We start from the raw sequence: 60,948 nt of genomic DNA, 5'->3' as shown, positions 1-60,948 counted from the left end.
AATTGAATATATATAATTGAGTATATTTGTTAATTAAATTTTGTATTAGGTACACCCACTTTACATCAACCAGGTTTTACCTAAACATGACCCAAAACCTAGTTAATCGGATTTTTTCCATCAAACTTGAGTCGAGTCGGATCGGATCGGATTTGGGGATTATTGCCATCCCTATGCAACATAAGAGCTTCAATTGCAACAGGAATTTCAAAGAAGCTTTGAGAAAGAGAGATTTTAATTAAACAGACATTTTGAACAAGCAAACTCCTGATGAAAAATTAATACAAGAACACATAACAAGACACACATAATGGACAAAGGGCCACAGTCAAAATGTTGAAACAGTTTTTAGGTTTGGATTCCAAACAGTGAACTTTAATGAACAAGAGAAGAGTTTCTCCTCATTCCTTCTTCCCAATCCCATATGACATGTTGTAGATGCCTCTCCCCTGCTCATTCAGTATATGTACATGGTAAGGTTGTAAGAGTGAGATGTGTACATGAAAGATCGACGAAAAGAGCAATTGATTAATGACTTACAATGAGATAGAGGCTCGTTGCAGTCAAGGCGGCAGGGATGGCCACCGATGTAATCATATCGTAGCGTCCTTTCAAGTAGGTATGCTTGTGAACATTTCGAAAATACTGCTGGTACTTCAGCAGCCTCTCTCTGGAAACAAAGGGGGGCTCCGACATACTGCAAGAGAAGCAATGTGATAATTGAGAGTGAAATTGTTTCGGCTTATGAATAAGTAGTACACGGATTATAATTGGATGTGATATAGTGAATGTAGTTTCTTCATGTAAAATTTTGCTGAAGTACTAATGATAGGTCTATGAAACATAATTAAACATATAAAATGATTGGAGACCAATAGATAAAGAATTAGAGTGAAAAACAAACATAAACACAGAACAAAATGATCGCATAAGCCATTATTAAATACTTTGATAACAATTTGAGATTATGCTTGAACTGCCTGTCACTTGTGGCACAGACAAATTTTTTAGGGGCACCGAATAAAAATAGAACAAGATAGTTGTTCATCATATTAACAAACAAACCCATAAATGAGTACCAAGTAAGTGGGAAGAACAAAAGATTGGAGGGAAGAAAAACATAGCCTTACTTGATGTATAGTCATATCAACAAAGACCAATGGCTTTACTCCTATTTAACCATAAAGCAATGATAACTTAACCACAATGGACCACGATTAATTCTATATTTCTATTTGAAAAGTAAAGCAAAACCAACAATAGAAGCCTAAGACACAATCTTACTCAAATTGGGATATGAAAAATATATAGGAGCCATATGCCATTTTTCTGAAGAAATTCCTAATGAAGAATTAGCAAATTAGCTCCAAAGATTTCAGGATGGTAAACTAAGAACTTCTCACTGACACCCAAAATTTCAACCTTATAGGAATTGATCAATACATAATACAGAAAAAAAAAAGTAAGTCTAACACTAAATCCCTTCCATCACAAAATGCCACAGCCTTGTTTCATATAAACATGATAAATTATCAGGAATAATAAGTAAAATTTTGGGAGACCAGGGAAAACCATTCACAATGAGCAATCTCTTAAACAAGAAAATAACACTTTTTCAGTTGAATTCTGAACAATAAATAATTCATAAATCAATCATTTCTTGATGCGTATTATATTCAAATTGAATATAGACAACTTAATAAAACAAAGGCCCATAAAACTAAACATCCACCAATTTAATGCAAATAAACAGGTTTGTAGAAAGAACCGAGGCCTTGTGAAAGTCAATCATAAATATTGCAAAAATAGTCACCCATATTGAACTTCATTGCATGTCATTTTACATCAAGATTGACAACATGGAAGAACTATACGTTTCATGGATAAAGGCTAAGCTAAAAATTAAAAAATAAAAAGAGGCCAAAAGACATTAATATGATAAATATTTCAATGTGATAAAGAAAGGATCAAGTTTTAAACACATTACATGATCACATCACTTTTAATCCTACACACCACACCTAGAACAGAATAGCTAGCAAATTACAATGATAAGATGGAAAGAAATGGTGAGCTAATTGACAGTACAAAGAAATTGATAAATTTTTCATAGGGTTTTGAGCAATAAAATGCACCAATCTAATAGTGACTGACCAATAATTCCCACTATTTTCTAAATTCACTTACCGAATTTTATTCAATAAATATCAAGTTCTAACAATCAATCAAAAACATCTTTTTCTCAGTCCTAAGACAATAAGATGTAGATTAAAAGACACTGAATCCACTAAACTTAACTAAATCAATAGAACAATCTCATCCAAACCTAAAATCAATAAATTCATCAAAGTCCAACCCAAAATCAAGAAATTTCACTTTAATTCTCCTCAATCAGCTATAAGAAAGACAAACAATCCAATTCATTCCACAAAAGCCCTGAAAAAAAATCAAATCAACATGCAGACAAACAAACCACCAATCATCAAAACATCAATTGAAGCATCAAAAACCAAGAAATACCCAAATTTCCGAACAAAAATCCATGAAAAACGTTCGGCGATTACCTGAACCTCAATGGAAAGCTGGAAACTTGGATCGATGGAGATGAGAGATAGCTCTGCCGATGCTTCTAGATCTTTTTAACGCACGTGTTTATATATCCATCTTGAACCGTTCATTAATCTGAGTAGATAAAGATCAACGGCGTATATTAAAACAACGACTTTTAATAACATGATATAATTTCTCATATTTTAGAGGCGTGTAAGTGAAAATTGCGAGAATATTTATTAATGTAAGGGGTTTAAATGTAAAACTATGACAAAAATACATAGAAAAGGGAAAATAGTACGCTTGGCCCTTCATCTTCTCTGAAATTTCTTTGGCTGAGAATTCGATTTCTCAGCTCGGAGAGAAGAGCAATGGACCAGATCTTGAACAAGGTTGGCTCCTACTGGATCAACAAGAAGGCCAACAAGGAGATCTCCTCCGTCGGCGATGACATCAACGTGAGCTCTTCCTCCTTTACCGCAAGAATTAGGGTTTCGATTCATTCTTGCTTGAGAATTTCATCTGTTGTTGTTTTTGGTTAATTTTTTCACTGATTTGTACCTTATTTTGATGCTTTTGATGTTTTTAACGATAAAGATGAAGTTTTGTGTTGTGTATCAATGAAATTTGGAGAAACGATTAGTTGTGTGAGATTTCTGGTTTCAATTAGGGCTTTCTTTCTTGTTCTTATCTTTTCTCAAAATCATTTTTTTTAATTGATATTTAGGTTGTTGTTTAAGATTGTCTCATGTTTGGTTAAAATTAATATTTTTTATGGAAGATGTTCTAATTCTTTTATTTTTATTTATATTTTTTTCATGATTAATCAGTCAATCTCTACAAGCATTGAAGGAGGGACAAAATGGTTGGTCAATAAAATAAAAGGTGCAATTCTCCTCATCACTTTTTGTCACCTGCATCATATGTTATTGGTGTTCTTCTTGTTTGTGTTAATAATTATATATGTCATTAAAGAAGCCCAGATCATTTATTGCTGTTATAATGTTTGGTTTTTCCGGTTTCTATTGTTCTTTTTATCATGAAAAGATGCTATCTTTAGGAGCAAGCAAATAACGACTTAATTTTATTTCTCTTTGGCAAATGAGTATTCATAAAGTCTGATGATTTTGTTCTTTAATGATTTTGTGACACACTGACATATCTATCAGTTGCTTGGTATAATTTGTTTTGCCTTGTAACTTAATAATCTTAACTATAGAAGGAACATTTGGTTGCAAGGGAAAATTATTGAATGAATGAATGTTTATGTAATGCTGTTCATTTAACAGAAATTTTTTTGATTTCTTTAAAATGGTAGTTCCTTTAATTCCATGTTATCCTTGTCCTCTCTATGGAATAGGGGAGCATTATGTTGTAGTCAGATCCTAATTGTACCTCTCTTTATATGCATGTTAGCATGATCTTCTTCTTGTTTTTTCCCCTTAACATTACTAAGACGGTTGCCATATATCACTGTGCATGATGATCATTTATCTATATATTTCTGGTGCCATTCTTTATATTCAATGTTTATAATTTCCATGTCAAATACGATCATTAGATTTTGATCAGTAAACTGTCAATTATTATATCTTTTTAGTCCATGCCTTTTCTGTCCATCCTGACATGTTGTTCCATTGTGAAGGGTATTTAATTTCCTTAATCATGTGTCATTCTTATGAAATTATTATAATTAAGTACTTGTGGGAGGATATGCAACTGATTCTTTCACATACTCTGGAATCACATCTTGAGCCAAAATGAATGCACGCAGAATACTGATTACCCAAAGCCAATTTCCTAATGTTTTGAATAGAATCCAATTATCTGACTGGATGTTCTCCAGGTAAAATGCAGAAGCCATTGCCCGATCTGCTTCGGGAGTATGATTTGCCCATTGGTCTCTTTCCACGAGACGCCACAAACTATGAGTTCAATGAAGAAACAAGGAAGCTCACTGTGTTCATTCCCACCGTATGTGAAGTTGGTTACAGGGACTCATCTGTGCTGCGCTTCTTCACCAGTGTGAGTGGTTATCTTGAGAAGGGAAAGTTCGCCGATATTGAAGGTTTGAAGACTAAAGTGCTGATTTGGACCAAAGTGAGTTGTGTTACTACAGAAGGATCAAAGGTTTACTTCACAACCGGAGTGAGGAAAACCAGGAGTAGAGATGCTTATGAGGTTCAAAGAGATGGTATCAGTGTGGATAAGTTTTAGTGTGCCGTTGTACCTTTGTTCAGACTTGTTGATCCTGAAGTTTATGGAAACGATGATGGCTTGAAACTCAAATATGAATGGCTCTTTCTAAACTTTAAAATTGGTTTATTTGTTTCAAGTTTTTTTGTGTTTTAAATCTTAAAGACGTTTTATAAGAGATCTAATTCATAGAATAAGAACTTTGAAAATATTAAAAAAAAGAAAAACGAAATAATCTCATAACTTTGAAGCTGATGATGTCATAGAAATGAACAATTGGGCTTTTAGTGTGCAGAATTCATAAAACAAAAAATATATATATATATTCGGCAGTTGCACCAGCCGGGAATCGAACCCGGGTCTGTACCGTGGCAGGGTACTATTCTACCACTAGACCACTGGTGCTTGTTGTGATGTTTCTGAAAATTTTAATTTAGAAACGTTTGTACTCCTACATAACATGACTATCATAAATGACATCACCAAACCTTTTGCTAGCAAATCACATGATTCCCGTATATGATTTTACATAGACCAACCAGGGTTTACTCTCAACACTTAAAATAACGATAACATTTATGCAAATAAATTTTCTCTTAACATCATTATCCCCATCCAAAACAATGAATTTCCCTGTTAGCAGTAAAAAAACCTGCTAGAGATGAGTATTGCTTTAAATTTAATAAGACAACATAAATTGGGAAAAATTGGTGTAAAAAAAAATTAAGCGATCTAGTGCTGACTCAAGATGTTTCCCTCCTAGAGTTGTTGAGCCTTTGGAAAAAGGACTTAGAGGCTTCATATGTGGACCAGCAAATTGAAGCAGCTGGTGCATGGAACAGCATCCTGGGCTTCCATCCCCTCATCAGTCCGGTATACCCGTCACGCCTTATAATAGATCTTAGTACCTCCCCTGATTGAGCTGGTAGGAAACCTATTGCAACCACAAACACCCTGTACAGACCATACAAAATTTTCAATTAATTAAGAAAATAAGCTACTCTTGACTCTTGATGTAGTAAAAATTCAAATGGTAATTTTAGAAAGCAAAAGAATGTGAACGCAGTGAAATATTGGTGTTGGAATTCAGACACAAGTTTGCAAGCATTTTAGCATGATCAATAATCTGAAACCTGTGATCATGGGAAATTAATCTACTGATTCTCAGAATGTGGATGCCAGTTCATCAATTATGCTATATTAGTATTGTGACATGATTCGAGGCTCATTGATTGCCCCACATATTAAGGAAAAATCCTCTAGTAAACTAGCCAGGGTTGCACAACTGAGAATACAAGCACAAATTTAGAAATGCAAGAAATCAAGATTCTTTGCTATATTACAGGTATAGTCAACTAATGTTTTTTGCAATTAGTTCATAAGCATAGTAAAAAGAATTTAAAACATTAAAAGTAGTCCCCGGATTGAAGTTCTCAAACTTTTACAAAATGAATTTCCTAGGATCACGAAAAACAGAACACACCCAAGTGCAGCATGCTACCTGATATATTCTCCTAAATGCAAGGTTTTAGGGTGAAGGAAATTGGTATACTGCTAGGAATTTCCAAAGCTTCCATGGTGAGATAACATAATATCTCATATCATATGAGCAGATCCACAGCTACATCAGTGTCCTGTATGCAGTATGAACCTGTTAATCTTATAGCGACGGCTCTAGATACCATGTATTCAAGATAAATAATAGAACCAGTTCATTTCAACCTATTGATTCCATGCAGCCAAATTCACCACCCTTAATTGATTTGTACTTTATGTGCGACTTTACCTATCAGTTGATCAGCATGATTTGTTCATAATACATTTTACTGATAGGATGAGCTTTCAATTAAGGAAGAACTCTTGCCTCAGCTGGATATCTAAAAGTTCATGGCTCCTACGAGGTGCCCGAAGTCTACTAATATATGCCTCAAATCCCAAGTAAGAATAACAAAGCATCAAACACTAATATACACAACTCCACATTTCCCCAAAATAGCAGTATCATTTTCTCATAACAAATAACAAAGCATCAAACACTAACATACACAACTCCACATTTCCCCAAAATAGCAGTATCATTTTCTCATAACAAGAAGCAAAACCCAGTCCCGGATTCAACAGAAACACATACACAAAAATATCAACATGGCCTGAAATGGACTGACCAGCTATTTATCTGCACATAAATAACTGAAAAAAATAACCGTCTGTCATTTCTCTGTTCCAGTAAATTAATCAACTACAGATCAAGATCAGGTTTTCACACAAAAAACTTCACATCATTCAATGCCTCCCATAGAATTCACTTCAGCCAATCAGCCCATAACAAATTGTGAGACTCCCGCCTTATCTCTATAAACTCGCCAAGCCTATTTTTACTTTTACTATCCATATCTTCTCCACCCACAAAATTGTGGTCATTTGAATATTCATAATAAGCAACAAAAATCTTCAATCTTTCCTCAACAAGGACAAAGCTCCAGATGATCCAATAGCTACTAACCTTCAAACAGAGCCTTGGTTTAACAATTCTCTCTAAAAGGAAACCATCCAATGCAATTTAATGGACAATAAGCAACTTATATAGCATGTAGGACGTCTGCAACCAAAACACTAAACCATCCCTAAACCTGTTACTAAAATCGGTATTCCTACATTAAACGAAGCAAAAAGATCTCACATTCTTCGGCATATATGCAAAAATTATTTTACTAGGAGAGCAGAAAAGAGCAAACTTTATAGCTTTCACCTTGAAATATTCATGTGGAGGAAGGTTACCTGGCATTGCAGCTGGGTTTTAACCACATCCAGAGGTGTTGTGAGCGCTGCTGCCAGAGCACCAGCTGCGGCCCCTGCAGTGGCATGCACCACCAACCTCTCATCATTGGCGCTATCAGGCGAAATCTCCAACAAAGCCCTCTTCACCGCCTCATAGGTCGCAAAATGCACGGCAGTGAAGGGTGCGTTCATCACCACCGTGGTCCGATACGATGCATAGAAAGCACGGAACCCTTCCTCCCTCACCATTCTCCTCACGCAATCCCCTATCCCACGGTAAGGGCTGCTCTCCAGCTGCAACCTTTGCTTCACCGTGTCCATCGGCGTGAGCACGGCGTCGCTCGCCACCGTCGCGATTACCCCAGACGTGGCATGAGCAAGAGGGTTGTTGGGGTTATTCTTCGAAAGCCTCTTCTTGAAGAGCTCGTAGACCGAGAAGTAGACAGCATGAGCAGGACCAGCACCAAGGCCCATAGCGCTGATCCCACGGTAGAGGCCAGGGAAACCCTGGTTTCGGAGAACGGAACGAAGAGTCTGGCGAAGACCAAGAGGCGGGTGGCATGGCGGCGCTCCGGCCTGCATCCGCGTCTTCAGAGTATCCACAGGGAACATGCCGGTGTGCTCGACGACGCCGGCGATGGATCCAGCGATCATGTACTGCCAGAATTCAAGACCATCATGGGCCACCGCGAGGGCGCCGGCGCCAGCGGGAATCAAGTCCGGGGTTCGGAACTTGGGAGATGCGTCTGCCGCCATGGATTGGATCTAGGGTTTGGAGAAGGAGGGAAGAAGGGTAAGGAGAGATCACATCGGAGGAGAAGGAGAAAGGAGCGTCTGGTGGCGCAAAGCAAGGGTTTTGTGAGTATCTCTGAATATTATTTATTGAACGCCTCTTAAAAGGCTGAAATCATGTCCACGTTGCTAATTTTATATTTTTACACAATATATATATATATATATATAATACAATACATACTTTTAAAACTTCAATGTATTAAACCAATAATAAAAAAAGTTTGCAACTAATGAAGAATTAGAGATTTAGTTAACCATTGAATGTATTAAAAAAAGTTTGCAAGGGAGAGGGTAAGGATTCAAATCCCTCCTCTCGACAGTTTTGTTCATGTATTCTACATTTATTATACTGTTCACAACTTTTGATGTGGGTCCTTGTGGGAGAAAAACAATGGTTTCATCTTTCTAAGATTGTAGGGTTTAGGATTTTTTTAGGAAGTTTATAAACCATCGTAATTGGTGCACTTTTGTACCTGTTTGTCAATTTGACAATCTTTAAATGGGGGCCTTTGTCACCTATTAATAAAAAAAAATAGAGATAAAAAATCTCTTGTTTATCATGCTCGGTGAAAATTAAGTTTTTTTTTATGTCACATAGGATGAAGGTGTGTGATTTAATTATTAAAAAATAATAAAATAATAATTTGAGATTCAAAAAATATTTTAAAATAAAAATCCTGTTAAGAATATATATATGTTATAAATGTAAAGATAGTAATAAGAATAGAGAATCGGGAGTATTTCACTAAAAAAACTACGAAGAAACTAAGATTAACTTCTTCTTCTTTTTATTTCTCTCTTTTCTTTCTCTTCTCTATATCTTTCAAAGTATACAAAAATGAGGGGTATTTATAGGGTTCTGAGAGTTGAATGAACGGCCGGGATCGATTCGATCCAGAGCGGTCCAAAAATACCTACAGTTGGTGGAATAATGATGATACAGTAGTGCATTCCGATTACCACATGGCGGTCGCTAGATGTTGCATTGCTACTGATAATATCTAGAAGTTGCTATAGTAATGCTGCTATCTACGATGTGAAATTGCTACTGATGGCGTCCATTAAAATATTTGTTTATAACACTCCCCCTTAGATGCCTACGACCAAAGGATATGCCTCGTTAAAAACCTTGCCGAGGAAAAACCCAGTGGGATAAAAACCTAGCTAAGGAAAAAAAGAGTACACTATCCTTGGTACATTTGAGGGATTCTTGCCTCATTTAAAAACCTTGCCTCGGAAAAAAACCCATTGGGACAAAAAACCTTGCGAAGGGAAAAAAAGTACGATCTACCCTCAAATAAATAACTTTTAATTTATATCGAGTACTTACATCCTTAAGTCTTCTCATCCCGATTTTGTATATAAGTCTTTGGTGAATGCACTTAGGAAGTGATTTTTGTGAATAGATCGACCGATTCTCACTGGATTGAATCTTTTGAACTCTATAACGCCTTCTCCGGAGATCATGAGTGTAGAAAAAAATTTTGGTGATATATGTTTTCGCTACGTCACCTTTTAATATAACCTCCTTGTATTTGAGAAATACAAGCATCGTTGTCTTCATAAATTCTTGTAGCATTTGTTGATTCTCGATGGTAATTTGCGGGATGATCTGTATATGCCCAATCATAGATCGTAACCATTGGCATTCACGACTTGCTTCATGGAGAGCTAGAATTTCGAGCATGATTTGATGAAGTAGTTTGTAGAGTTTGTTTTTAGTGGAACGCCATGAGATAGTCATGTACCATTGTAAGAAAAACATGTATCCGATCCCGAGATCGCCCTTTGCGAGGATCGAGACGGATACCCGACGATCATCAAAACACAGCGAGGTTGGATGAAGATTCTTGTCGATAGAATAAACCTAGATCATGTAGTTCCTCGTAAATAACGTAGTACATTTTTTTACTCCTTTCCGAGTGTCTTTTGTCGTCGATGTAGAGCGTATCTTGCTAGAAGATTTCTTGCAAAAGCTATATCCGAGTGCGGTATTATTTACAAGGTACATTAATGCACCGATTGCACTTAAATATGGAGTTTCGGACGAGAATGATCTCTCCTTCTTCCGGGTAGGGCGAAATGGATCTTCTCGAACATCGAGAGTTCGGACGACCATTGGCGTGCTCAGATGGATAAGCCTTCTCCATATTGAATCTCTTGACGACCTTTTTACGTATAGGGTTGATTGATGCACAAATATTCAGTGAGGATAAGTGCTCGATTTGTATACCTGAGGCAATTTGGTCTTTCCCAAATCTTTCATTTCAAATTCTTTTTCTCGGATATGATCTTTGCGATTCAGATTTCGGAAGAAGTACCTACAAGATTTAAATCATCCACATATACTCGCTATCACAACAAAAACCGTTAGTATAACTTTTTAATAAACACACATGGACATATACTATCATTTTGGTATCCTTCTTTTTATAAGATATTCATCTGAGACGGTTATACCACATCCGTCCGGATTGTTTTTAACCCATAAAGAGATCTCCGTAATTTAATAGAGTATAAATGATGATTATTTGTAATGTTTGTTTTTTTCTATATCCTTCGAGGGATTTTCATATATATGTCATTTTCAAGTAATCCATACGAGATATCGCTGTGACAACATCCATCAACTGCATATCTAATTTATTACTTACTGCCATAGCAATTAAAAAAATCGAAAAAGTAATTCCATCCATTACGGAGAGTATGTCTCTTCATAATCAATACTGGGCATTTGAGAAAAAAACCTCGAGCAACCAGTCTTGCTTTGTATCTCATAATTTGATTATTTTTCATTTCTTTTTTTCTCACAAACACCCATTTATAACCCGATCTGGTTTTATCCCTTCCGTGTTGGCACTCATCGGCCCAAACACCTCACGTTTTGATAGGGAATTTAGCTCGACTGGATAGCTTCTTTCCATTTTGGCCAATCATTTCTTTGTCGACATTCTTCAATGGATCGTGGCTCGGATCATTATCGGTATTTATTTCTATATCTCAGTAGCCACATTGTAGATGAATATATCATTTATTTCGGTCTCATGCCGATTCAATCTTTGACCATCATCTACATAGCAAATTGAATTTTCAACATTTTCAGAAATATCATCCCCCATTGATTCTTCATTAACTTGTTCTGAGGGTTTTATAATTTCCTCTTCCTCTTTACATGGGAGATCCTTTTCTTTATTTTTCTGCTTCCTTTTTCTAGGAGCTGAATCTTTGGCACCAATTGGTCTTCCACGTTTTTGTCGTGGTTTATTTTCTATTTGATTTTCTTTCAATGGATTCTTAGGAATCTCAATTCTTGCAGGAGCATTAGCAGCTGGTATATATGATTTGGTTACCATTTTAGTATCAGTGAATGCATCAGGTATTTCATTTGCAATATTTTGCAATTTAATGATCCTTTGAACTTCAAGTTCACATTCATTGGTACGAGGATCATATGTATGTAATCGTGATGCATTCCAATCAATTTCTTTTTGGCTCATTTTTGAGTAATCATTTCTCCCCTAACGCAGGGGAAGACAGATTCATCAAAATGACAATCTGCAAAATCTTGCAAAGAAATACATCCTCATAATGGTTCTAAATATCGTATAATCGAAGGGGAATCATAACCAACATATATACCAAGTCTGCGTTGTGGACCCATTTTTTATGACGATTTGGTGGTGGTATTGGCACATATCTTGCACAACCAAATATTCTTATATATGAAATATCGGGCTCTTTACCCATAACAAGTTGGTGTGGTGAATATGAATTACATGCGTTGGGTGGATCCAGTATTAAAGCTGCAGAGATGCAAAATAGCATGACCCCACGCACTTGTAGGCGCTTTCAGTCCTAATAACATTGATCGAGCAATAATCTGAGTCTTTTAATTAATGACTCCGCTAACCCATTTTTGGGTATGTACATGAAAGCTACTTGGATGCTCAACATGTATTCCAATCGCCATACAATAATCATAAAATGATTTTTGATAAAAATTCACCCAAAGCATTATCAAGACGAATTGTCTTTTATGGGATAATCTGGAAATTGTGCTTTAAGCCCCGATAATTTGTGCCAATAACCTTGCAAATGCTACATTCCTTGCAGACGAGTGAAACATGGGACCATCTAGTCGATCGATCGATTAAAAACTATAAAATACCTAAATGGTCCACATGATGGATGTATTGGTCCACAAATGTCTCCTTGTATTCTTTCTAAAAATTTAGGAGATTCACCGATCACCTTTGTTATAGAAGGTCCGGTTATTAGCTTTTCCCATCGAACATGCTTTGAACATGCGATATTCATTATGTGTTAGGATTTTTATAATCCTTCGATGGGTATCCATGAGAACTAGTAATAATCCCGACAGCAACATAATAGCACTCTGGATGTCCAAGTCTTTCATGCCATATTTTAAATATCTCCGGGTCATTAACCTTCCGGGTTAATACCGTATGTGATTCCATCACTTTAATACGTGTAAAAATATAATCCCCGAGGATATACATGGAAAGCTTTCAAGTACACGCTTTTTTTGGCATGAAAATGACTTGTGTAATATAAAAGATATTCTTTTTCCTTCCTTATCAACCGCCTCTAAATGATATCCATTGAGACGTATATCTTTAAAGCTTAAAAAGGTTCCTCCCTAGACTTAGGGGAATAGAGAGCATTTTTTTCATCCGCAAGGATGTTCCATTTGGCAACATCAACTGCCGCTTCTCCGAACCTTCAACCGAGTCCGATGACCCCGCTATTGTGGCTATATATGCCTTTCTCATTGATAAGGATATAAAAATATATTTTTTTCTTGTCAAAATAGTATGCGTTGTCCCTGAATCAATAATGCATTCATCATCGACCATATTCTAACAAAAACAAAAAGAAAAACATAATTTAATAAAACATAAAAGACATATTACAAACTAGTCTATAAAGAAATCGACATATCTAAATATGTATTTTTCGATTACATTTCAATTATTTATGGAATTATCCTCAATTGGATCAACTATGGGGTTGTCGACAAAAATTTGTCTCAATATCTTTACCTTTCTTGTTTTTTTAAGTGATTCTTGGTAAAGATGGACAAAATGTTTTGGGGTCCCTGCAAATTCGGACCAATGACCTTCCAGGCCACAACGATAGCATGTATCTTTCTTTGTCTCCAACCCCATTTTGTGGCTTTGTTGCTTCTGTTGATGTACATCAATTCTATTATCGCGTGGTCCGATATTATTTCGTCCCCCACCACGACCGCTGTAGTCCTCGACCACCATAATTTCCTCGTCCCACCGCGGTTTTTTTAAAACTAGCACCGCGACCACGCCCATCTTCTTTGCCCAAAAATTAATTTCCGGCAGTGGTGTCGATCCGGATGGTCGAGATTGATGATTCTCGCATCAACGATTCATTGTTTTTGCTCCGCCACGAGGAGACAGAAATTAATTCAGAGAATTTTGTAAAATTCTTTTTCTCTATATTGTTGTTGTAATATAACATTTCGATGCGTGAAATGTTGTAAATGTTTTCTCGAGCATCATTCCTTCACGTCACTGCTTTTCTCCACGAGAGCAAGTCATCGAAAACAATTTTTAAATAGCTCGAATTATATTCTTGCACGCTTTTTAAAATCTTGAAACCCCGAGGCTCGACCAATCATTGCGTGCTTTGGGCAAGTAGACCATTCTCGAGATGTTCAAATCTCTCTTTCGTGGATAACCACAATTCCCCGTGGATCCTCAATGGTCAGTATTCATTCTTCGAGCCATCATCAATATGATGCCTTATAAATATTAAGGCCTTCAGCCTTATTATCACTAGGCTCATTGTTATTAGCCTCAATAGTTTTACTCAGGTTTCTTGCTTTCAGATGGAGCTTGATATCAAGGCTCCAGGATATATAATTGCTCCCCGAGATTTGAAGGGCCTCAAATTCTCTTTTTGCAATATTTGCCATTTTCTCTTCAAAATAATAATACATGTAATTAGAATATAGAGTACTGAATAAAAACATAAAAGCATCTATCATCGTTCATGTATACTGAGTATCGTTCATGTATCGATACTATTCATGTATACTGATCTGCTTCATGTATCGGTACTATTCATGTATACTAGATCTTGTTCATACTGCTGCAATTATTACGACGATTGGGAATTAAAATTTGTTTGAAAGTGATTATAATTTAAAAAGGGAAGAAGAAGTAAAAAAATAGGGGAGAGAAGAAAAATAGGGGCCGCCGGAGAAAAGTCGGCCGAGTTGCCGACGGAGAAAAGCCGGCCGAGTTGCCGACGGAGAAACTCGAAGGGGCCGCGAGTCGTGAGAAGGGCGTCGGAGAAGAGAGGGGCCCAGCAGATCTTTACCGGGTTTTGTCAACGATCACTGGAGAGAGGGATCGCAGATGAAAACTTGGAAGATGATGCTTGATAATTTGGATTTGATGGAAAAACCCTCATTGTAATAATAATATTATTGTTCTTCTCGTTTATTTTTAAAAAGTCTCGGCAATATTAGCCTTCATCGGCTTTTAGTCATCGTATGTTTTTTTATGTATGCTTCTAAGAAAATCTTATGTATTGTTGATCGAATAAAATGTATGGTTTTGCTAGTATTATATTACTCAGTCGATCCTTCCCGCGATTCGAGTGTTAGAAATGGATTCCACATATATAACATATATATATTAGATGAGTCAAAGAAAATTAAAATCATATGAGCAAATTCGTGCTGATAACGTGTTAAGAATATATATATGTTATAAATGTAAAGATAGTAATAAGAATAGAGAGCCAGAGTATTTACCAAAAACCCAAAAACCCTGAAGAATTAAGTTCTTCTTCTTCTTTTATTTCTCTCTTTTCTTTCTCTTCTCTATATCTTTCAAAGTATACAAAATGAGGGGGTATTTATAGGGTTACAAGAGTTGAATGAGCAGCCAGGGATCGATTCGATCCGACGGTCCAAAAATACTCCCAGTTGGTGGAATAATGAATGATCGACGGCATGCTACATGATCTACCATAGGGTACATGCTACTGATGTTGCACTGCTACGATAATATCTAGAAGTTGCTATAGTAATGCCGCTGCTACAGTGAAATTGCTACAGTAGGCATCCATTAAAATATTTGTTTATAACAAATCCAAAGTTATTAAAAAAGATATTGTTATGGACGCTTTTTTTATATAAGAGTCCAGACAAAATAAATGTGTCATAGTTTTTCTTAAAATAAAATCAAAGAAACTCAAATAGTAATAATAGAGAAAATTTTGGAAAAAATAGGGTTTCTAATTACAGACTGTTGTTTTGGCGACTGAGGTAAGTCCGTATATTTGTTACTCTATAAAATAACTAAATGCATATTTTATTTTATTTTTCATTCACATAGCAATAAAAACAAGTGGAAATTTATCTGTGATTTATTATTTTTGGTTGGTCGAACCTAACAAAGCTAGAGGAGAATAAAAAAAAAAAAAACCTTATAATGACATATTTTAAGTAATTTTGGCTTTTTATAACATCATTTATTATTGTAGATGTGTTTTATTTGTGCTTTATTATCAAACAATACACAATTAAATAATTGTATCAAAGACTTCTCCAATCAAACTCGGATAAATATTCCAACATTCTCATGTTATTCCTTGATCTGAAAGTTGTTTTTCATAACAATTGAGATCTAATTCTGATCCTTATTTTCAAAGCAAATAGTACAACAATCTCCTTTGCATAGTGTTCTACTGACCTTGAACAACCAAAAGGAAATATGGAGAAAGAAGTAGTTCCTGGGAGCTACCATCAAGTCCACAAACTTGCACAATAAACCTGAGGCTTGTAACACCATTAGCAACTTCAAGGTCTGATATATAGAACGCGTTAACTCGAGCAATGCCGAGATAATCCTTATTTGCATCTCCATCTGCATCTTTGCTTTGTTTCTCTACGTAAATGTTATATTTCACGAATGATGAAGTTTGCCCGGCTTTCAGTTTCCAAATGAGTTTAAGACTTACAGTTCTGATACCCGAAGCACCCGGAGAAGCCCATGATATATTCTGGCCTTCAACAATCCACGCATCGGCTGACGGGAATTCCATGTTGCCAGATGTATTTCGGATACTAATATGACCGAGAGAAGCATCGTACGGTTGATCAGTTGCTTGTTCTCCAGTGCCAGTGACTCTCTTTATATACGAGACGACACGGATATCAGTCAATGTGTAACCTTTCATTTGAATGCTTGACTCCAATATCACCCATTTTGAGTCTGAAACTTCTGCAATGGATTTTATTTGCGAAGACATGATTCTTCCATAGTTTTTCTCTAATTGTACCAATGGGAAGGTCTGGGTGTCATTTGCAAGAAGGATGGATGTCTTAGTATTAGTGTTTGAGGAGAATCCAAAGGCAATTCCCAGCAGAGATTTTCCGTCAGATTTCACCTACATTAAACTTTTAATCAGTAACTTATCCAAGTAAAGATTTGAAAATTGAATAGATTGTGTGTTCAGCAACAGAAGATTGCTTACACTATATGAAATGTAGAGTGGTTGATCTCCACAAGGAAGTTGGCCATGGAAGAGCCTTGTCGAGTAAGAAGCATTTTGGTTGAGACTTCCTGTAAATGTGATGCTGCCACCACCACTGTAAGCGATGTCCTTGAAACTAGAAGTAGCAAGAATTCAGTTAATTTAGTATCTAAAATCAGGGACGAAAAAGAAAAGGACATAAGTTCAAGTTATTCATGCAAGAATTCAGTTAATTTAGTAGAAAGTAGTCCTAACTTGTTCTTAAGCCATGCAGCATCTTTTCCTTCTAAATTTCACTTGTTCTTATATTTCTTTTTGGACAATTTAAACATTACTTCTATGAGTAACTATCCATATTTTCATGATCCTGCCCTGCAAAGAAATGCAACTTTAAATCTGGTGCTCAATTATACATATGGTCTAGCATTTAGTTTGGATAAAGATATCAGGAGAGTAAAACAGGAAATGTTACGCTATGCAAAGCGTAATTTGGCAAGGATCTCTTTAATGTTATAATGTTACACTTTGCCAAATTACGCTTTGCATAATGTTACGCTTTGAAGTTCCACGGCAATCTAAAAAGTCTATTTCCTTGTTATAATGAGATGATAAGTCAAGTTTAGATTCTTACATGATAAAGAAGTTCATATATGAAGTTTTAGCAGAAGATCATAAATGCCATACTTACTTGATAAAGACTTGCATTGTTGTTTGTGTTTGATCCGTAAAATTATCAAGTAGAGGCTGTAGATTGCAAGAAAAACAATTGAATTAAGCATTAGAAAAGGAAATTGAATTATTGAAGATTACACTGAGAGCATGCACAAATTAATAGTTGACAAGAAATTGTTAACCAATCGCATTTCAGTCAATATTCCTAACTACATAATTTGATCATATTCCGTGGAAGAACCAATGAAGCTCCATGTGAAAATACAAGTTGCTACTAGACGTTAGGTTTCACACTCACCCAAACAAGTTACAATAATATGGAGTCTCAAATAGTCAGACACTATTATTGATCGAAGTTGTATCTATATCTGAGTTTCGAATGATAATAAAAACTCTAATCAAATTTCAACCAATGCCATTCATCCTCAAATTCACTTGAAACTCAATCAACTGTTAAAATCGGTAACTTCTAATATACAAATATACGGTAATCAATTTAATGTTGAATCCTTAAATTATCCAAAAGTGTGATTAGAATACTAAAGTGCAAGATAAACATGGTTAATTTTAGAATACCTGAAAACCTTGATCAGATATGTTATTCCAAGGACTACTGCCTACTTGTGCTCCTTCAATGAAAAAATGAAGACCATGCCCCTGAAGAGAATACAAAACCGGGGATCAAGAAAGGGCAAATAAAATTTAATAATTATCTACCCGAGATTTATTTGAACAAAAGCACACAAGAAACGGATAGGCAACAACTTAAAAAGAACAACTTTGATTTCACTACTTGTGATTATAACAAAAGGAAACGAAGATAAAGATAAGAAAAGAGGGCAGAAAACAGTATTGAGAAACTCACCTGATCAAAATTAGAGTAGAATGGTAATTGTTTTGGATAGGTTTGGAGTACACCCCAAGATTTCTCAATGAGACCCCACCAGCTGTAGAAATTAATTACTTCAATGATCATCTAATATACAACAGAGCCACTAGTTTCACATCAAACTCACTTAGCTTTGGAAGCCAGATTACCGATTTTGTGCCGTTTGGAAGTCAGGCTTTTGCTTAGTCTCATAAACCCATCCAGGAGCAAATACTGCAGCTGAAACATCATCATCTTTGAGCACATCAAGAGCGACATTTGTCTGGCATGAGAAACAAACATTTCAACAATAACTTTCTTAGAGCTAAATTTAAATCAGTTCTATAAAAAATAAATTGCAGAAAAAAAATGAAACTTCAATAATGCAAAACAAATATTCAACGACATAAAACTGTTTGGAAATAAACTGTCTAAACCTTGAACATAAACAACAATGTGCTATCAAAGAAGTATCAAGGAAAGCATACATTCCATTCTCCACCACCAAATGTGTTTCGGCCAAACACATCAATACCCATGTACACATCATATCTCCTCTCCCCAGCAACTTCAGCTGAAAGCTTTGGATAATTTTCCTACAATCCAAACAACTCTTTAGTCAGAATTTTTACATGAGAAAGTAATTCAAATCAAGTTAAAAAAAGAAAATAAAATACTAACCTCCCAACTGTAGTTAACAAATATACCATCACAAGCATCAAAAAAAGGCTTGTTCTTCTCATTAAGTCGATTTTGCCAGATTAGTCTACCGTCCATGGTTACAGCATCATACCTATTATGGCACAATGATCTAAAGTTTAAGAAACTTCAATTATAGGAATGTTAAAGGGAAGAGAAGTTACCATATGACCAAAGATCCAGGCACAGAAGAATGCATAACTGAGGTTAAATGGCTGACAAATTCTTTCAAGTTACTGATTTGATCCAAGTTCAAATTAACTTCTATGTTTAGCTGCAGTAAATAATAAATATTCAGTGTCAAACTCATGTCAACTAGAAACAAAGAGCTTTTGAGAATTCAAGAGAACAAATCATTAGTAAATTCTAATTTTGTACTAACTATTATACTAAAACAATTACTGCCAAAATAAATCTGAAAGGAAGAAAGAGAAAGCACCAGCCAGCCATCAAAGCCCAGAGCTTTTAGCCAATTCAGCCAACCTCTCAGCATACATATGAGCAGAGTCCTTTGAGGCAAGGAGGTCCCATATCCCCTTGCCACCATCCCATTCAGTGATGAAGGTCCCCAGCACCTTCAAAACCAAGAATCCACACAAATTTATTGTTGAACAAAATTATTTATTTATTTATTTATTGTTTTAAAAAAAGAACGCAATTTTTGTTTTTGTTTTTTTAATTTCATTAATCAAATAATATATGATTGAAAAAAATAATAACAACAAATCTAAATGATTAGTTTCCAAAATAATTACACAACTCGTACGTACATATTTGGCCACGAACCTTTTGACATGTCGGACTCAAAAATATATATTTATTTTTAAATATATATATATATATATATTTTTGACCCTTCAACAAGTTTGAAATTGCTCGCACAAGTCAAGATACATCCTTTCTCAAATTAACTTTTACCCGCCCCTTTTCTTTAATTTTATATTTCAATATATAAGATAAAATGTTTTTTTTTCACTCTTTTATTTATTTATTTATTTTTTGAGGTAGAGGCGATAGTCCCCAACCCTCAAAAAGTCTGTGACGCAGGGAGAAATCACTATAACATCCTCACCTTCTTGAAACTTTGGAGCGCGGTCAGAAGAATCGAACTCTTGTTTCACTCTTTATTTAAATAAAATTTCTTTTATCATGACAAATTATCAAATCAAATCAAGAACTTAAGAAAAAAACTTTTTTTCTATCTTCCTTGCGTGCGTTCCGGTCCCTGTATTGACACTCTTCACAGCTCCACTCAAGAATTATTTTTATTATTATTATTATTATATTTTTTTCGTTACCAGTTTCCAGTCTTAATTAGGTCAAAACTTACCTATTAAAGTCCTAATTGAGAATTTCAATGTTTTAAGACCAAAAATTGGAAAGAAGGAAAGGGAGACCTTGACACCATGGGTGTGGGCAGCGTTAGTCCAGCACGGCGGAGGGAGCGTGACGAGATCGTGAGAGAAGTAAACGAACACATCCATCAAGAACCAGTGCCAGATCGCGTACGCATCCGGATTGCTCCCACCTTGCACCCATTGATCATCAACGTACCCGCCTTTCATGTCATGGCACACAAGCAGCCTCCGTCGCGCCGAAAGTGGCCCGGCGGCGTAGCTCGGCAGTGGCACGGACGCCTGATTGAAAGGGTAGTGGAATGATTCGAAGTAGGATCGTGATGCGAGTTCAGCGAGAGTTTTGATTGGATAGGATATTGGGATTGATGGCTTCGTTGGATCGGAAGGAGTGGGAGCTTGAGAAGACATGGTGATGGAGAAGAGGAGTGTAACTCTGAAGGCACTGAGGAAATGGGTATATTATATAGTGACTGGCTTTTCAAGAGAAATTTAGGATAATTATTCCAGCAATACAAAAGTGGTCGACTTGAGTCTTCATTATAAATATCGTGAGAAGGACCCACCTTGCCTACTGACTCTGTCTTCAAGGGATGGCGAGCGCATAGGTAGGCTGTTTGCTTTAACTTATTTTACTTTTTTTAATGCATCCACAAAGACTACAGGATTAATAAAAGATAATTTACCTACACAAGGACATTTTTTACACGAGTATGAAAGATTGGTGTTCTTTTCAAATGGAAAAATAAATGAGTTTTCAAGCTTGGTAATGATGAATTCAATCAGTTTAGTTTGTCAATGATTGTGACGGTTTGATTGGAGTAGCTCCCTGAATACGATTTCCTTGGGCTCTAGCCAGTACAAAGATTCATCTTTGTGATCATAAGGGCCAGCTCATCCTTTGCCTTGACGCTGCCTCCTTAAAGATTAACCCAGTTTCTACGCTAACATGTTTATTTACAATGAAGATTTTGAAAGACTATTATAAAAAACGTCAAAAGCATGCATTAACACAATGCCATGAATGATGATGAACTTGGCTTGGCAAAATGATATAAAATCCATGGTCTCCGGATCCATGCTTTGTTGCTGTGATTGTTCATGGCCGCCGATAGACAGAAAGATGTTAGTATTATGGTGATGATATTAGAAACAATGATGCCAATCAATTTCATAAATAAGCACAGCACTCACCTGAAAAACTCATCTCAAACCTATCACAGCAATTTGGAGATCATATCCACTTGTCTCTAAAAACACAAAAAAAAAGACATCCACACAATACAAATAAACTTTTAGGTCTAAGAAATAAGACAAACCTCCCTGATATCCAACATTTTCTATGAAAGAAATGAGGATTTGCTAAAAGAGGGTCATGGACAACCTACCTTAAGGCACCATTTTTGGCCTACAACTTGGTGATTAGGAACAGAAAATTTCTCATAGAGATTTATAGTTGCTGTAAAACATAGCCATGCATCTTTAATATGGCCGTGAGCGTGGTCCACCGTGCTGGTGCCTATCAGGACCAGAACCCCCACCATCCCGGTAGTTGTCCCTGCGCCGATCTCCACCACCACCATAACCTCCTCTACCACCTCTACTGCATGATTGAAGGAAGGATTCAGTTTAGTGTATAATGCATATTCAAAAATCCAAATTCTAGACATACAAAGAAAATCACCCACATTAAACTGACACATTTCTCATGCCAGTGATGCCTAAGTACTCAAAGTATCATTTACAAAAGCTGAGATAATAAATTAGAAACCATGGAGTGACAAGAACTTAGAAAGCACACAAAGCACATAATCTGCAATGGGTAGCCAAAAGCAAAAGATAGTATTCTCTAATCTACAAAAGATTTAAACTCATTTCACTTCATTCCATTGATTTGCAGCATACCTCCAATCAGTAATATTGAAAGACATAAGAAATAATTATGAACCACCGATGCCCAGAGATGGAAAACAAAAACTTTATAGGATAGAGGTGCAACACCACATAAAAAAGAATTTTAACAATTAATGAACAGGTTTTACATTACAGAAGCAACAGGAATGAAATGGCCATCAATCATCAAAGTGAGAAAACTACCATAGGAAAACAGGCCACAAGTTTCTGCAAGGGCACTAGGTAACAAAACTATGACACATTTCCCATCAAAGAGACTCACAAATCTGACCATCTAGAAAATGCAAAAGATTCAACTTCTCGATCTTCTAACAAAATCTACGAGTTGTTATTGTGTTATTACTTAAGAAGGTATCTCACAATATGTACATTTACCAAAGAAAGGATAATATTTTCTAATCATTCAATTACTAAACCAATCCTTCCTCGAATTCTGTTTAGTGAACTTTTGTAGCATGATGCTACAAAATAGTTTGCAACAATAGAAAACCCGCTGACAACCAACAAGGAAGTTCATTCTTTTAAAACTCATCCTATGATTATCCTTATAGTGTGCATCTTTGTACCTGTAACATACATCTTATTCAAAGCTTCCTATAAAACTATAGACATGGTACACACACAAGCACTACTCAGAAGCTCCCTAATTTTCCACAACAAATATAACTGCTTACAAACAGCAAAGCAGCTTAAATTTGTTTTTGATGTCCATGTTCTAACAGATAACCAACTTCAACTTTATGTTCTTTCTTTGAGGAAGCATTAATAATTAGCAGATTATCCTAGGAACCATGACATCCTCATATGTTACAAGATGATTATGACAAGGGTATTCTGGACTAAATTGTATAGTATGAGTTCATGATGCCTGCATCACCAAAACACAGGGCAAGGCTCATTTGATCAAGGCAAAAGAGAAGCTTGAACTATGATATCCTGCATGTTATGAGATGAGTATGAGAAGTGGTATTCTGTACTTAATGGTATCTCATGCATACATTCATAAAGCTTGTTGCTAGCACAATGTAAGTAGAAGAGACATACCTTGAAGAATTCTTCCCACTAAAATCAACTCAAAAGTTATCTAATAGTGCTTTTTTTAATGCTTGCTGCAAATCATGAGTATGTGCATATTCCTAGAACTCAAACCATTTTAAAAGCATCCAGTGGTCAGCATAATTTAGATGGCAACAACAGTATTATCCGCATCCCTAGCATTATAAAATAGCAGTTTCAAATGGATGATAGCCATGTGATCTGTTAACATGACTAATAATAAAGCATCACAAGATTATAAGGAATGCAGTGGGAGGTAAAGGAAAGAAAGAAATAGACTTAGGAAAAATCAAACAACCTAAAACAGCCAAGGTAAGATGAGAAAAGTAAAGGTGATCAGATAAACAGAATTTGAAAATCTTTACCCATGTCCAAATGCAGGTGGAGGTTTAGGTGCAGATTTCTCAGCCATTGCCACACTAATCTTGTAGCCCCTCAGATCATAGTCTTTAAAAATTATATAAAAAAAAAAAAATCAGATATATATGTTATGGTGTCTACAACAATAAATTCCATAAGTAATTTAAATAAAGAATTGAAAGCACGAGCTTACTATTGTAAAATCCTCCAGCAGAATGAGCTGCAGAAGGATCTTCATAGGACAAAACTGCATCTCCTTTATTATTTCCTTGTTCATCCGTGTATATTTTTATGTTCCATGGCCATTGGTCCTTGTAACCACGCTTCTGTTTGATTCTTCCAACCTAAAAAAAGGAAAACATGTTCACATAAAAAAAAATCCTACTATATATTAAGTTTAAAGAGTAGACAATGCATACTTACATAACTGGAGTTACAAAATCACAAACACAACTCAAACATACAACCACGCATGATGCCAAATATTTTAAATTTTCAACACAAATGGACACCACAGATGTGTGTGTACTCCCACCTACATAGCTTAAGAATTTACTCAAAAATGCTCATTCCTTAAGGAACATATTTCCAAATCATACTTTATCTTTTATATGTATGCCTTAAAAATTTAAGTAAAACATATTCATATAACTTACGAACAATAATTTCTCACTCAACACAAGCATCTTCAAAAATTCCAAGATCAACTTTTGAATTAAAAAAAAAAAAACTAGTTCCTAAAGAATATGCAGACAGCTTAATCTGTGTCCCACTGAGAACAAAACAAAAATATTGATATACCTGCCCAATCCCGCCAAAGAGATCCCTCAGCTCATCAATAGTCACATCTGGAGGCAGATTAGAAATGTAGATCCGAGAATTATCACATGTATCATCGCAATTATCATCACACTGTTTCACCTTTTCAGAAATGTCAGTTGACCGATCACTGTACCCACCACCACCACCACCACCACCACCATCACGTCCAGACCTTGGCCGACCCCCATATCCTCCATCATAGCTAGGCGGTGGCGGCCCTCCACGACCCACAGTGGAATCACCACCATAAGTATTAGAGGGAGGGGCACCATAACTCGGTGGAAGAGAACTCGGTCCGCCATAGCCAGTTGGTGGTGGAACTGCCTCCATACCATAAGCATTGTTCCCACCATAAGAGTTAGGAGCTGGAGGATAATTCCCACCGGGAGGACCACCATAAGGCCCCGGAGCAGATGGAGGAACTTGGCCATAGCCATCATCACCCCTCCCCTGGTTATCATTGTAGGACCCTCCTCTCCCACCATAATTTCCACTTCTCCCTCCTCGATTACCACCACTGCCACCACTGTTATAGTCTCCGCCACCCCGATTATAACCACCACCACTGTTAAAGTCTCCACCGCCCCGATTATAACCACCACCACCGCCACCGCTGCCGCCACCGCCACTGCTGCTATTATACTCACTTCCACCACGATTATAATCACCTCCACCACCACGATTATAACCACCATCCCCGCGACTGTGACCACCATCACGCCCGCCACCACCGCGTCCACCTCCTCTGTTATACGAGCCACCAGTTCCACCACCAGGGTTTGGAGCGCCGCACTTGTTACACTCCGTCCTCCTCGCAAAGTTCACATTACCGCAACTATATCGAGAAAGCAGACTTCCATAAGAAAGGTAAAAGGAAACGAGATCTAGAAAATAAAACGGGATAGAAGCCAAACCTAGGTTCAGGGCAAAGCCAATCGCCTTCTCGTCCGCCGCCGCCTCCACGACCGCCACCCCACTGCCCACCACCGCCTCTGTGACCACGATCACCACCATGATACCCTCCACCACCACCACCACCACCATGTCCACCGCCACCACCTAAATCACAGAAATCAAATACAGGAATCGAATCCTAACCCTAGAGATATAGCAATCCAAATCAATACAAAAAAAATCCATATAAGAAGATCAGAACCTCGGGGATTTCCACCATAACCACCACCACCACCACCGCCACCGCCGCCGCCGCCGGATCCATAAGCTCCAGACATGGCTCTAGGGTTTTCCTCCAATAGAGGAGAAGCCGGCGGATGAACAGAGAAAGAGAGAGAACGGCTGAGATGCTTTCTAGGGCAGCGCGAAGGAGAGTGAAAAGAGAGAACGGTCGATGAGGGCTTAGGGCCGTTTTATACTCTCCCACCAAACGGATGAGCATGAAACTCCAATAACCCGTTAAGGATCCGATAATCAAACGGCTTGGATTGGCTCATCAGGATCACACCATCCAACGGTTCTCCACCGAAAGAGTGATCCAATGGACGGTGATGATTACATCTCCTGATCCAACTAAACCTCTCCTACTTCCCTTTTCTTGGGGAATAAGAAAAAAATTTCCCGGCTCGCGCCGCACTGTGGCGCCTTCTTCTTCTCTTTGTGATCTCTGGATGCTGTGATCCGGGGGTTCCAATGGCAAGCTCGGAATCAGAGCCTCAACCTGCTCCGACGGAGGCTGAGAAGCCGAAGATTGAGCCGTTGAGGCTGCCGACGCCTGAGGAGGTCCGCGGGCAGGACATTTGGAATAATTGCGCCGTTCGCAGTGTTGTTAGTGGAGTCCTTGGTTTGTTTCCTTCTCTTTCCTGTAAACTAAAACTATGGTTATTCTTTGAAAAGATGAGATCTTGTTGTTGTTTGATTGAATTTATTGCTCATGTATTTAATGGAAAGATATGATTTTTGTTGCTTACTGTGATGGGCGCGTGAGGTTTGAGGGACTTGCAATGCTTTGCTTTTGATGATTTCTTTGGTTGGTTTGTAATAGTGTATGTTTGCTAGAACTAGAAGGGATTTGAAAGGCTGTTGAGGTTAGCATAGTGGAGTACTTCTTAATTTACAAAACAAAATTTCATCCCTTCACTTCACTGGTACAGGTGATCTGAGAGGCAATAGAAGCATTCCCTTTTTTCCTTGTTCTGAATCTGGTTGGATCTCTATTGTTCCGAAAATTTTAGTGCCATGGAGTCTAGCCATTGACATTTGGTTGCATGCTTAGTTAATTTTAATTTTATCAAAGAAAAGAATCTTGTGAAACCATGTCTGTCTTTGGTAACAATGGCTAATAGTCATGAGAAACTAGCATTAGAAATGATTTGTATATTTATGATACTTAGACCACATTTATAGAGATATGTTCTTCATAAGAATTTAACATTATATTTAATTGTGATTTAAATAGAAATTTCATCCCACTATTGAAGGCAGTTCACGATCCTTTTAGAAATTGCTGGTGGTGTGGCTTTGTCAAAGCATTTCATATTTAACCTTTTGGAATCAATCATATTTGAAACGATGGTTTTTTTTGTTTTAAATCTTGGTGTTTAATGGTTGTGAAATTCTTCTCTTTTGTTGTTATGTCACAAATGCTATTTTATTTGTCAGTTTATCATTTATGTGAGAGAATCTCAAGTGTTTTGGATCAAAGTGCGGATGCTAATGATAGTATGGTCTTAGCTTCAATTTTCCTTAGGCCCCCTGACAAAGTCTTGACAGTGAAAATATATTGATAGTGATTTGATTTATTTGGAGTAGTAGGGTAAGTAACTATGATGATAGAGTTGAATCGATTTCAAATCATCAGGAGGATCTAATATAAATACATATGTTTGTTGCATTTGATTTGCATGAAGTGTGATGCACTAAATTTCGGTCTTGGAAATTAATGCAATTCCTTATTACAATGTCTTTAAGCATGGTATGCTGAGTGCTCTTGGATTTGCTGATCTTGAAGTCTATAAATTAAGCTTGGCCTCACAACCTGCATACCTTTTTAGTGATGGATTGATAGTGGGTGGTATACATGCTTTAAGCTCGAATTGATGACTTAGAATTGCCTTCTATAACTACAACCCTCTTGATTTTCCTTCTGATAAAAATCAATGATGTGATTTTTTGTAGCTATCTTTGTTACCCACCCATATAAACATTTCATTGTGCTTTTATGGTATTGGTCATGTCAACACTATTAATTCTTTGTGGTTTCCCACTGATACAAACTCTATTGTATTTTCACATTTCCAGGTGGCGGACTTGGTATTTTTATGGGTTTGTTTCTAGGGGCATTGGATAATCCTATAACACAAGAGGAAATGACTGCAAAGCAGCAGTTTATATATACTGCAAAGCAGATGGGCAGGAGGAGTTATAGCTCTGCAAAAACTTTTGCAGTTATGGGTTTGATTTTCTCAGCAGCTGAATGTATTGTTGAGAAGGTAAGCAAAAGATCAAAGAGAGCAACTTTATGCTTATTCTTTTTAACATCTTGACATCATTGACTTACATTATGCATATATTTATCTTGCAGGCAAGAGCAAAACATGATACCACCAATACAGCTGTCGCCGGGTGTGTCACAGGAGGGGTTTTATCTGCCAGAGGTAAGCTTCTTCTTTTAAGAAGGCACATGTCATAGAATGTGAAAGTTTCAACACAAGTCAAGAAAAGAAGGCGCAATACACCAATGGTCCCCGAACTAGTGACTTGTCCCATGCTATATATCTCATAGGCAAAAGTTGATCCTTACATTTAAGCTTGTTGTTGATGTGCCTGATGGAATTGTTGCAACATCAATAACAGAGTTAAATGTAAGGGCCAATTTGCGCGCCAAAGTACATGTTTTTCAGTTTAAGGACCAAAGTACACTTCCAGATATATAGTTCAAGGACCATTGGCGCACTTAAACCATAAGAAAATGCATTCGAATCATTATATTTTCAAATAATGTGATTTCTTTCTACATGCGACACTTCCATAACCAATTTGACTTGTCATTGATGTGATAACTTCATCGTGTAGTGCTATATATCCAAGGAAACATAATGGTTATTGCTTATCATGCATTAATAAACACAGTCCCACTCTTCGATCATGCTTCTGGCTTCATTTGCTCATGTTATCCTTATGTTATCATCCTAAATTTTTGTACAATGTCAAAAATAATATCTTGATGTTTATGTGCTCACATTTGTATCTTCAATGTAGGTGGTCCACAGGCTGCGTGTGCAGGATGTGCTGGTTTTGCAACATTCTCAGTCTTGATCGAAAAGTTCTTAGATCGGCATTCTTGATAAAACAAGTTTACTCTGTACACTCCATAGTCAGTTACAAGTCTGATTTTTACTGGTAGAGTTAAAAAGCATGTCCTCTTCCACTGAAAAACTGCCATTCTTTTGAGTTGTCATTCCTTCTCATCAGGAGTCCAAATTTTGCAATTTAAACTCCTTGTTATTGATAAGTTTTATTCAGCATCATAGAACGGGATGGGAAAGGGAATGAACTTCCCATTCCATCATTTTGATGCAAACATGGAAGTGAATGGATTTTTCCCAAGTTTTGCTTATAAATATTATGTAATACTTATCTAAATACTCAAAAATTCTAATACACTTAAATTAAAAAAAATAGAAGATAAGAACACTTCACTATCTAGCAGTGAGGGAACAAGAACAAAGCAAAAGAAGAACAAACCACAAGAAATGGAAATAAAAACTAAAACAACATAGAAAAAGCACCACACAGGACAAAAAGCAGGGAGAACAAGAAGAGCCTCCTCATTCCTCAACCAATATAACCAATGTATATATTGGTTATTATATGTTTAAGAGGTTTATTTTATTATCAAAATATGACATATTATTTCAAATGATTTGTAGATAAAAAAATATTATAATCATGTGAAAATTTTATCAAATATTTTTAAAAATTAATTATTCAATGAATTTTTATTTTATAATAATATATTACAAGTGTTCTTATTTAGTTTTTTTTAATAAATTCATAATTTATCTATTTTATTTAAAAAAATAATATATTACAAACTAAAAAAAAACCGAAGCACATAGTTTTACACCGTTGTTACTCATTTGATCTAACGATTTGATAACCTGTTTTTTACTAAACCACATGTAATAAATAAAAAAAAAATCATGTCTTTATTTTGCAAAATTAAAAAACTACAAGTTTTTTTTCTTTTTCCTACTCTATATGATAATAATAATAATAATAATAATAAAAAATCTCAAGTTCTTCCAGCTCGGTGCTCAGCTGTAAAATTTTTCCCAAGTTTTGCTTATAAATATTATGTAATACTTATCTAAATACTCAAAAATTCTAATATATATATATATATATATATATATATATATTTAAAAGGGTCGATGAAGCACTTAAATTAAAAAAAAAATAGAAGATAACAACACTTCACTATCTAGCAGTGAGGGAACAAGAACAAAGCAAAAGAAGAACAAACCACAAGAAATGGAAATAAAAACTAAAACAACATAGAAAAAGCACCACACAGGACAAAAAGCAGGGAGAACAAGAAGAGCCTCCTCATTCCTCAACCAATATAACCAATGTATATATTGGTTATTATATGTTTAAGAGGTTTATTTTATTATCAAAATATGACATATTATTTTCAAATGATTTGTAGATAAAAAAATATTATAATCATGTGAAAATTTTATCAAATATTTTTAAAAATTAATTATTCAATGAATTTTTATTTTATAATAATATATTACAAGTGTTCTTATTTAATTTTTTTTAATAAATTCATAGTTTATCTATTTTATTGAAAAAATAATAATATATAACAAGCTAAAAAAACCGAAGTATATAGTTTTTAACGATTTGATAACTGTTTTTTTACTAAATCACATGCAACAAATTAAAAAAAAAATCATGTCTTTATTTTGCAAAATTAAAAAACTACAAGTTTTTTTTTCTTTTTCCTACTCTATATAATAATAATAATATTATTATATAAAATCTCAAGTTCTTCCTGTTCGGTGCTCAGCTGTAAAATTTTGCAATGGACACGTCATAGAAATCCAAGTCCACACTCCACCGCACGAGAACAAGAGGATATCACAGAGCCTCTCTGGTGATAAATCTCAAAGCAAGCTCTCTAATGGCGTCTTCTTCTTCTTCTGCTCGTCTTCTTTTGGCCTCTCTGCTTTTCTCCTCTTTCTGCTTCTGCTTCTGCTTGGCTTCCTCCCAAGCTTCGGCCCCGAAGGTCTCGCTTCAGCTGTACTACGAGACGCTCTGCCCTTATTGCTCCAGGTTCATGGTCAATCACTTGTCCAAAATCTTCGAAGACGGATTGATCTCCATCGTCAACCTTGATCTCATTCCCTACGGCAACGCCCGTGTCAACTCCAACGATTCCATCACTTGCCAGGCATTTTCATCCCTTTCTCCGTTTCTCTGATTGAATTCATCTTCTTTGCATAATCTAATTTTTTGTTATCCATTTGTATGCTCAAAAGTGAGGAATTTGCATCAAATTTGAATATTTATGTGTGTGTATATATATATAGCATGTTGTGGTGTTGCCTAGTTCCAGGGCTTTGAGTTTTTCATTCGATTTGGCATGAGATTTTTATTTTCAAATTGAATTGAAGCATTGGGATTTGATGCAAGAGGTGAAGAAATTCTAAAGTTTTGTTTTCTTTTGTGTTTTGCAGCATGGCCCTTATGAGTGCCTGTTGAATACCATTGAAGCTTGCGTGATTAGTGTTTGGCCTGATGTGGTAATACAAGTCCTCCTCTTGAATGTTTTCACCTTTCAATGTATGTATATCATGTTTTGAATTTAGAGGTTTTTCAATCCCAAATCCTAAGTGTGAAAATGCCAAAAATTCTCTAGCTGTGAAAATATTTATGCTCGTCGTGCTTTGCTGAGGTTATGTTCATAACGAAGATGACAAGTACTTCATAACAAAATTGGTATTGTGTTCTTGGGATGAAGTTTGAAATTTCAGATGACATTTACAGGGTGGTTGCTTGAATTGCCAATTAATTTCAATGTTTATCTTGTACTGGTGCTAATCTCTTCAATTATTTGATGCAGTCTGAGCATTTCAAATTTATTTATTGTGTTGAACGACTGGTTATTGATCATAAGTATGAGAGTTGGGAAACATGCTTCGAGGAAACTGGGTTTGATTTCAACGGCTGTTCTGAAGTGCTATGAAAGTGGAGATGGAAAGAAGGTTGTTTTTCACCATTTTGCAGATACATTTTGTTTTCTACGATGAACTTTTATCTGGTGCATTTCCTGGTAGCTCCTAATGCTAGTAAAGAAAGGTGTATAATTGTGAATTTGATACATAGAGGATATGAGGCAGGAGTTTCACTATCAAGAAACTAGGAAAATTTGAAAAGTTATTTCGGTGTTTGATTTGTTGTTTTTGCATAAATCCCTTGATCATTAGGTTGTGAACTTTTGATGCTAGTGTTCTGTTTTTACTAGCAATCCTACTAGTTGATATGTTGAATGCTTTGAAATTTTCAATGGTGCATATCTTTCAGTACATTAGCATAAACTAGGACTTGGTTAGCCTTTCTCTAATAAAAGCATGCATGACAAGTGAATTAAATAAAAAAAAAACACTCAGAGAAAATGAGGGATTGATAGTTTTCTGAAAATTCTTGTGCATTCAATAGATAGCATTTTGACATATTCATGTATGACAATATTTACCCATTAAATTACCATAAAGACTAGCATCATGAAATTTACTTATTGAAGTTATCCTTTCAATGAATTATTTGGAGTTTGCTATGCTTTACAAGTGTGATTCATATTATTTGTTTGGTGACTATTTCCTCCTCTCTTTTTAATGGTGATTTAGAGGTCCAACTGTTTTTAGAAATAAGAAGATTGCTTCAAGTAATGGATATGAACAATGTTTTTCCTTTTATCTTGATTTATTTAAATCATTGAGGTTGTTCTTCTCCTAGTTCACTTTGGAATATTTTATTCAGTTGTGTGATTGGGCATATTTGAATTTAAATGCATGCATGCATGCAATGCGTATTAAAATGGCACTCGGTACTCATTTAGTTTGTGCTTGAGCATATGTTAGAGAACTGAAGCTCTCAAAATTTTACATGCTTTATTGAAATGCCACTCATCCTGCGCTAGTCTTGCAGTGCCTGGGAATTGCATGTGCTTTTCTTTTGATAAGAATTTTCTTGACCTTCATGTCTAATTTTGTTTTAACTTTTTTTTTCCCAGCTTGAACTACAATATGCTGCAAAAACGGATGCTCTTCAACCTCCTCATACATATGTGCCATGGGTGGTAGTGGATGGGCAACCACTTTATGAAGTTAGTGCTCAATCTATTAAATTCTTCCGAAGATGTTTCCAATCCCAATTAGATAACTTAGTTTGCTTCATAATTTTGATAATTTCAGAATGCTCCATCACCAATTTGCATAGTAATATTTCCAATGATGTTGGGGGATCTTAGCACAATGTTGATGTAAATAATTAATCATTTTTAGCCCATTGATTTTCTCTCCTATCCAATTGTTGGTATTGTGCTATTGCTTTTAAGTTTCACAAATATGAAAGTTTTTAGGAATTGTGTACTCATTTGATGTTCTCAATTTTCTTTTATTACTTACATCATTTATCAATTGAAATGGAAAATTCTTCTTGACTCCTTAGCAGTACTTGAACCAGTCATCAAATTGAAGAAAATGCATCTTGGCTTATATATATATATATATATATGTTAAGCCTGTTTTTCCCCTGATGGTTACGTTTACTGTTTATAGCCTTTTGCTTTCTGTGTTACTTAATGTTTTCACTTAGTACTAAATTTTGGTCCCATTCATTCCAGGATTATGAAAACTTTGAAAGCTACATCTGCAAGGCTTACACCGGCGATCTTCCAAAGGCCTGTGAAGTGCTGCCGCTCACTATACATCCAAAATGGATAGCGTCCGCCGATCAGGTTTCCTATGCCGATGAAGTAATTACCTCCCCTGTCATACGAAACTAGCATGGCATGAAAATGAAAATGTTGACGTAGACCAGACACGAAAATTATATACAATAGTCATATTATTAATATGAAACTATAGCTTTTGTGCTCTTTCAACATTAAACATGTATAGTTTCTGTGAGTTACTTATTTGACAAACATTGTATTGTTTTTCTTGTAGTTGCCTTGCACATTGCAATTAGTTTCATCCATGTTGAAACCCTTGTTGATTAATTATAAGCAGCTTGGAACCAGATATTTTTTTAGTATTTTTTTGAAGAATGGAAGGATTAGAGAACTTTTAGGGTTGTTGATCATGCATATTGTGGTTGATAATTTTTTTATTTTTTTTATTCTCAGGGAATTTTATGAATGCTTGAACAGTGCTGTAAAAACTTAAAAGTTTCTTCCAAGAGAAACTTGAATGACAATCACATTTCTTTATTATATATGAAATGCAGAAAAATTAACTGAAATACTGTGTTTTATTCAAAAATGATTTTTATAATTTTTTTCTGATAAAGTGAATATACCATAGTTTATTGGATCCCAAAATGAATTTTAATTTGTAGTTGTTTGAATAAGTAACAAGAAGCAATTAAGCTAATACCATTATTCATTGTTATTGATTTATCTCTAAAAGTACAAGCCCCCATTCAATGTACATAACTAACATTATTTATATGAAATAATTTTATCAATTTATCTTTTTTTTCTTTAAGAATTAATTTTTTAAAAATAAAAATTAGTCTTCCGATCAATAGATGGTTGCAACATAATAATTAAAGTAGAGTGGGAAAATAAAAGAAAAGGCCAACATGGTTCATTTATTATGTCTACATCCACTGGAGGAGGGAGAGAAGAAAAAATATTCGATTATAAAAAGCGTAATTTTACAAATAGAGATTACACTCAATATCTCTCAACTAAAATCGTAGAATATCTATCATCCCAAAAGCTCTTTTTGGTGATTTACGATGATCTCAATATAACTAAAAGCCATGGATTTGTAGGTAAATGGAGCAATCAAAAGTTCATGTATTCATATATAGATGTCAAAAATAGATGCTCCATGCATGTTACATGCATGCCAATAAATGGAGGCTTCATGCATGTTCAAAAAAATTTGTCAAAAATGAAGAGCTAATCTAGGATTTAGACATGGTAATTTGTCACAAACAAAAACAAAAAAACAAAAAAATGAAAGCATGTTTTACACATTTAACAATTATCATTTTTTTAACAACTAAAAAGTGAATTTAAAACAAACAAAAATATATATTGTAACAAAAGATCTCATTGTAACACGAATTATCATAAATCAAACTGAACTATTTTCGGTAAATAAACACATGTGGCACTGAGGACCTAATAAATGAGCTCATGTATTTAAAATAAATAAAATGGGGGTAGATTGCATCCATGCACAAAAAAATTTTTGGATTTATAATACTATAGTAAAAAAATCTTACCACAAAACCCACATACTACGTGTGCCTGGCGCAAAATTTTATGGGTTTTGTATTATATTCCCTCCATTCTTTTTATTTGTCACAAATTCATATTCTTTTTTATCCATCATTTTCTAACATCAAAAAGTATTTATTTATTTATTTATTTCTCAAAATTACTTTTAACACGCTATTCAACTCTCTAGTTTGAATTAAATATGAGAGAGAAATGTGAATATAAATTAGGGGTAATTTTGAAAATAACACTAATTTTTTATAAAATTTTATGAAATAACTAAATTTTTTGGTATGTGATTCAGTTAAAGATAAAAGGAAATGGAGAGAGTAAAATAGAACAATTTTTTTGTCATTATATTATAAACCTAAAACTTTTTGTGGTCGTAGATATAATAAATATGTGGACATGGTAGAAATAACCGGGTTCTTAAACCAGGTGAGATGACTTCACCTTTCATTAAAAAATAAATCAATGATTAAAAAATATTATAAAAATTATATATATATATATATAAAATTAAAAATGAATGTAGAAATGGGATCTTAAAAAGTTGAATGTGATAAGGTGAGATGAGGAAGGATGAAAGGCCGCAGTTTATGGTGAGCCTCAGAATTCATTTGGGATTCCGTACAAAATGAAATGACCGCACTTTACTAACATTTGACGCTTCTTTAAAACACATCAACGTTATCATCAATTCCTTTCCCTTTCCTTTTTACCTTTTCTGATGCGACCCAATAAATCCATCTCGGTCGGACCACACCAAATTCTCCACACACACATTAATAAACTTACATTTTTATTATTTCTTATTTTTCCACATGTTATTCTTTTTATTTTTATTTTTTAAAGTAACTTACCAATTAAAAAGAAAAAAGAAATTTTTTATATCAGAATTTTATATGTATTTTTTTTTATGAATAACATTTATGGATGTGACATCTGAATGACATAAATTCTCATACCCTTTCTTACCATTGTAACGCTAATGTGAACATACTTTTACTTGTCTTCTCTGTCACCTCAATATTCGCACTGAATAAAAATTTTTCTTTTCATTTTCAAATCACTTAAAAATTACTTTTTTATTTTTTAATTTTAAAAGCTATTTTTAAAATATATGTGCATGCTACATCAGCTCTGATTAATATTTTTTAAAAAATAATTATATTTCTTTAATGAAATATCACCGTAGAGTAGATATGTATATGCTTTTGTAATTACTATTTCAACATACTGGCCTCATACGTAGTTCGATTTTTAATATATCTTACTGATAAAAATATAAATATTTTATACATAAAATTTTGTCTGATAAATTTTTTTATGTTTGGAGTGTAAAAAAATAGTTTTTATTTTATAAAATAATTAATTAATTAATTAATTAAATAAAGGGTATGAATGGGCAATTGGATTCTTGTCCGACAAATTATTATGATGCTTGATCATGTTTCCAGCATTAAATCTGCTTTGCTTTTGCTTTAACCATTGGTCGGTGCTCTTTTCTTATTACTAATCACCCCCTCTCCAACCTACACCCTTCTAGTCTTAATCATCATACCACCTAACTTATATCTCCCTATATATACATGTATCAATAATTCCTATGATCTCTCATAAATAAATAAATAAAAAGAATAATAAAATTATTTAATATACCACTTTACAATGAATGGGTTGGTATTTTATTTCTTTTGTCTTACTCAAGATTTGAGGATTCGATTTTTTCAAAAAAAAACTTATTTAACATGAATAATGCATATTAGGACAAATAAACAAAAAAAGTTTTTTTAATGTGTGTATCTCTTACAAGTAGAATTTTTGTTATGTATGTATACCCATGGATTTTTACAAATTATTGAATTATTCTATATGTTAAAAGTTTTTGCTATTACAAGCTTCTTTGTTAAATCTATTAATATTATAATTATAAAAATAAATATTTTTTTACAAAAACAAATGGTTCTAAACTAAATATATAAAAATTCATGTAAATTATTTAATATGTAATTATTAATATTGATATAGTCTAATGGTAAAACACGAGAGTCTCATATTAGAGGCTAAGTGTTAAAATCTTTTTTTACATATAGTTATATTAAAAAAAAAAATTCACCTGTTTCTCATCTATTATTAAATGATGTCCAAGAAGATATATGTAATATACGTAATAGGTTTGATTTTGAAAAAAAATTTAATGCATAATTTAAATTTTTTCAATGTGTATATGTAAAACTCTCAAAGTAATTAATTTACTAAAAAAATTGGAGACGCTAGTTTCATATTGTTTAATGAACAAATAAAAGTAAAAGTGAATATATACATATAAACCTTTTTCTTATAAAAATTTTAATTTTTTACAATGAATTGAATCTAAATCTCTTGTTTATCTCGTGTTTATCAGGGATCATCTGATTGCTTTATTATCAGATAGAGCTTTGATTGTAGTCATTTATATTAAATCAAAACTAAATATTCTGTCTACGCATTGTTATTTATTTGTTCTTCATCATATTAATTTGCATATTTGTAAGGGTGCTATTTCCACCACCGGTAGAATTTATGGTTTTCTCTCATATATATATATATATATATATTTATCATGTAGTATTTTATTGCTTTTTTAGTTTGTTAGTGTTAAATATAATAAAGGTATGGTAATCAATTAATTAATTATTCCATCTCACCATATATGCATCTGAAGTCTCTTTCCTCTAAAAGCAATGACCAATATTTCCAAAGCAACAAAATTAATTTTACAAGGATCAATATCATTTATCTTAAAAAATAAATTGCCTATTTTTAAAAAAAAAAATCAATATGAATTATCATACAATATATGGGTCTCACTTCTTGTCTAAAAGCAAACAAGGAAAACTATGAAAAATATTTGTGAGAGGCCCTACATCACTCTTTTAATTAAAGATTGTTTAGGAGCTATTCATAGCAATCAACATCAAATTATCAATATATATATAATACCATCAACCAAATCCAAACAAGTCATGCATACATAATTGATTAGGGTTGGGAGTGAACAATGAATGGCATCACTATGATGGATGCAATTGGTTGAGACTTATCATCATAGGTGCGATGTCTATTTTAAGAATCCATTTCCCTTGATTTATTCATTATATAATATAAACATATCCTTCATTCTATAATTTAGTTAATTATCACTTAAATTGTATTCACTTGGAGATATGATCAAGGTAAAGTAAAAATGTGATAAGTAACACTTTTATTGTTTATGTTAATAAAAATTAAATCTTACTAAAGTGTTTTTTATATATTAATTTTTATCCTTCCTCATTTATATTATTTTTATAACAAAATTATTTTAGTATAAAATTAAGAAAAATCATGAAAGGAAATAAAAACACGAGACAAAATCAATGCTTTTGTTGAAGGGCTCTCTCATGACTATCAAATGTACATAGTTTTGACTTTTTAGACTCATCTATAGAACTTGGAGAATCGATGTATAATTTTAAATCGGGTCAAAGAGTTTATTGTTTCTGCCGCCACTAATATTATTTAAGATGGATGATCCATCCCCCAGAGGTTATTTTTTTGGGAGGGCCACTGCTATTTTTTTTACTAGAGTTTAACTTCTATTTTAGTTTTTTTTTGTGGCATTGTGTAGCTTTATCTCCTATTTTTATATGTTTTAATTATTTTTCTTATTTTGATGCTAATCACCTCCACTGTTTCGGATGTAACGGTGGTTTGCCACTGCCTTTATTCTCAATAAAGCTATTTTTATTAAAAATAATGCTTTAGTTATACTGACAGGGGTTGATTTAGTTACAAAGGCAGTAATAACTTGACTGTCATATGAGACAAAATCAATGCTTTGATTGATTTGCATATTTTAAGTTTTTTTTTTAAATAATAAAAAAATAATGCATTTCTTAACAATCAAATGACCATATTAGCTATAAAAAATTAAAAACAAAATGGTAATAGGGGTAAAAGTCTAAAATCTACCATGGATAAGGATGTGTTCCTACTCCAACAAGACCATATCCTCATTAAACAAACATCTGCTTTGAATTTTATGCTAGTATGTACCATGATAAGACTATATATAAATATAACCACCCTTTAACCTATTGATATTGGTCTAACTCTAAAATATATATATATATATCTTTTAAAAAATTTAATTACTTAAAATTTAAAATGTGTCATACACAGCCATATCAAAAAGAGGCCTTTAGTTATAGGAGTAGTTTAATTTGAGTACAATCTTTGTGTCCGCTAAGTGAGTGTTTATAAACCGAAAAATCAATTTTTTGTAGTGCACATGCTCTTAATATGATGTTTATCGATTTTGTAAAAAATAAAATAAAATCTCTCTCTCTCTATTTATATATTAGACTTATATATATATATATTAGACGTATCATGTGCTTTGTTCTATGTATAAAGAATGGAAGCCATGAATGTTTTCTATTGCATCAAATCATTGATATGCCAAGATGCCCAACAGCCAAGGGTGGACATGGGGCCTCCAAAATCATAATTTTTAGATGATCCTCCCAAGTAATCAACATTTAAAAAAAAAATATTACTATATAAAATTGGCTCTCATAGTACATATGTGACACTCAATTACAAAGTGTCCCTCTCATGATTTATCATCATTCTTTTTCTTTTGATCTTTCACCATTTTTTAAAATTTTGATTTATCTTTAAAAGCAGTTAAAAAAACAAGATGATCAATTATATTTAATACTTGCTAATAATTAAATTATAGTCATTTCTCTTTTTTTTTCCTTAGTTATTTCTTCAATGGACAGTTAGAGAACTTAGTACACTTGGGAGTTAAGAGGTAAGACAAGCAAATAGGTTAATGTATGTACCTAGGCATTTATTTATATAAGATTTTGAGTAAATTTATATGAATATAATTGAAAAACACTAGAATTAATAGACTACAGCTTTTTATCAACAACCAGAGCCATCAATCATTAAAAAGCAAGTATTAGTGCTATTTTTGGTTTAAAATATGAAGACTTTTCTAAAAGGAACCATATCACTTGATCAGCACTTAGCTTCAAGTGATGTAAATAACTGAAATATATATAGATAATGTGGGCTCTATGTAAGATCCTTATCATCTTCAATGTGTATTATAACTAAAAACTTTATTTCAAATTAAAAGTTCATAATCAAAGTAAAATCAAATCAAATTTAGCTAGTTTTAAAGTTCTTATTCCAAACTTATATCATATTATTATTAATTTTTTATTTTAGAGATTGAAATATTAGTTAAAAAACATTTCTCATAAAACATTTCCTTTGCCTGCACCTCTAGATGTGCGTGTACATTGCATGTTTTCTTCTCAATTTTATGTTTCTTTTATTTTTATTTTTTATTAAAATGAATAAATTATAATTTTATTAAAAAAATAACAATCAACGGTAATAAACAAAAGAAACTAAAGAAAATTGGTCAAAATTCCACTAACAATAAAAGTGGGACCTCATTCAACAGAGATACAAACTAGTTGACAGGAGGTATCAGTCGTTAATAAAGAGTATGATCATCATAAAAATTATGGGATGTCTTCTTGTGTTATTTCTATATATATTTATTAATTTTTTATTAATTTTTTTATAATGATGTGATTTGTTAGTTTTTATAATAATAAAATAACAATAACACTAACAAATACTATAATAAAATATAAAAAATAAACAATATTCTTAATGTCATTTCTACCCATGTTACCTATAAAAAAAAAAACAAAAAACAAAAACAAAAGGTAAATCTTGAATCTCAACTCACAAGAGAGAGAGAGAAAAAAGAAATAAATAAAGAAATAAATAAGAATATGATATTGTCGGCAAGCTCACCCAACTATATTATTCAATTCAATTACATTTTGTACATTAAATTAAAAGCATTCCTTTATTGTTGTTATTCAAATAGACAAACAAGCGAACAACCAAAGAATAACGCTGATAAATAAACAATTCCATTCCATTCCATTCTATTCTAGCTCTTCTTCATAAACTCATGGACCAAAACTCCATGCAGAACACCAACCAATCAGTGTGGAAAGAGAGATAGAAAGGGTCAGAAATGGGATGCTATTCTTGTTCCTTTCCCCACAATTCTTAATCTCTTCCTAAATATCTTTTCATTCTAAACACAAGTGGGTCCTTCATGAGGCTAAGGAAGGATGCTTCCTTTGAAGTGCAGCATGGCTTCATTCATTAATTGGAGGCAAGTGAAGTCCCAATATGTTTCTATTTCTATGCAATATGATATATCCTTCTCAAACAACCAATTCTGTCTATCATTAATTGATTCCTTCTTGAAAACTATAAAATTTTGTAACTCTGTCATGTTTCCACTCTCTGATTAATCACTGTAAAATTAATGAAGTACGTACTTACCATATATAATATATATGCTTCAGTGGAAGAGATCAGGGCAAGCAAAAACCAGGGATAAATTATAGCTAGCTAGTAGTGCATGAAAGTGCTTTCACACACAAAAGGAAAAAGAAAGAGCGAGTAAGAGAGGGGTTTCATATACTGATCATAATGTTGATGTTTGAGAGAGAGAGAGAGAAGCAAAGAAAGAAGTCACTGTAGACTTGTGATAGATGGATATGATTATGATGGAGCACTGAAAGAGAGAAATGGAGATTGGTCATGGGAAATAGACAAAGAAACCAATTAAGAAGAGCCAGGTGAAGTGTTGGAGAAAAATTCAAAACTCATTCCTGCTGGTTTCCATTCCTTGCTGTGCAACTATTAAATAGAAACTTGAACAAGCTGCTACTGATTGAACTAAGTCAAAGTACGCAAAGGTCACTCTTACTTAAGATAACAATGAATCTAGTCCAAATACAGTGTATGAAGGTAAAAAAAAAAAAAAGAATAATTAAAATGAGCTTACGTACGTATGGGGAATCCAATCTAAGTTTGTTTCAGATGTTTCAGAGAAGAGGACTAGAAATAGAGTCACTGAAGACAAATGGAAATTCTCAATTATCATGAATGGAGCCTAGCAAGAATTCAACGAAGGAGGGATGATGATCATAAGCCCTTCCTTCTCCTCTGAAGCCTCGTCATAAAAGATAATTTTAAAAGTAAAGTAAAGAAACAATCTTCAATCCTAACCACATATATATATATACTCTCTCTCTCTCTCTCTCTCTCTCTCTAGATCGATGTATATATATGTATGTAAATCTCTAGTTGCTAATAAGGAAGGCCTTCTTCATCCCAAACAATGACAAAGTTGGTAAAACTCTGTGAAAAAAGAAGATGAAAAAGAATAGAGCAATAGAGAATCTACATTCAAGAAGCCGGAGAACCAACTGGAGGAGTATCTTCAACAGCTTGATCAGCAGAACCAGCAGTAACAATGGCCGGAGCTGATGAAGAAGACGAAGGAGGAGGAGGAGGTTGATCTTCAGCTCGCTCAGGCACTACATCCGAAGAAGAAGCAGCAGCAGTAGCAGCAGCAGCAGCAGCAGCAGGAGGAGGAGGAGGAGGAGGTTGGTTACCACGCTTGCGCTTCTTCTTCTCATAAGGAATTCCTCTAGCTTTAGCTTGCGTTTCTCTAACTTCTCTAAGATAGATCCTGACAGCACGAGCACCGAAGGGATTGGTCTCAGGCTTGCCGTCGTTCTCCTCGTAGGCAGCACGGAGCCGGCCAATGAGTGCGTCAAGGGAGCCCCAGGCTTGACGAAGCGGGCACGCGCATGGTGCCGGTGGGCTTGGTTGGCCGAAGTAGGTACAGCCGGAAGCGTGCACCTTGGTTTTGCCGAACTGGTCTAAGTATTTGAGGAACTCGATGACGTGGGCGCCGCTGCATCGCGCGAGAGTTAACGGAGGTTTGTGGTTCTTGAGGTATTGAAGGAACGTGTTCCAGTCTCTTCGTTTCTGTGACTCGTAGCGGCTGAGTTGATGGGAAGAGGATGAAGCTGATGAAGTAGGTGGTGGTGGTGGTGGTGGTGGTGATGGTGATGGTGGTGGTGGTGGTGGAGGTTGGTCGGAAGGTTGAGGTTGGTCGCCGGAGACAGGGTTGGGAGAGGAAGTGGAAGGGGGATCAGTAGAGGAAGAGTCCATACACTAGAAAGGAAGAGGAAGAGACAGGTGGTGAAAGAGATGGAAAGACAGAGAGAGAGAGAGAGAGAGACAGAGTTATTAGGGTTAGGGTTAGGGTTAGGGTTTGGAGATGAAGAAGGTGATCTATGTAAAGCTAGAAAGAATGAAAAAAGAGAAGGGTTTTTGATCTTTGGAGAGGAAGGGGTTATTTGGAGAGGTGTGTGTGGGGGTTGAGAACAAAGGGTTGGGTTGGGATGGGACATGAAAAGAGAGATGAGTTGAGTGTTTGATTTGATTGGAAGAGAGAGAGAATGAGCAGGAGTTTAAGGGCACTTAACTTAATTAATTACTGTACTTAAATGGTTTATTTTTATATTTTTTTTTAAAAAAAATGTTAAGAAACTCAAATTTTGGATTTTTATTCGCAGGGAATAATTAGTTGTATATTACATTAAAAAAATGTATGTATTAATTAGTTGGACGTATTATTTAGTTATTAATATTTAATTTGCAATTTTTTTTTTACAATGGTACGATAGCATGTAAATTTTATATTATTTTACCTAGATAATATATTTATTAGGAGAAACTCGAATGCACAATTTCTTGGTGAAAATCAAATATATTACTTGTTGTTAACTATACTAAAAAATATTATAAATATAATAATAATTTAAAATAATTTAACATAATTTTTTTTTGTCAATCTTATTTTAAATCACAATAAGAAACCCAAACACATGAAAGAGGTACTGTAGCAAAATATTGTGGTTGAAACTCTATGATTAAACACTGTTTATCAATGTTTTTAGACGGGGATACTATCTGTTTAAATCTGTATGGTGGTATTATTGTGAGAGGTATTGTATCTTTTTTTTTTTTAGAGTTGTATGTCAAGGAGAATTTATTAATTCAAATTAGTTCTTAAAATTTTTTTTTTGTGCACATGACAGTCTTTCATCACTTCATGTGAAGTCTTAGCAGGTTAATAAATTTCAAAATAATTGATAAATCAACATAATTTGTGCGCTACAATACATGTCTGTCCATTGACAATATCTTAATGTAGCGGCATTTATTGTCTTTGTTAAAAAAACAAAAAATTACAAACCATAACTTGCATGTCTACCTTGAGTAGCTCTATCGTATATAAATCACAAACTAGAGATTAAATTAAGGATTGCTTGTAATGAGAGTTTGATGATGAGTGATTATGATCAAGAACATGTAAATGGTAAATAGGAGATTTTATATAATTTAATATGATCATATGTTGCAGTCCGACTAGATCATGGTCAGAGTTTGGGTTCATAGAATGAATGAAAGAGATAGATAGAGAGAGATAGGCTAATTTGAGTCAGTGATGATTAAATGTGTGTCATGCTTCTGTGAATTGCATTCCACTTGGGAGACCAACTTAGATGGTTTAATCAATAAAATGTTATTTTATTTTATCTTATTTACACAAGAAAAAAATTTGAAAGGAGGCTATTAAAAGTTGATATATATATATATATCGATAATTATAATATATCACTTACCCTGCCACGGTATCCCTTTATTTCTTGGAAATAAAAAAAAACTCCTATTTAATTACAAAATCATATTTAAAAAAAAAAAAATAAATCTGTTTTTTTTTATCTAGACAGGCCTGAGATGTCCATAGTGTCTTCCCCCTACTTAGATTTTTATCTTTGCTTTTTATTTTTTTTATGGTATTTTGTATCTCCTCACTGCTGGTGAGAGGAGTTTCTTATTTGTTACTTTTTAATAAATCTGTTATTTATCCACACTTATTTCAAAAAAAAAAAAATCACTTAAAATATATCAATTAAAGTAAAAGCTAATAAAAAATATTGTAAGAACATGCCCAAGAGATTGATCAAACAAACGTTATGCCCAACCATGAATATCAACATTGGGATGCAATTCAACCATAAATGTTGATTAGATATCCTTAAAAAGTGTGAAGTCAGGAGTTACAATACTATATTTATAAACACCCTGAAAACTTAAACATATCTAATTAATTGTGCTGATTAATCATTAATATCTAAGAAAATCTCAACCTCTCATCATAATTAAAGGAAAAAGAAATAAGCATGATAGATTTATGAAATTTGCCCAAAGATATTTTGGTACCATTTCTTATCATTTATCTTTCCTTTTTTTCTTCTCTCTATAATCATCCATCTCCACTTTCTATGAGACTAGAGAACCAATTTAGTTTAGCACATCATTAGCCTGGCCACTGTACTCCTATTTTTTCATATCAACAAACCCAAAAAAAAAAACAAAAATTAAAATAGATAAATCACATGTATATTGAAGATAATAATAAATTGAAGAGACCCACAAAGAAAGAAATATAATAAAAAATTCATTGACGGTGGAGAATACAAAAGAGTCAAAGCTACAAAACGCGGGTAAATTTTTTAGTGAGTCACTAAACTTTGGCTCATTTTCACTTTGATCACTGAATTTCAATTTGTATCAATTTAATCACTCAACTTTAATTTGATTTCAACCGGTAATAAATCAAGGATTTCAACCCCCAATTGATTACATGGCTTTCTAAAAATCTAAGTCAGTCCTCCTCTTGACACATTATTAAGTCTATTAGAGATGCCCACGTCATCGAAAAACAGCCACATCATTCATTTGGAGGTTGAAATATCTTGATTTACTACGAAGTGAAATAAAATTAAAGTTGAGTGACCAAATTGATACAAATTGAAGTTCGGTGATCAAAGTGAAAATGAGCCAAAGTTTAGTGACTTACTAAAAAATTTACCCGAACGCTAACAAAAAACAGTGGCATTTTTCAAGTAAAAAAAATTATTTTTTTTTAAAAGGTAGATAAACCACAACTGCCTTTCAGCTTTTAGGGCATGTACCATCTCCAATGTTCTGAATGGAGAAAACACTCTTTTTTAGATAGACAGATGGGTAGATGGTCGTGCACCAATGTATCTGTAGCCTGATCTTTATTTATTTATTTCACATAATCCCTTCATAACTATGCAAGAGTGTGCTCATTATTTGTCCCTTCTTTTCTCTTAAGTCTTAATTGTGAGACTATTTTTGTTGGTGATAGTAAAGACCATAAGCGCTGGTGCTTATCTTCCAATGGTTGCTTCACGGTCAAATCCTTCTATGTCTTTCTAAATAATGGCGGAATGAATTGTCAGACTACTAATTTAATCTGAAAAAGTTTTTGCCCCAGAAAAATCTCTCTTTTCAACTGGTTAGCTTGGGAGAATAGTATTTTTACCTTTAAAAACTTGGCTAAAAGGAAATGCAATAGACTCCTAACTACCATGCGGCTTCTGAGTCTATTTATCATTTGTTCATTCATTGTCCCTTTGCAACTAGAATCTGGCACTTCTTCACACAAAGATTCAACTTGCCCTACCCCCCAAACTCAGTTCTTGATTTGTGGGGTATTTGGAGATCAAGTTTATCCGGTTTTGTTAAAGAGATCGGGGATCTCCTTATTAGAGCTATTACTTGGAATATCTAGCTTGAAAGAAATACCCCCATTTTCAATGATAATTTTTCTTTGTGTACTACGATAATGGAGAAAATTCTTTGTATGACGGTTTCTTGGATTTCTACAGCTCCGAAAGCTAAGAGGGCCAAGTTGGAAGACTCATCTGCCACTGCTAAGCACAGTTTGGAGTTCCTAGGTCACCGCAAGGATGCATGCAACCCAGATGCGAGTGCACTTTAGTTGAGTCTTTCCCTGCAGGGAGTGTTGGTGTAGTCTCTGTACTCTGTCTTTTTTCTTTGTATTTTGCTTGTTGGTTTGTTTCTTGTCAGTTTCCACGGCTAATGGATTGAGTTATCTTATTTGTACTTTTTCTCTTTTCTAATGCATTTAGTTCATCCACTTTAAAAAAAAAAAGACAAGTACACGAAAAGCAAAGACAGACACAACAAGAGCCAAAGCTCTACAAAAACATTTACCAAAAGTGAGAAGACAAACAAAACTTACATATTCTTCTCTTAAATTGGCATAAATAATAAAAATAAAATAAAATAAAATAAATAAATAAACATGCTGATCAATATCCATCAAAGTTAGTTGAAAACTCCCACCAAAACTTACATTAAGGATTTTAGGAGGAGAGTGAGGAAAGTTCAGAAGCAGGGTGGAAAAGAAACAGCAATTTGGTGCCATGGCAACGAAGCATCAATCAAACAAGACAGCTCACCTTCCTGTTTTCATATTTGTTTATGAGAGGTCATGAGCATGATATGGATAGCCAAGCCCACTTGAGTTAGCGTAAGATGCTCAGGTGGTTACATAGTACTATTTTTTTTCATGCAAACCATAATAACAACTAATTATATTATTCTCATATTCTTTATAATATCTTAATCAAACTTTAACTTGATAATTATTCTCTAGCTTCTAAATCTTTAATTATTATTATTATTTTAGGAAAACACTTTGCAATTGATGTGTTTTTTTTTCCTAAATCTAATCACTTAACAAAAAGCAAATTTTTTTTAGAAAAAGTGGATAAACCACATCTAACAAAAAGTAATTTATTGTGCAAATTATGAAATACTCCTTTGTGCAATTATAAATGTTAATTTTAAAAGTTTTTCATGTCCCAAATAATCTGTCTACATACCTAATTTAAGTTTTAATTTTTAAATTGAATTTTAGCGATTTATTTAAATGTATTGTTCTCTATCATTACTATCTTAAATGCATAACTTTGGTGGATAAAAAAAGAAATTGATAAAATCAGAAAAATAAACTAAATGTTCATGAAATTCTTAATTCCAACTACTTTTTTTACTCTTCGTGAGACAGTTAAGATGGACATTTGTAATACAACGGAAGAAGAAGTAAATGAAACAACTCCTGTCGGTTGAGGGTTGTACCGCTCATCGGGATTGTAGTTCAATCCATCAAAACATCATCGCCCCAATATCTTGCTATTATTTTTCCCCCTTCTAGCTTCAATTATATTGGTGTTATTTTTTTATTATTATTTTTTGATATATTTTTGAGTGATTTATTCACTAATTAAAATCAAGTGATGACCATTCACCATGCAATCTACAATTTCTTCACCTTTCCACTATTTTTTCTCTTATTTCTAAGCAATTAGAGGCCCTACCAAAAAGGATTCCTTCAATCATTGAAGTCTCAACACATTCATACCCATAGTTTAGAATTAGATTTACACACTATGGATAAATTATCATGTACATATTTAAACGTGAGAAATAGTATTAATTTTGTTAGGTATCTTAATTACCCATGATGTGCTAATTTTATAATCTCGGGAATATATTTATTCGGTGCATATTTATATTTAAAGAAGTCCATCATCTTTCATGTAAAAAAAGAATGGTTGCAAGTTATGAAGTACGATCTCAAAAATTCTTTTTAATTAATCGTTATCTTCTTAGTTTTTTAATTAGCAAATATATATATATATATATCTAATATATATTTGTTTAGATTTTTTTAAAAAATGGATAAAACCATGTTATATTAAAAACAAAACGGATACAAGTAGCTAATGAGTGGAGGTATACGGAAGAGATAAATTAAAATAAAACTAAAGAAGATAACAATGAGAAACATTCACTAAGTGTGGAGACAAACTTAAGACTAAAAACGTGACTGGAATACAAGAAAAATACATAGATAACAAAAGGAGAAAAAGAAAGATAGGATTAAAAGCAACAAAGAAGTGGAACTTCCAAGAAATCCTACACAAAAAAAAACTTCATAATATATATAAACACTATAACCAAATCTTTCTCAAACAAAGACAAGAAAATCACATGCTAAGCATCATACATGGTTTAATATATATATGTATACGTATATATGTATCAATGTATGTAATGGGTATAATTAATTTAAAAATTCCATAAAAACTTACTATAACGTATGAATTTGAGAATGACCGTAGTGTTTGGATGAAACATTTCTTATATTTGGAGATAGAAACTCAAATATTAATTCTTCATCATTGATTGGACAATCAGAGAAAAGATCATATGCGCATATAAACAAGACAAAGAAACCCATGTGATGAGGTTGTGATCGAATGCCATTTGAAGGCAGCACTGTCACTAAAAACATATATACATGCAAAGTGACATGCATTTGTATTATTTTTCTAAAGTGAGGACCAACCACAAGTGATAGAATGATATAATGAGAGTGTGTGTGTGTGGCTCTCTCCTAAGGAACCCCAACTAATGAACTTTTTATTTTTTGGCTTTCTCTTGATGGTACCTTACCATCATAAAATGAAAGAGACCTTCAATCTCTACAATGGCATGATAAAGAAGACCTAGGTGCATTGCATGAATGCATGAAGGGGATCTTTGACCCTTTGGAGGGTCGTGTCCCCCATGAGGTACATTTGCCCATTAAGTAAACAAACATAAGCCTTTTGAGGCCATTCTTGTGGGGACCTTCTTGCTTCCTAACTTTGTTTCATGATATGATAACTCCATCTTATTGAAACCACTTTGATCATTTCTTAGTTGCTAATTAACCTTAATTATTGTCTTGATTAAGAACCTTCACACTGATTTCATTTGTGTTTTTTTGTGATTGAGATTTTGCGGGGATGGAATCTACCTGATTAAAAAGATTCGTCTCCTTTTTGTAAATGCAATGTTGGAAATTGAGATTACACAAAAAAAGTTAACTAATGAGAAAAATTGTTGATTGTTCCTACCATTTTATAGATTTGGTGTTCGTTTAGAGTTTTTTTTCCTTTTTTTTTCTTTTATTTGCTCCCATGCACTTTCATCATTTTTTTTTGAGATGTGCAGGGCACTTCACTGTTCAACCCTTTTCAGGTTTAAACTTTATTTAGATTATTTTTTCTTTTGGATAAAAATTAAATAAGTCACAATTTTGTTAAAAAGAATGTTATGTAACACAAGTGATAAAATATAATAACTTAAGTAAAAAATCCATTAGTGGTGGATACTGACCATCATCTAGTCGAGGAAACTTAAGTTATAGATGACACACTGAAAATAGTAAGTGAAGAGATCATCTATCTAATGTAGCACATGGAAAAACTAGTATGTCCCTATAAAGCCAATTTTAGTTATTGTTTAATAATAAAATAGTTTTATTTCATTCCATGCATAATTATGGGTATTGTATTATTCATGTTTGATGATATATTATTATGGGCTTGCATTGTATAGATTTCAAATTAATGATAGAGATCATAAAATGAGACATGATTATCTATGTTCCTTGCAACCCAAAATAGTTCACAACCTATGAGATAAAATATGATTTTGTATTCATTGTTGGTTGTCACATGTTGTACTACTATATGTGATAGAGTGGTACGTCTCAGCTACTAGAGTGGAGACTCATAGTAACATTGTGGATATTTGTAGTTGACAAATATTGAACTGGATCATACAGAAACTTTTAGATCAAACACTATCATAGAACAAAGGGTTATTCTGCTATAGAAGTCTTTATTACCTGAGGATGTTATTAAATCTTATGTATAAATTATATTACTTTGATAGTGTCAACCGGTGATGCTAATTACAGGCTATATACAGACACATTGGGTTATATAATAAATACATGAAGGTTTGTAGTCATCCAAGATGGGATCTATCACTCATATTGTAGGAGAGAATATTCTAGATTGTGTTTCTTATGTGTTGGATAAATCCGTCCGGTTAATTTTTTGAAAGTATTTTATTATATATAAAATATATATTATTATACATTTTTCTTAAATTGTTTTATGTCCAATAGTGTAAAGAAACACACATATAAGTGGAGATCGACAGTGCCAATGGTGGTCTAATTATCCCACTTATATGTAATATTTATTGATAGAAGGACTAATATGTAAAATATTATATTGGGTCTCACATATGAATATCTCTAATCTTTGGATTAAATTACAATTTGTTGATGAACATGATTGTGATTATAAAATTAGTATGGACTAATTTGCTAAAGATGTAGTGATCCCAAACGAGTCCACGCGTTCTAACCTTATCCGAATATATTTACTCCCTATAAATATGTGATATGAGATTAAGGTTTCTTAATTAATTTAATTTGTGATTGGCATCAAAAGACGGCTACGGCAAAAACCCTAATATTCACAATAGTTGCTTGGAGCAAAAGAAGCCATCACTTCTTCCGGATCAAGGGTGAAAAGTTCGAGAACATTGCGTGTGTGCGTTGGAGGATTTTGCGCTTGTGAAATCTCTGTGAGATAACCTTGATCTTTCACATATATTCATGTGTTCATGTGATTGATCCTTGATAATTAATCAATTTTCGATTAAATATCAATTAATTGTAATTGATAGTCCTAATTTGATTGGAATGATTTTTCTAACCCTAATTTGATTAGATTGATTATTACTAACAGCACAACCATAGTTGGTGTCATAATTTTTGCCAAATCATGTGTTGGTAATGGTATCAGATGACTCCAGAACCAAAAAAAAAACTTGATACTTCATTTAATGGTGGAGTTTTAATCCTCTAGAGATGCAGAAATTTGGAAAAGAAAAAATAATTGATTTTGATTACGATTAAGAAACAAATATAAATAACTTCTTAATTAGATCTCAATTCAAATATTTATTAATACTGAACTAGTTGGAGTACATCAATATATATAAAGTCTGAGCATAATCATAATTTTTAATTAAAAAACTCTAAACATGAATCATGTATCACTAATCAAATACAAACTTTTGCATCTGTCGCTTGGGAAAGAATTAAAGTAAGTACCAACTCCTTTTTTTTTTTTTGACATATTATCAATATATTATATTATATTATATTATATTATAATTTAAAAATATATATAGAAATCAAGAAAGAAATCCACGGCATGATAAAATTACAGTATGCATGTTGAGATACATAGAACAGGAAAAGGCTTAGTGGCGCAGTTGTGGGCCAACACATCCAAGAATCAAATTGAACTGGAGTTTGATGAGTGCCATCACCAATTCTTATATGATGTGCTAATTTTACCTCTGCGTGGTAAGGCCTCGATCTTCTTAATTTTCTAAATAAATATAATATATAAAAAAAATTAAAGTGTTTAAGTGTCATTGCCCTTGCCTTGTGACACATAAATCACAAAATGCATCAGATCATTTGGGTTATTTACGTGGGGCTTTCATACAGGGAGCAACTAAGATAGTCAACTATATAAAACATCTTAATGCCAACTATATATAAAACATGAGGAAAAATATAATTAGAAACATATATATTTTTATGTTTTTTAATAAAATGAATAAATTATTGTTTTATTGAAAACTAAACAACGGCAAACAAACACTTATATATATATGTAACTAAAGAGCAAACTTTATAAAAAAAATAGTAAAAAAAATTACATTACAAACAAAAATCATCTCCGCATATACTCTCTATGTACTCTTTTGCTTGCAAGTGTTGTTTTTGTCTTTTGTATTGTTTTGTAGTTTTTAAATTATAAACGGCCATAAAACTCCCGGCATCACCTATAGCTTTAATTATTTATTATTATTATTATTATTTTATTTTTTTGGAATCTCTCTAAAACTAGTTATAACCACATGATACACTTTTCATTTCTTAACATTATTGTTAATGGACAAAAATGAATTATCTATTATTATTATTATTATTATTATTATTTATCTTGGTGAAATTTAGCTTTGACTCCATCAAACTTAGGAAAAGGGCCCTCCTTCAAGACCTAGATTCATTTGACATCTTGAAGGAGACCCATTCCCTCTCTCCAAAAGAAACTCTTCAAGAAAGCAACCTCCAATCTCAATTGGATGAGCTACTTTGCCAAAAGGAATTGTATTAGAAACAAAGATCAAGGCTCTCCTGGTATAGGGATGGGGATGAAAATATGAAATTCTTCCATGTTGTCGTTAATGGAAGAAAGAACATGAACTTCATCCCTAGCATCACCCTGGAGAACTCAAGAATTGAAGGGAATGATAATATATGGAAAGTGTTTTCCGACCACTTCAGGTCCCAATTTGGATCCAAGAGAGGGTTGAGATTCAAAATCGAATGGTCGAAACTTCTTGTTTTCAAACAACAAATTGACCTTTCTCAGTTAGAACTCTTATTCACCCTTATTGAAATAAAGCAAGCAACCTTCAGTCTAGGAGCTGACAAGGCTCTTGGCCTTGATGATTTTCCAATCTTTTTCCTCCAAAAATACTGGGACATTGTCAGTAGCGAAATAATATAGCTGTGCAATGATTTGTATAAGGGAGAAGAAAACTTGGAAAGGATCAATTGGGCTAGTATTACTCTGATTCCCAAGAATGATGCTCCAAGTACTTTGACGGACTATCGACCCATCAATCTTATTAACTCTGTCTTGAAGATATTTTCTAAAATTTTAGCCACATGACTTAGCAGAGTTATCCATGATCTAATAGATGTCACTTAGTCCGCTTTCATTAAAGGACAAAGCATTGTGGATAATAATGTCTCTGCAGAGAAATTAATCTTAAGTTTACAACAAAGAATATTATAGAGACATATTTTAAAAGTGGACTTCAGTAAAGCTTTCGACATGCTGGATTGGGAGTTCCTTTTTGATTTATTAGCTGCTCAAGGTTTTGGTTTCATATGGATCAACTGGATTAGGGCGTTTCTTGAATCATCCAAGGCCTCTATCTTGGTAAACAGGACTAAATCTGGCTATGTTAGATATCGTAAGGGATTGAGGCAAGGTGACCCTTTATCGATGCTCCTCTTTGTTCTTGCCATGGATGTGCTTAGTGGGATGTTCAATCATGCCCTTAGTTCTGGTGTTCTCTATGGAGTTCCTCTAGGGCAGCATAGGAAGATGTGCCATCTCAAGTATGCTGATGATCTCATCATCCTGTCGGCAGGAGGGGGAGATGACCTCCGAATTGCTAAATTGATCCTCTTTTCTGTTTGAAGGCATCTCGGATCTCTCAATCAACCTACACAAAACTTGCCTCTACACCACTATGCCGGGACAATCGCAAGACCCTTCACTGGCTCAAACCCTAAATTGTATATCTGGCCTACTTCCTCTAACTTATTTGGGGATTCCCATTTCAGGAAGTAGACCTTGTCGCCAAGATTGGGTGAGTCTCGTCGATAAGACTAGAAGACATATATCATCCTGGAAGACTAAATGTCTCTCCCTGGTGGCAAGCTCACGTTACTCAACTCTGTGCTCTCTGCAATCCTGACTTACTTAATGTCCATGTTTAGACTACCCCATTGGGTTCTCAAAGAAATTGATCGTATTCAGAGGGATTTCATGTGGTTTGGCCCTGATTATGAACGACATGGATGTATACTGGTAAGTTGGGACCAACTCTGCAAATCGAGAAATCAAGGAGGGTAGGGAATCTTGAAGCTTGAAGGCCACAATTTAGCCATTCTTGGAAAATGGTTGTGGAAGCTCTCAATAGGAGCCAACTGGTGTGGTCTCAAAGTCCTCTTTATTTATTATCATGACAATGCACCTTGGAACCTTTACTGCAGACCTCATGGAGACATTCTTTCTTTTGGAATGGACTACTCAAGTGTTTACCAGTCTTTTGTGCCTGTATCTCCCCAATGCTCTAAAGTGGAAACAACACTCTGTTCTAGTTTGACAATTGGTACAAGGGTTGTGCATTGAGGTATATGTGGCTTGACTTGTTTCAAAATTCCTCACAAACCCACATAATGATTAGGGAGATCCTATATCTCTTACTCTCCCCATCCTTGGTCTAGAGACAAAATATTGATCTAGGCAACCACAAAGGTGGTGCTTAGCAACCAATGGCATTTTCACAGTCAAATCCTTCTACAATATCCTAAATGACGGAGGAATGTGTTGCTAGGTGATACATAACATTTGGAAGGTCGCTTGTGCAAGGAAAATCAACCTTTTCATTTGGCTTGAAAAATCATATCCTTACATTGGACAACCTTGCTAAACGAAAATGCAACCGGTTTCCTACGACTACTTGAGTTATGTGTAACACTAACACAGAGTTCGTCGACCATCTCTTCCTATTTTGCCATTTCGCTGGCAGTGTTTCGAGTTATTTTGGTCAACTTTTCCAAATTGCCCACCTCCCTACTTCCCTGTTTGAAGTTTGGGCTTCTTGGAAGGCTCTTCTCCCATCTTCCAAGAGGAATACATGGGATTTAGTGCTGCGTGCTATAGTGTGGTGCATATGGCTTGAAAGAAATTAGTGTGTTTTTTATTCTAAATTTCTACCAGTTAGCTCGATCTTTCTTAAAATTAGCCATATACTTCTCCTATGGTGGAATGCAGTGCCAGAAGCCAAAAGAATCAAGCTAGAAGACTCCATTGCTTTGGTCAAGCACAGCTTGGAATTTCTTGGGACTCATGTTGCAGGAGCGAGTGATACAAGAGAGTCAACCACCCTTATTGATTCCGGCTAGTTCATCGTTTTTTCTCTTGCACTGGGAGGTTTATGTTTCTGCTCCCTGTCTAGGGCCGTCGCCGTTGGTTTCCCCCTCCCCTCTTGTCTTGATTTCTTTGCCTTTCTTTTCTTTTGTAAGTTCGATATCATATTGGTTATTGTTTTTCCACACCTAGTTAAATGTTTTTGTTGTTTGCCTTTTGTACTTTTACTTTATAATGAATGTAGTTTATTCATTTGTTTTTTTTTTAAATACATAGTTATCTATAATTTTATAAATAAAATTTGGATGTATAGATTTTTACAGGTAAAACGAGCAAATTCATGTACATAAACAAGCACATGCTGCTTGAAAGATAATATATATATATATATATATATATTTAAAATTAAAATTAATCATAATTTTTAATAGATTAATTATTATGATTTTTTTTTTCTTACAAACACCCGCAATCATGCAATCATGGGTAGTTACTTATATAATATTGAAAAAACTATATTGCACAGATATACAAGCGATTTTATCTTTTCTGTCTTGCTACTTATAAACTTTATTATCTTTAAAATTCCACATCTATATTTAAATAATATAAAAATTTCAATTTACAAACCCATCTCAAAATGAGCTCATTAAAGATCAATGGTCATAACCATATTTATTTATATATTAGTATATGTGTGGCCTCATATGCTTGTTCACTCAAGTTTCTTGTCGGCCCAAAGCCCAACCAAGGCCTAGTTGGGTTAGTTAGGTGGGCTGGCACTCAAGCAACAATGCTGGGTAGAGAAAACCTGTTTTAAATTTGTTTATTTTTGCATATATATATATATATATATATATATATATATTCCAGCTAGTCATACCTAATCTTTGTTCAAATTAAATAAATATTGCTAAATATTTATTTATTGTTATTTTAACTGTTTACAAATTATTCATAATTTTAGAGAGTTATATGTAATTCAACAATATTTCGATAATTTATCTTCCCATTAAAAGTAGAAGAATATTATTTATTTATTTATTTTTTATCTATTTCTAATGCTGAGAGGTCAAGGGATCAACTCTTTCTCTCACACAAAAATGTTATAGCCAATATTTACTATAGTTTTCTTCTTTTTGGCCGAGCACACCTAAACCATAAAAAAAATTTCGGCGAGCATTATTCCTTTGAGTAAAAGCTTTTACTCTCTTCCTCTCATTCTCTTGAGTTCGGTAAGGCTTCGATCCAAGGTTTTTCTTTTGTATTTTTCTCATATTTAATCTTTTTTAAAAATCTTAAAAAACCTAGAAATACCCTATGAATTGAGTTGTTTTTAGGCTCAAATCGAAGCCCTTGATCTTGTAATTCTTTTGTGTGGATACTTGTAAAGAAAATTCATGATTTGGTGATGTAAATCATCAAGAAACCATTGTTTAAGGGCCGGTTTTACTGTAGCAATTTCTTGGTTATTGCAGCAAACCCGAGGTTAATGTAGCACCATAAATTTTTAGTGTTTCCTTGTATTTCTTTGGTCTAAATTGAAGCCCAAGACATTAGGAATTTATTGGTAACCTAAAAATCAAGTTTTGAGTCAACCTTATGATCTATTTAGGGTTGTTTGATAGAAGTCAACATTGGTTTCTTGTTTGGCTTTTTGTATTAATATTTGTTGTGTTTGTTGTGCTTTAGTAAGGAGGTGAAGCGTTGGCTCGAGGCAAGGAGCGAGTAGAGGCTTAGCGTTTGGGGAAGTGGCATCATCTAAGTGTCAGTGGGATTAATTATGCGCAATTCTACTAGGAGAATGCCTATAATTATTCTATATTACTTAAGAAAAGTTTTATTGGGTATTATACTTGCATTGAGATTTTAATGGAATCGAAAATGAGTTATTTGCGTATGTTTCATACTTGAAAAGCATTATTGTTTAAAGGAAAGGATTTTCGGGTTGTTACTTGATTCGTAAGTTGTGAGTCGATTGATGTTAAAATCTTTGGATATGCTTGTGTTTATCATTTCCGTCGGGAAATGACCGATATTTTGGATATTGATTTTTGTCCTGATTATGAACTCCTCGTTGCGAGATGCATGTTTGTATTACTTGGATGGTGACATCCTATTGCAGTAGGCGGTTTTCATGGTCAGCCTGTTGAGGTGGCGTGGAAGACCGACAAACTTATTGGTCCTATTCAGGTGGGAGTGTAGAGCCCTGACTGGATATTCATCGGAAATCCGGGATCACCACACGGTGGACAGATGGGTCAACATCAATGACATGAGTTCCTTGATGGATCTTAACCTAGCCACGGCCACGACGAAGGTTTAAAGAGGTTTCTAGACCATGATGTGTTCCTTTTGTAATTTCATATTAAATTTGTGGTCTTGGCGGTGAGTATTTGTTTTATGGGTTTTGAGACTTGTATTATCTAGTTCATTATGTATATATATGTAGAACTGTTCTGATCCTTTTGCATGATTATAAAAGGCTTTTCTTGAGTATCGATGATCACTGTTATGTGTATCTATATTCTAAATTGTTGGTATTATTAGTAAAGCATTATTTTGGTGAGTTATACCGTGTGTTTTGCAAGAATTTATGAAGTATTAAAGCGGTGTGCGGGGCATCCACTGTTTGTTTTCATTCAGTACCACGTTCATGTATGTTATCCTTAAGCATGCATATGTTGTAGTTGAGCATAGATCCATTAGTGTGTTTGAAACTCTAAAAGCATGGTTTATATGTTTGTCTAATCTTTTGGAAACTCCGTTGTACTTGTGATCAGTGCAGTTCTTGAACTCTACTATTAGGTCATGTGATTGATGCTTCCCTTGCGTATCCTTGACTTCCCCTATTTTTGTACTTGTTGTTTGAGGTTGTTGATTTCTGGTGTTTTGTTAGGCTTGCGGCGATTCGAGGGTTGAGTGGTGGAGTAGCCCTCCTTGGGTTGTCGCGGCGGTTGTTGCATCCTAGGGTCCGCGGGTCAGGGCGTGACACAAAACATTGGTTTAGTGTTTGAGATCAACTCTCTCTTACGCACAACATTGATTGTGTTGAGTATCGAGCCGCTTTTTTTAAAGGAAAAGAAAAGAAACACTCCAATAAAGTGGGAAGCATTGTTTTGTGTTTCTTATTATTTTATGTAATTTTAAAAATCCTATGACTTATGTATTAAAAAAAATCAACAAGCGCAAGAAGGGTTGATCTTGAAGGGGAGATGCTTTCTAGACAACATTACTACAACGGAGGAGTTAATCTTCAGTATCCACAAGTGCAGGAGTTCGGGTCATATCTTGAAAGTGGACTTTGCTAAAGCATTCGACATGGTGGACTGGGAGTTCTTGTTGGACTTGTTAAAGGCAAGGGCATTCAGGGAGCGTTGGATAAGTTGGATTAAGAGTATCTTGTTCTCCTCGAAGGCTACTATTCTCATCAACAGCTCCCAAAATGGTTATGTTCGTTACCAAAGAGGTTTGAGACAGGGTGATCCTCTCTCACCGCTGCTCTTTGTGCTGGTGACATGTGTTCTTAGCTCTATGTTCCGACATGCTTTACGGTCTAAAGTGCTCGTTGGTGTTCCGCTCGGTGATTTTGGAAGTAGATGCAACCTCCACTACGCTGATGACCTCTTGGTGCTGACCATGGGTGTCCTTGAAGATCTCAGGGTTGTAAATCTGATTTTATATGTGTTCGAAGGGTTATCAGGTTTGGAGACTAATTTCTCAAAAACATGTTTGTATTCAAGCAAGTTAGGTGAATCGCCGGATGGTTCGGCAGTGGGGACCCTTAATTGTGCGGTGGGTACTCTCCATGTTACCTACCTAGGTATCCCTATCTTCGGGCGAAGACCGTGGAAGCAGGATTGGGAGGGGCTTATTCTTAAAATTAAAAGGCGGCTTTCTTCGTGGAAAGTGCAACATCTGTCTTTGGGGGGGAGGGGGAGGGGAGGCTCACACTAGTGAATTTGGTGCTTTAGGCGATCCCAACGTATTGAATGTCTATTTTTCAGCTACCCTACTAGGTTATTAAGAAGATTGACTGAATTAGAAGGGATTTCTTGTGGCCGTTTAGTTAGCTGGATATTTCTTTGTCGTTCGCGCGATCAAGGAAGGTGGGGTATCCTGGACCTCTCTAATTTTAATAAAGCTCTATTGGGGAAGTGGGGGTGGAAGTATATAACGTCTACAGAGTGGTGTGGTGTAGCGGTCATTCAATATAATTATCGGGGGCATTGTTGGGACATGTTCAAGAGGCACGTGGTTCGGATCTCTTTCTTTTGGAAATGTGTTATTGACTGTTTTCTGACCTTGAGTGGTGGTATTATTCAGAAAGTCAATTATGGTGAAAAGACCCTTTTTTGGAATGATCGTTGGCTTGATGGGAGAGCGCCAAGGTACTTGTGGGCGAAGGAATATTTTGCATGCATATGTCCGAATAACACTGTTCACGATCTCACTTACCTGTTGGAGAGGGCGCCTTTTATGATAACCCAAATTTGATTCTGATCGGGGAACAGTCCAGAACACTGAGGGCGATGTGAGTGATTAGAAACGGTGGTAGCTTACGGGGAATGGTTCCTTTTCGGTAAAATCTTTTTATATCTTCTTAAATGATGGAGGTTTGCACTGCTCGACAATTAAATTCCTCTGGAATAATACGTGCCCAAAGAAAATCAATTTGTTCAACTGGTTGGTGTGGAAAAACAAGATACTTTCACTGGAGAATCTTTGTAAAAGAAGATGCAATCAGCTACCAACGACAACATGTGTCTTATGTCACTCTGATATTGAATCGGTTGACCACTTATTCATCCAGTCCCCCTTTGCCAGAAGAGTGCGGTACTACTTTGTGAATCTTCTGCATTTGCCAGTCTCGCCCCTCTCTATGAATGACATCTGGAGCTTTTGGAGATTAGGGTTGAGACCGTCCATTAGGGACATGGGGGTTTTAGTTGTTAAGGTCATTGTGTGGAATATTTGACTTGTTAGAAATGATTGCATATTTAATGCTAATGTGGTGCCTTCTTATTCTTTTATCCTGAAGATTAACCGTATGTTCTTATCTTGGGTCTCAGCAGTGTTTGAGGGTTCCCAGGCAAAGTTAGAGGACTCTATGGCTTTCGTTCGGTGGAGCCTGGACTTCTTAAACCCACGAGTGGAGGAGACAGGTTGGGAACAGTATATCATCCGAGGAGGCGCAAGTCCTAGATGAAAGCTAGGGCTGTCGTAGATCATTTGTGGAAGCCTTTTATCTTCCCTTTCCGCTTCCTCTTTGTTGTGTGTTGGTTCCTTAGTTGTACCACATCTAGTGGTTTCGTTTTATTTTTCTCTTCGGGTTTTGTTGTTCTCTCACCT

At 34.4% G+C, this 60,948-nt stretch overlaps 7 protein-coding genes, 1 non-coding gene and 1 pseudogene across 11 annotated transcripts; 3 read left to right on the top strand and 6 right to left on the bottom strand.

The window, feature by feature from the left end:
- Positions 1-205: 205 nt before the first annotated feature.
- LOC120273371 lies at positions 206-2,653 on the bottom strand. The gene is made up of 3 exons (XM_039279998.1): positions 2,565-2,653; positions 541-697; positions 206-449 (listed from the first exon to the last, which is right to left on the bottom strand). Exons 2-3 carry the CDS (start codon positions 694-696, stop codon positions 402-404), a joined length of 204 nt encoding a protein of 67 aa, XP_039135932.1. The 5' UTR covers position 697; positions 2,565-2,653; the 3' UTR covers positions 206-401.
- Positions 2,654-2,847: 194 nt separating this feature from the next.
- On the top strand, positions 2,848-4,863 carry LOC120273098 (uncharacterized protein At5g01610-like). The gene is made up of 3 exons (XM_039279747.1): positions 2,848-3,008; positions 3,381-3,435; positions 4,397-4,863. Exons 1-3 carry the CDS (start codon positions 2,922-2,924, stop codon positions 4,765-4,767), a joined length of 513 nt encoding a protein of 170 aa, XP_039135681.1. The 5' UTR covers positions 2,848-2,921; the 3' UTR covers positions 4,768-4,863.
- A 217-nt stretch (positions 4,864-5,080) lies between these two features.
- TRNAG-GCC lies at positions 5,081-5,151 on the bottom strand. The gene has a single exon. It is a non-coding gene; the product is annotated as a tRNA-Gly (tRNA).
- Positions 5,152-5,325: 174 nt separating this feature from the next.
- Positions 5,326-8,399, bottom strand: LOC120274148 (mitoferrin-like). Its single transcript, XM_039280907.1, is given in 3 exon segments — positions 5,326-5,660; positions 5,662-5,700; positions 7,525-8,399. Coding segments are annotated over 3 exon segments (966 nt in total). The 5' UTR covers positions 8,281-8,399; the 3' UTR covers positions 5,326-5,489.
- A 7,548-nt stretch (positions 8,400-15,947) lies between these two features.
- LOC120273358 (cytosolic endo-beta-N-acetylglucosaminidase 1) lies at positions 15,948-20,973 on the bottom strand. Its single transcript, XM_039279986.1, is given in 12 exon segments — positions 15,948-16,776; positions 16,864-16,999; positions 17,552-17,607; positions 18,112-18,192; positions 18,401-18,482; positions 18,574-18,686; positions 18,892-18,999; positions 19,085-19,196; positions 19,267-19,376; positions 19,542-19,568; positions 19,570-19,677; positions 20,500-20,973. Coding segments are annotated over 12 exon segments (2,007 nt in total). The 5' UTR covers positions 20,869-20,973; the 3' UTR covers positions 15,948-16,071.
- A 183-nt stretch (positions 20,974-21,156) lies between these two features.
- Positions 21,157-25,953, bottom strand: LOC120273359 (transcription initiation factor TFIID subunit 15b). 3 transcript variants are annotated; one of them, XR_005540508.1, is made up of 8 exons: positions 25,766-25,953; positions 25,524-25,668; positions 24,589-25,444; positions 23,981-24,131; positions 23,793-23,874; positions 21,846-22,060; positions 21,652-21,707; positions 21,157-21,546 (listed from the first exon to the last, which is right to left on the bottom strand). XR_005540508.1 is itself a non-coding variant. In XM_039279987.1 (6 exons), exons 1-6 carry the CDS (start codon positions 25,839-25,841, stop codon positions 21,940-21,942), a joined length of 1,431 nt encoding a protein of 476 aa, XP_039135921.1. In that variant the 5' UTR covers positions 25,842-25,953; the 3' UTR covers positions 21,648-21,939. The 3 variants fall into 3 exon arrangements, 1 of the variants encoding a protein (XP_039135921.1); XR_005540507.1 differs by having other exon boundaries at positions 21,172-21,546; positions 21,652-22,060; XM_039279987.1 differs by lacking the exon at positions 21,157-21,546 and having other exon boundaries at positions 21,648-22,060.
- Positions 25,954-26,157: 204 nt separating this feature from the next.
- LOC120273363 (mitochondrial import inner membrane translocase subunit TIM22-4-like) lies at positions 26,158-29,191 on the top strand. Of its 2 annotated transcripts, none has more exons than XM_039279989.1 (4): positions 26,158-26,407; positions 27,865-28,055; positions 28,148-28,220; positions 28,836-29,191. In XM_039279989.1, exons 1-4 carry the CDS (start codon positions 26,257-26,259, stop codon positions 28,967-28,969), a joined length of 549 nt encoding a protein of 182 aa, XP_039135923.1. In that variant the 5' UTR covers positions 26,158-26,256; the 3' UTR covers positions 28,970-29,191. The 2 variants fall into 2 exon arrangements, with proteins under 2 accessions (XP_039135923.1, XP_039135924.1); XM_039279990.1 differs by having other exon boundaries at positions 26,160-26,407; positions 28,825-29,191.
- Positions 29,192-30,641: 1,450 nt separating this feature from the next.
- Positions 30,642-33,894, top strand: LOC120273361 (annotated as a pseudogene).
- A 7,169-nt stretch (positions 33,895-41,063) lies between these two features.
- Positions 41,064-43,650, bottom strand: LOC120273360 (protein LIGHT-DEPENDENT SHORT HYPOCOTYLS 4-like). Its single transcript, XM_039279988.1, has one exon. The coding sequence runs from the start codon at positions 43,193-43,195 to the stop codon at positions 42,422-42,424; it is 774 nt and encodes a 257-aa protein (XP_039135922.1). The 5' UTR covers positions 43,196-43,650; the 3' UTR covers positions 41,064-42,421.
- Between the last annotated feature and the right edge of the window lie 17,298 nt (positions 43,651-60,948).

This window comes from Dioscorea cayenensis, chromosome 12, assembly GCF_009730915.1.
Source record: "Dioscorea cayenensis subsp. rotundata cultivar TDr96_F1 chromosome 12, TDr96_F1_v2_PseudoChromosome.rev07_lg8_w22 25.fasta, whole genome shotgun sequence".
Lineage (NCBI taxonomy): Eukaryota > Viridiplantae > Streptophyta > Magnoliopsida > Dioscoreales > Dioscoreaceae > Dioscorea > Dioscorea cayenensis.
This window is presented reverse-complemented; position numbering and strand designations above follow the sequence as displayed.

Bases quoted from the DNA above. Each gene is read 5' to 3' on its own strand.
- LOC120273363 (XM_039279989.1), top strand. From the start codon at position 26,257: ATGGCAAGCTCGGAATCAGAGCCTCAACCTGCTCCGACGGAGGCTGAG. The intron at 26,408-27,864 runs GTTTGTTTCCTT...TCACATTTCCAG, and splicing joins TGTTGTTAGTGGAGTCCTTG to GTGGCGGACTTGGTATTTTT. The intron at 28,056-28,147 runs GTAAGCAAAAGA...TTTATCTTGCAG, and splicing joins CTGAATGTATTGTTGAGAAG to GCAAGAGCAAAACATGATAC.
- LOC120273360 (XM_039279988.1), bottom strand. From the start codon at position 43,195: ATGGACTCTTCCTCTACTGATCCCCCTTCCACTTCCTCTCCCAACCCT.
- LOC120273359 (XM_039279987.1), bottom strand. From the start codon at position 25,841: ATGTCTGGAGCTTATGGATCCGGCGGCGGCGGCGGTGGCGGTGGTGGT. The intron at 25,445-25,523 runs GTTTGGCTTCTA...TTCTCGATATAG, and splicing joins TGGCTTTGCCCTGAACCTAG to TTGCGGTAATGTGAACTTTG. The intron at 23,875-23,980 runs GTAAGCTCGTGC...TAATTTTTAAAG, and splicing joins TGCTGGAGGATTTTACAATA to ACTATGATCTGAGGGGCTAC.
- LOC120273098 (XM_039279747.1), top strand. From the start codon at position 2,922: ATGGACCAGATCTTGAACAAGGTTGGCTCCTACTGGATCAACAAGAAG. The intron at 3,009-3,380 runs GTGAGCTCTTCC...ATGATTAATCAG, and splicing joins CCGTCGGCGATGACATCAAC to TCAATCTCTACAAGCATTGA. The intron at 3,436-4,396 runs GTGCAATTCTCC...GATGTTCTCCAG, and splicing joins GTTGGTCAATAAAATAAAAG to GTAAAATGCAGAAGCCATTG.
- LOC120273371 (XM_039279998.1), bottom strand. From the start codon at position 696: ATGTCGGAGCCCCCCTTTGTTTCCAGAGAGAGGCTGCTGAAGTACCAG. The intron at 450-540 runs GTAAGTCATTAA...CTGAATGAGCAG, and splicing joins CAACGAGCCTCTATCTCATT to GGGAGAGGCATCTACAACAT.